The following is a 72,089-nucleotide window of genomic DNA, read 5'->3' as shown; positions in this document are numbered from 1 at the left end:
TATAATTAAGTTGAAGCATTTCTGTCTTTGCACATGCATTGCTTTACATACAAGACTGTTTGCGGATGAAGAGGGAGACGGCATGTACGGTCCTTTACCTAAACTCATCATTCCTGCAGGACGTTCGGTCAGCTAATGCTATTACTGCTCCGTCTGCTCGGCCACATAGACTTAAGCACACAAACAAACAAGTCTCCCACTGTGCAACGTCTGCCTCAGTTTGTCTTGAAGGTAATGAAGGTTAGAAACCCGTCCCTCCACCGCCCACTGTCACGCTCTCCCCCCTCCCCTCCCGCTCCATAGGAGGGCCCCGTATAATCACAGCTAATCGGCCTTTAACTGTAACTAACTGACTGCTAAATGACGAGCGCTGATTCTTTAAAATGATGTTAATTAGACGATACACTGCATTAGGAATCGAGTTAAATAAATATGTGCAGTAAATATACAATGTAAATGAGCGCTAATGTGCAATCTTGTTTATTTAAATGGGTTTAAAATGTTCAGTTTATAGGAGATTTGTACAGTAGAAGCTTCTCTGAATGAAACCTGAATGCAGAGATTACATTGAAAATAAATCTCAACTTTTTTGGCAGAAGAGCAGGAAGAACATTGTTTTATGGTTGAACCCTGCAATTAAGAGCCATTTAAAAGAGTTTCACGGCGGCTACGAGAACATCCGAATTCTTCTAACCCTTACGAGAACCTGCATTCAAACCTTGTGGTTAAAACATGAAAATTACAAAAAATATATCGCAAGATTTCACATAACAACGCCTGCATTCCCAGTCCCAAACTAGCTCTATTCACCATCATGTAAACACTGCACCTGATGCCTTTTTTTAACACTAATAAACCATGCATGAAAATAAATGATAACATCACAAACATCTAAAACACAGAATTAAAACGAGCTGTTTACCTAATTGTAATTGCTACAACAGGAGTCATTCATGCTGTGGTACCTTTACTGTTGTGTTCACAATTGTCTATTTGTCTAAAACTGTTTTATTTTCATTCAGGGTGAATTTGCTGCCTCTTAATCGATAGCGCCAGAAGAGAGATTAGAGGAAAACGAGGCAGATAAAGACCGGAGACATTGCGTTTTCCTGGCTGGCGTCTGAACAGAGCCATGGCGCCGATCCAGCCAACGGATACGTGCCCGTGTCCCGTGTTCACTCTACGGATGCTCTGATAGCACAGCGCTGTGTAATGCATGCAGCCTAATTAGCACAAGCAAGCGGAGTAGAAGTGAAGCTTATGGAAGCTGAGAATAAGACAGGAACGTATAATTAAAAGAGCGTTATTAGGTTAGTAATTAATGCAAATGAATTAAAGGGCAGCAGCACAATAGAGGCTTAATGGAGGGTTATACTGTGTGTGTTGTGACGCCTACTGAAACCTTGATTATTGTTATTTCAATACAAAAATGGCTAAAAGTTCTGGAAAAAGACACATTGACGACTCCTTCCTACAGTTTTAAAAGTGTCCACCAGGGGGCGACTCCTCTGGTTGTATAGAAGTCTATGAGAAAATGACTCTACTTCTCTCTTGATTTATTCCCTCAGTAAACATTGTAAACATGAGTTTATGGTCTCAATCTCTAGTTTCAAGTCTTCTTCAGTACAGCATGATGTTCATTTAGTAAATGATGCTCCATTTAGAGTCAAACAGAGCATAAAGCAGAGGATGTTTTTAGGGCGGGGCTACTGTGATTGACAGGTTGTCAGTTTTGACAAACTAGAAAAAGACAGACAGTTCTAAAAACCCACAGGAAAACATTTTGAAGGTATCAACTCTGTTATGCATCACTGCTTTTCTGGATCAGGTAAACCCCGAGAGAGTTAATAACAAAATCCATGTAAAATAACAGGACGGATTGTGAATCCAGGCCTGACTGACAGTAGGAGAGCCGACACAGTGAAACAGACAAGAGCTAATGTTCCATTCTGAGTCAGGATTACTCCGGTTTTGATCCGCGGGCCGGGGAAGCTCTCGGCTTGGTCGTACGCCAGAATGTCGGCAAACAAAAAGGCATCAGCGCATTGACAACGGAACAAAGCGGATATTTAAAAAAAAAAAACCCCATAAAATATGACTTCAACAAAGGACTCCGCTGTAGGAAAATCTAGTTTTTCTTAAAAAGCCTTCTTGCTTTGTTTGATGTCAGTAAACCAGACTGATCATTCAAATCTAAACCACTACAATTTCCAGTCACAACCCCCCACATGCCTCCTTTTTCTCCTCCCCTTTTCTCCTCCATCCTAAACTCTCCACCTCCCTCGTGCAACCCACCCCGACTCCAGCTCCTCTCTCTTTGAAGTCTGTGTTTGTTGGTGCTCTTGGGTGAGGAGCCACCGTACAAAATGATCACAATTACGATGGCACCACCACCACCACCACCAACCCCCGCCTTCCTTTCCCACTAATCCTCCCTAAAAAACAAATTATGCAAAACGGAGCGAGAGAGGAGATGAGGAAACGAGAGATTTTACACTTGCCTCTCTCGCTCTCTCTCTCTCTCTTTTTGGAAGCAGGCTCTGTGGAGTTGTTGTCATGGTTTCTTTGGAAGTATTTTTCATTTTTGGCTGGATAATGAAGTGATGAGAGCAGGACTGAGAGAGTTTACATCGGGGCAAATGAAGTTCTGGGAGAGATCTCAGTCACTTCATTGTCTCCCGTGTGTGTGTGTGTGTGTGTGTGTGTGTGTGTGTGTGTGTGTGTGTGTGTGTGTGTGTGTGTCTACAGTACCTCTCCACTGAGGGTGAATGCAGATGAAGTGTTATGAAACAGGCGCTTCAATGAACGGTGAATTAAACACGCGAGACAAAAGAGCCAAAGGCGCAATGACGAGCGCTCACACTCTACCTCCGTCACACCTCACACTCTACCTCCGTCACACCGTCCTGGTAGCCACGATGGTGTTTGCAATTCGTTAGTGGCATATGTTTTATATTGACTTGACGTGTCAGACGGGTGGAGTTTAAGGAAAAAATAAGAATTGCAGGCAAAGATAGTATTAAAAAAAGAAAAGGGTTATGACTGTTTTTCAACTGCATTTACAAAGTAAACGAATCAATCCAGGTGATTGGTCAAAAACAGTCAGTCAATGTCAGGTTGTTATGATAGTGACAGATCTGTTTTCCCTCAATAGCTTGAGAGGTATTGGCCCATAACACCTTGTTTTAAACCTGCAGAACTTTTCCTCGTTTCAGCTTTTTAACAATACTTTAAATCAGAGGCAACAATTTTTCCTTGTTTGTTTAAATGTAATGTTTTTTGGTTTGGTTTGGTTTGGTTTGGTTTGTCCGAAGGATTATGGAAAGACTACTGGCCCAATTTTCATGAAACTTGGCAGAAAGTGGGAAGCATGAGCCAAGGAATAAACCGTTACATTTTGGCTTTTGGAATATTTCTCACTCATGTCAACGCCCTTGGTGGAGGTCTATCCTCTCCGAGTGCCTATTCTAGTTTCTTAATGTGATGGTCATGCAGTAATAATGTGGACTGCGGAACATTTCAGAACACTCCTTGATGATGAGTTCAAGGACAGTTGAACCACTAACTTTTAAATATACATACAACATTGTTTCAAAAGTGCGATTCAAATAAAACAATACGTTATTTGGTTCTTATCTCAAATACTGAATCAGAAATACAACAGAAAATGATTTCACGCTGGGATAAGTTGTATCAGTTGTTCACTGAAATGCTGCTGACTGGGTATTATTCACCACAGTTCCTGGGTCAGTGTCACTCCTCTGAACAGCGCATGGCTTCAGAAACGACAAAGAAGAGTAAGGAGCTAGTCGGACGTAGCATTAGCTGCTAACGCTAGATCAAAATGAAAAGATACGGAATATCTATTCTGTTCCACTCTGTTCTGGTTTCTGCTAATGTGGTTAGTAAACAGGTCAGCCAGAGCCAATGAATGCTATGCTTCTGAGCTGCATTCAGCCCTCCACTGTGTGTGCGTGTGTGTGTGTGTGTGTGTGTGTGTGTGTGTGTGTGTGTGTGTGTGTGTGTGTGTGTGTGTGTGTGTGTGGTGAGAACTCTCCTCGCGCCCCTCTGCGACCCCGTCTCCAACAATTAAATGCGTCGACCTCAGCACGATTGAAACAAGTCATCCGGCAAAACCATGTGACCTGCCACACACACACACACACACGCACACACACACACCAATACACACACACACACACACACACACACACACACACACACACACACACACACACACCAATACACACACACACATACTTCAAACTGGATCTACTGGTGTGGGGTAGGTGGACAGTGGGGCCTGGTGCACTGGGGTGAATGCAGGGAGAGACAGGTCACATTTAGAGATGTGATGTGAAGTGTCACAGTGTGTCCCAGTTTCCATGCTCCCAGTTCCACCTCCCCAGTTCAGAGACTGACAGAGAAAACCAGTAAGATACGAGATACAGTCAGAGTATAGGGCTGAATCTGGCCAGTTGGCTCGTAAAGACACATTTAAAATTTTCCACATTTAAAAAATGCTGTGTTGGCACAAAATCCACTCCAGAAGCATCCACCCATTACAGATAAAACAGATGTGTGTCATCTTATCGATTATGACGGTTGTTTGGCAGAAATGAGTGCATCCATAGACGGTAAAAGTAAGTGTGTTCGTCTCAATCTCTCACACACACACACACACACACATTCACTCTCTCTCTCTCTGGTGTGTCTAGCAGCAATTGGCAATAACAGCTATCCAGACCGATAATTGTTTTGGGATTGCTTGTGGCAGCCCCAGTGTCCACCTTCAAATCACACTCTCAAAAATCGATCTGCACGCCGTTTACATCGCAGCCGTCCACACCTCGGTGGCGCGGGGGGATTGGACAAAGGTTTGATTCCCTCAGCTGGAATCGTGCAAAGATAAGATGTGTAAGATGTGACAACAGTTTAAGCTTCAGAGTGAGCATGAGAGGGAGGAATGAATCTACATAACTAAGATCAGCTGGATCAGCTTCGGCACAAGAGGCTACTTTGACTTGAAAACCTCAAAAAGTTACATGTGTAGCTGTAATGTCCCTTTTTCATCCTCATTACATCATGATCATCCTCAACAGCTGTAGAGGGAGCAGAGAAACAGTTATTGCAGCTTTACGTGTGAAAAGAATATCAAGTTTCCCGTCACTTCATTCTTTGAAGACAAACTCCTTCTCAACGTGACTTCAATTTCAACTAAATAAAAAAATATATATATATAAACTGAAACATCTCAACAGCTGCAACAATGGAGGGCTGTCCCAACCCCCTAAAAAACAGAAACCACACTGCTTTGACTAAATGAAATCCTGCTGCACGCTCCTCTGCTAACAGGAAGTGAGGAATTAAAAGTTGAGTGAAATCCAAGCTGTCTGCTGAGCAGCAGCAGCAGCGAGGGAGGAAGGAGGGAGGGAAGGAGGGAGGGAGGGGGAGGAGGGAGGATCCGTCCAGAGGAAGCTCCCCTCGCCAACTCTACATCTTCCACTTTTCTGGTTCCTGTGGTGTAAAGCAACGGAGAGCGACCGGGCTGTTGAGCATGATGTGATGTGACATGATTGCTGGTTAATAAGGCCGTTTGGACTAATGATGATGCTCATCAGTGATTAATCTGTTTTTCTTTGATAAACTAAATGTCTATAAAATGCAAAAAATCACACAAGCTCCAAAAGCTGAAGGTGATGACTTCCAATTCCTTGTTTTGTTCCAGCAGTAGTCAGTTTATAGTGACATCAAACACATTTCACATTTCAGAAGCTGGATTCAGAAAACTGACGAGTGAAAATTGGACTAATGTACTTTTATTACGCTGCAACTTCCGAAAATAACAGAAAAAGAATGGTCTGGAAAAAAAAAAACAGCGAAAGATTAGGAATTCTAGTCCCGCTTCCTAGTAGGGCTCAATCTCCCAAAAACACTGGATCCTACATTCCCCATAATGCAACACAGCAGCATCTTGTCTTTCAAATTTGGTGGAATTCTCCTTTAATTTGCATTTGTGGCCGGTTCTGGTTCCCTCTAGAGCACAACTATGCTAATAAGAATATAAAATAGTAGGTTTGAGGTTCTATGAGGAGGGCAAAGGGTTAAAGCCGTCACATCTGTAAGCATCCACTCTACTGAACTGCCTCTGAGCAAGGCACTGACGCAAAAGAGAGAATTCCCTTTCCCCACAGGAAACCATGAAAGCATCGTGTTGAAGAAGTGGCCATACCAGGCTCCACTAACATCTCCCTCCTTTTAATCACAGCACACACACTCCAGAGATCAACCCTGGATCGATAGCTTCTTTGATTAAAAACCACCACACGGCACCTGCATGCAACACACCGAAGATGTGCCGCTAGCAACCGTCGCCACGGGCCAGGCAGCCTCATCGATCACCACGGCAACGAAAGAGGCTGGAAATCGCTGAGTAAGGCCGAGTTCCTCGGTGTGGGCCGTGGGTAGAAAATAACAGATGAAGGCATGGATGACGAGAGAGACGATTTAGTGTGTGTGTGTGTGTGTGTGTGTGTGTGTGTGTGTGTGTGTGTGTGTGTGTGTGTGTGTGTCTTTTTTAAAATAAACCTCACACAGCAGCATTAGAGATTTTGTTTTTTGGGCTTCACACAAAGCACAGACAGACACAAAAGGGCAGCAGCAGATTGGGGTACAGAGCGGGCTGATCGGTGTCATTGTGCGGCGTAACACCCACGCCGGTGCGTCGTCAATAGACCGGCCTTGCTTGCACTTTGCATCGTCCCGTTGAGAGTAAAAACAACAAAAGCGGCGAGGTCAGACGGCCAGGTGGAGGAAGAGATGATGTACGGTTCTGGGGGGAAATCACAGCGACTGGCAACGTTCCCGGCAGAGAAATATATATTTCCTGACAGCAATAACGCTGAATAGTTTCCCCCTCCCCGTCCGTACCTGAAGGTTGGTGAAGCAGAACTAACTGTGTGATAAATGGACTTGGGCAGTGCTGCCAGCAGTAGATAAAAAAAACTAAATAATAGAAATTGTGATAGAGTTCATGCACTTGGATGATCAGGAGATAGATATAAGAAAGAACAACACAGAAAATTGTTTTTAAAAAAGGAGCAGTGAGCAGCATTTCTGGGGATGTATTATCAGAAATGTAATCTACTATTCATAACTATCATTGTGTTTTCTTTAGCTTAAAATGAGCCCTTCATATCTACATAGGGAGTAGGTCTTTTTCAACAAGTCTGCCATGTTGCACTGTCGTGTTTCTACGGTAGCCCAGAACGGACAAACCAAACGAGCCCAGCAGGACTGTGCCGCCCACCGGCTGCTAACGTGCTAACAAAATGTAGCATTGTAAGGCAAGAAACAGGGCGCACAAGAGTGTTTAACGACAGTTTTATAGTATAAATGCTCCAGACATGCAGACACCATGAAGTCAACAGTAAAATCAATAGCGTAAAATACACAATAAAACCAGAACATATTCATAATAAAACACTTTTGATCACGTGTTTTGTGGAAGGCTACTTTGTACCGCCCCTACTCCACTGCGATTGGGCGACAGTGACGCAGCTTTTCTACATTTAGCGAACAGAAAGAAAAGAAGCCAAACGCACAGTGCATCATCCTGCAGCTAGCATACACAGCACTTCCATTGTAAATATTAAAAAATACGCTGGTAACCAGAGAAAACATAGAAAAGTAACATATTTGCATCTTAAAAGTCACTTTATGTACATTTTCATAGCATCTTTTATGTTATTCCGATGGCAGACGAGTTCTATTTGTAGGAACATCTGATAAAAAGCCAATGAGAATTGGTGAAGTCTACGTCCATTCATCTCAGTAGAGTGGGAGAAAATAGACTGTATGAAAGATCCATGACAGACGGATCCTATTCAATGTGTCGGATGGTTATTCAAACTATGAACAGCCCCGGAGTGGATGTCTAAGTGGCCACATCACTCAGTCTGAGTGCACCCTGAAGAGGCTGCCTCGTGTCTTCAGAGTTAATTCAAACCATTAGCCGGAACGGGGACGCACATGAACACGAGTCCGAGAGGAAGGCAGAGATCTGTTTGAAAAATACAAATCAAAATCCCCACTTCCTGTCACCTGGAAGTGTTTAAAGATATCCACCAGATCTGGTTCAAAGAGAGGAGGCCAGAGAACAGAACAAGCTATGAGCTCTGAGAGGGGGGGGTAGAAAACGCCCCGTGCATCTGGAAAACGTATACGCATAATGTGCCTTCTACCTCAGGGACGCAGTACGGATGACTCCTGAAATACAGATCAGTGTGAAAACACAGCGCTCGCCTCTGGAATGCTAATCGTCCTCGCTGCTACAGCAGAGAAACCGGCTCAGAAAAACCTGCAGGTTTTTAAATCATTCAGCAAAAGAGCATTCAAGATGGAAGGTTGTTTTTTAGGTTTGCAGCAACTACATTTCTTAGATTATAAAGTGGATATTTTATGTATTTACTCCTCGAAAGATGAATCTAAGAGCCTAAACCTTTCTGATTAAACCACCCAAAAGGTACCTCGATATTTCATCAACCTCACAGTAGAAGAACTTTGGGTGATTTTTGCTCCTGATGTTTGATATTTGGATGTATTTACATTTTTATCAACCTTCACTTACAATCAAGATACAGATTCAGAGTTCAAGTTCTGTTCACACCAGGTATTCAAAAACGTATCTTAAAAGGTAGATTGGATCTGGTTATTACGAAAACTAAGGAAAGATATCACCTGATGTCCAAACCGGAGCAGATTATCTCCTCTAAAATATTATTGCATCTATAAAAAAAGCATTCCTTCACTTGAGCAACAAATGATTAGTCAATTCATGGCAGTCAAATATCACAGGGCAGCAAAAAGTAGCGGAAAAAACCACTATTTACAGGTTATAAATAAATGATTGAATACATTTCACAAAGTAAATAATTAATCGTCGTAAAGAATGGCTGCGTATTTTAGTATATACGTTTGCGTTCTTGACAAGAGTTGGTTGCAAAAGATGCTCATGTTTGTGCTCTAAACATAAAGCCAGGGCCATTAGCTTAGCTTAGCATAAAGACTGGAAGTAGGGGGAAAACAACGGGCCTATCTTGCTCTGCCTACCAGCGCTTCCACATTTTGTATAATAGATAAAAGAAATATAAAAACCAGCTGAGCTGTAGTGTCATATTTACCACAGGAGAGGTATCAATCTTCTCATCTGACTTTGGCAACAATTTTAATAAACATATTTTGCAAACTGAACTCAGAACATTTTTAAATTCAGTTTCAACAGTGGGATTTATGTCTGCAAGCCCTTCGACTAATTAGCTTTTTCCATCTCATTTGGGAACAAATTTCCTCAAAAACAAATCCTTGTTTTCACTGCATTTTCACTAGTGAAATGTTAAAAAAAATGAAAAATTCATAAATGCTAGAAAACTAAAAAAATCCTTTGGGGGAAAAAGATGGAAAGTGTGCATCTAAAACTTGCTTGAACATCTGGAAAAATATCTTTCGTGCCCTCAGTAGAGAACATACCTTTTGTCTACCAGCACAGCATCACCCCTCCTTCGCCTTCACTTCACTTCCTCGCGTTAAGTTACTGTGTGTGTGTGTGTGTGTGTGTGTGTGTGTGTGTGTGTGTGTGTGTGTGTGTGTAGTTATGCATCTTATGCTTGTTTAGCGCTCAGCCTTCTTTGGCCTCCTTCCTCGATGATTCGCTTACATAAGGAATCAGCGCAAGCCTGTCTGAGCACTGTCTCTTATGAATACAACTCTGTACTGTACAGCAGCTTCACACACACACACACACACACACACACACACACACACACACACACACACACACACACACACTAACAAAGGAAACGTATTATCTAATCACTGTACGCCCGGGCTGGCATCCGGACTTGAAAGGACACAGTTGCTGCTCACAGAATTGGACGGGTTACATAAAATGATGGCCAGTGGCAGCACTTGTTTTAACAGTCCCTCGGTGTCACTCTCCATTGCTCTGCAGAAGGACGACCTAACGTTAGCTCACCCAGCTAACGTTAGATCGTAGGGAGGCTCTTTCAGGCGAGCTGCTACAACACTTTACAGCCCAACTTGCGCTAGTTGTCACCAAAACAACTTACAACAATCGACATTTTCTTTTGCAGTCAAATGACATTGGAAAACGGTTAACCAAGCCTCCTTCGCAGTGACACTAAATTGGCCTTGCAAGCTGATCATTGGTTATAAAAGCTAAAAGAAAATGTGTGTCATCAGAGGCCACGATCACCAACAGGTTCCAGAGGAGTGACTATGAGCGTCCTGCTCCAGGGCGCTTCCACAGGGCCTTCCTCATCGCGCTGAGTGACTTATTACAAGAAGAAAAAACGATTATGGCTCTATTAAAACTCTAAAGCTGCCTAAATTATGTCAACAAATATTGAAATACTTCAACAGTTCTGCAAACGGTTTATCTGGAAACAGATGTATATGCTGGTAATCTTGTGTTTTTGTATAATCATTTGGTCTACAAAATGTCAATATATTGGACCCAAATGTCTTGAAATCGCTTATTTAACCAGATCAATGGGGCTTCGCTTTGCTGATATCCAATTTGCATTACTATTAAAACAGAGATAAGCAGCATATTCTCTCATATGAGAAAATAAAAGCATGCATCTGCTCGATAAATGCCTGAACAGATATGTCGATTATCGCAACTCTTGCCGTTTAATTTCCTTTTGAAATGATTAAATCTGACAAATGTGCTCTGATCATGATGATCACCTTCCTGCTTCGCTGCTAACACACATCTGAACCCAACAACATGAATACTTGCAATAATGTGGCAACATAGAAACTGCAACAGTTGTTTTCCCCCTCTATATATATCTGCTAATTGTAGTTCCTGTAAATCATCTTGTAGTTTTATAATAATTGGCACAAATACCCGATGTTACATGGCTGTAGATGTCAGCAGGCCTTGTTACAAGCTGAGGACAGGGAGTCCACTAGCAGAGGATAAAGCAACAGGAGCAACACCGGGCGCAGCAAGATGAGAAACAACAATCCTGAGAGCAATATTCCATATCCATGATCAAAAACAACATATTTAACATGCATTTTAGAAGATGGAGCATTTGATTTCAATGCATTCTGCTTATTCTAACATATTGACACCTAGAATGAATTTCTAACACACAACAGGGTGCATGTATGAACACATTTCAATGCTATTCATGACTATGTTAGCAGTATATGTGCACAGACTAATCCTCCACACACACACACACACACACACACACACACACACACACACACACACACACCTCCCAGTATAAGCTCCCACTGCTCCCTTTCAAGTCCACATGCAGCCACAGGCTTTTTTTTTTTTTCTTTTTTGAATTCATCCTGCAAAAAAAAAAAATAATATAATAATAATAATAATAATAATCCTATGACACATTCAACCAAATGGTGACATTTTGTAAAAAAAAAGACGCACCTGAGCAGAAAAAAAAAATCCTGCAGAATAATGGACGCAAAAGATCACGCATGCATCTCAACCTCTCTCTCTCTCTCTCTCTCTCTCTCTCTCTCCATCTATTCCATTTGTGTTTTCTGCGCATTAGTGTGTGTGTGCTGTAATGCAATAACAACAACAAACGCGCACTCCCTCCCATGTGTGCGCACCATGTCACATGCAAAGCCGATTTAAAAAAAAAAAAATCCAATCAGATTTACCTGTCTGCAGTCTCTCACTCCTTCTCTGGTCTATTTAAATGTCTCTCTCTCTCTCTCTCTCTCTCTCTGTCCGTCGTTTTGCTCCTGCATTTCATTTCACATCGTCCATGTTTGCAGCTCGATGGATGGATGGAGGAGGAGGAGGAGGAGGATGAGGAGGAAGAGGAGGATGAGGAGGAAGAGGAAGCCTTTGAAGTGAGGAGATATGGGTCCCTGGTCGCGACCCAGCTGCGTGGACTGGATGTCTGTCGTCCCCGAGGCTGCGTCCGTGGAGCCGCCGAGAGACGAGAGACGCAACTTCCAATTAGCGTTTCAAAATAAAAGTCGCAATTAAAAGTGGGTGATTTTTGCTCCTGATGTTTGATATTTGGATGTATTTACATTTTTTACCCCCATTAATTCTGATGCTGATTTTTTAGGTTTGCAGCAACTACATTTCTTAGATTATAAAGTGGATATTTTATGTATTTACTCCTCGAAAGAGCCTAAACCTTTCTGATTAAACCACCCAAAAGGTACCTCGATATTTCACCAACCTCACAGTAGAAGAACTTTGGGTGATTTTTGCTCCTGATGTTTGATATTTGGATGTATTTACATTTTTTACCCCCATTAATTCTGATGCTGATCAACCTTCACTTACAATCAAGATACAGATTCAGAGTTCAAGTTCTGTTCACACCAGGTTGTTTTTTAGGTTTGCAGCAACTGCATTTCTTAGATTATAAAGTGGATATTTTATGTATTTACTCCTCTAAAGATGAATCTAAGAGCCTAAACCTTTCTGATTAAACCACCCAAAAGGTACCTCGATATTTCATCAATCTCACAGTAGAAGAACTTTGGGTGATTTTTGCTCCTAATGTTTGATATTTGGATGTATTTACATTTTTATCAACCTTCACTTACAATCAAGATACAGATTCAGAGTCCTGCACAAAGGCAGCAAGTTCTGTTCACACCAGGTATACAAAAACGTATCTTAAAAGGTAGATTGGATCTGGTCATTACGAAAACTAAGGAAAGATATCACCTGATGTCCAAACCGGAGCAGATTATCTCCTCTAAAATATTATTGCATCTATAAAAAAAGCATTCCTTCACTTGAGCAACAAATGATTAGTCAATTCATGGCAGTCAAATATCACAGGGCAGCAAAAAGTAGCGGGAAAAACCACTATTTACAGGTTATAAATAAATGATTCACAAAGTAAATAATTAATCGTCGTAAAGAATGGCTGCGTATTTTAGTATATACGTTTGCATTCTTGACAAGAGTTGGTTGCAAAAGATGCTCATGTTTGTGCTCTAAACATAAAGCCAGGGCCATTAGCTTAGCTTAGCATAAAGACTGGAAGTAGGGGGAAAACAACGGGCCTATCTTGCTCTGCCTACCAGAGCTTCCACATTTTGTATAATAGATAAAAGAAATGTAAAAACCAGCTGAGCTGTAGTGTCATATTTACCACAGGAGAGGTATCAATCTTCTCATCTGACTTTGGCAACAATTTTAATAAACATATTTTGCAAACTGAACTCAGAACATTTTTAAATTCACTTTCAACAGTGGGATTTATGTCTGCAAGCCCTTCGACTAATTAGCTTTTTCCATCTCATTTGGGAACAAATTTCCTCAAAAACAAATCCTTGTTTTCACTGCATTTTCACTAGTGAAATGTTAAAAAAAATGAAAAATTCATAAATGCTAGAAAACTAAAAAAATCCTTTGGGGGAAAAAGATGGAAAGTGTGCATCTAAAACTTGCTTGAACTTCTGGAAAAATATCTTTCGTGCTCTCAGTAGAGAACATACCTTTACCCAACGAGTGGCAAACACAGTATGGCCTAAGAAATCAGAACATATTCTTTTCAATCAGATCATTTCAGCTGGTTTTTACATTGCATAATAAACATTTCTATCTGTTCTGATGTTTTTTTATTCTATATCTGTCTTATAAATATGGTTTTGTAGTAATTTTATGTATTTAAAAAAGCCTAACCAGGGATGTTATATGTTTAGCAGTACTGTCTCTGAAAAATGCATAAAATAAAATATTGTTTTTTCTAAATACATTTAATCTATACTAGAGTATCTCCTTCTCCATGGCCTAAACTTACCATTTTTTGTGCACTACAATAAAACAAAGGAAACAATCTTTATTTGCAACTGACAAATGTCAGTTTTAAAACAGGAAGTAAAACCAATAATGGCTAATAGATTGATTGATAAAGTATGCAGCTCACTTAACACTATATATCATTGCAAATAATATACAGTACCAGTCAAAAGTTTGGACACACCTTCTCATTCAACTACTTTGAAGAATCTAAAATATAAAACATATTCTGGTTTGTTGAGCATTTGTTTGTTTACCACATAATTCCATATGTGTTCCTTCATAGTTTGGATGTCTTCAATATTAATCTACAATGTAGAAAAAAATAAAAATAAAGAAAAAACATTGAATGAGAAGGTCTGTCCAAACTTTTGACTGGTACTGTACATAATATAAATACAAGTTTATATAAATACATTTAATCTATACTAGGGTGTTTCTCCTTCACCATGGCCTAAACTTACCACTTTTTGTGCACTACAATAAAACAAAGGAAACAATCTTTATTTGCAAGTGACAAATGTCAATTTAAAACAGGAAGTACAACCAATAATGGCTAATAGATTAATTGATAAAGTATGCAGCTCACTTAAGCCTATGTTTTAATGTTTTATTTCGGCATCATTGCAAATAATATACACCCAGTTAAAAGGAACCAACGGTTACCTGAGACACGTTCATTTACTAACTTAACTCGACAAAGAACCAACTTTAAGTTTTCACAAAATTACAGTAGCTTTAATTCACAAGTTGTCTCAATATATCTCACTTAATGTCTCACCTTTTGCTACAAAATGCTACTTCTGTGTCTATTCCCTCCAAATAATCACATTACTGGCATTGTATACATACATATTTAAGCAGAATTGTTCAATAGTGTAATAATAATTCAGGATGGACTTTATGTTGAACGTTAAATGTCTGATTTGTTGGTATTTCTGGTGGTAACTCGCTCCAGCTTGACGCCTCTCACACGGACAGGGGAGATGCAGCAAATTGGTGTAACTGCGCATGCGTGGCCGAAGAGACACGACTGTATCCGGAGATAGCCGAGGCCACCGCCCACTCCTTCCAGCAGCATGGCGTGAATGGATATTATATATGGAGTCTGTGGTGATGAGGCTCTCACAGTAAAGACCATATTTATTCATTGCAGATAAAAAAGCTGATTTCATTTGTGCTTTTTAATAAAACAATAAAGACCATATTTATTCATTGCAGATAAACAAGCTGATTTCATTTGATCTTTTATGAATATATGTGCCAAATATTATATTCCTTTATTGATCCCCATGGGGGAAATTTGGGTGTTGCAGCAGCTCAACTACACAGAAACAGATAATAAATACACATATTATACAATAAAATAAAAATAGAATAAAATAAAAAATAAGAATACAAATAAAAAAAAAATGTACAGTATATCCACATGGGGGGCCTGGTCAGCATGATGACAGACTGTGGTCTCCGCTGTTGTTGTTGGGGCGGCTGTGGCATAGTGGAGAGCAAGGTAGTTCTCCAATCAGAGGGTCGGTGGTTCGATACCCGGCTTCGGCAGTCGATGTGTCCTTGGGCAAGACACTTAACCCCAAGTTGCTCCTGAAGGCTTGCCATCGGTGTGGACTGGATGATGAATGTTAGTTAGAGTCTGATGGTGGCACCTTGCATGGTAGCCTGTCATCAGTGTGTGAATGGGTGAATGATATGTAATATACTACTGACTGTAAGTCGCTTTGGATAAAAGCGTCTGCTAAATGACTGTAATGTAATGTAATGTTGTACAGTCTGATGGCAGTGGGCACAAATGAGCGTCTGAAGCGCTCCGTCCTGCAAGAGCTGCCCAGCTGCCACAGTTCCTCATGGAGAGGGTGAGAGGGATTGTCCAGGATGGCTCCCAGTTTGGCCTTCATCCTCCTCTCACCCACTGACTCCAGACTGTCCAGCTCCAGACCCACCACAGAGCTGGCTTTCCTCACCAGCTTGTTGAGCTTGTTGAGCTGGAAATACAGACAGATAACACGATAAAGCAAGGTTTTATCTGATGTATATGTAATGTTATGGGGAACTATTTTGAATAAAGTCAATGTTAAAGACATTTCAAACATTAAAACAACATTTCAACCAAAAATAATATTGAATACTTGAATAGATAAATTGCAAATGTGTCGACATAAATGCAACAATTGCAGCTGCACAATATTTTGTATTACCAACATGCATATCTAAATTGAACATAGTCTGGTCCAGTGGTTCTCAAATGGGGGTACGTGTACCCCTGGGGGTACGTGAGATTTTTAAAAAATATATTTAAAATTAGCATCCATTCAAAAATCCTTTAAAAATTGTTATTTTATAAATATTCAATAAAATATAAGTGTAAGTTCATAAACTGAATGTAATGCAACAATGCAATCGTCAGTGTTGACAGTTTAATAAATCAGACACTGATGGTGCTTAGTATTGCATCCTTTTTTCAACCAAAAATGCTTTGCGCTGGTTAGGGGGTACTTGGCTGAAAAAGTATTTCACAGGGGGTACATCACTGAAAAAAGGTTGAGAACCACTGATCTAGTCTATGGACTGTAGTTAACAGTAAATACAGTAGTTGTTGACTTGGATCTAGGCCCATCTTTCACGCCTCTTTACCAACCCGAAACAATTAGATATCCCCACGAAATATCAACAACTTGATGGTCTATAAACATATTGGTGAAAAAGCTATATATACACTTTAATCACTTTAATAAGGCCAGTGCACAGTGCTGTGCAGACACCATAGTTTACCTCACAAAGGCCTGCAGGTCTCCAGCTCCACCACTAAGCGTCGCTGTTGCCTTGTGTTTGAAACGTGAACGCTCCTCCTGCTCCTCTCTCGCTGTCCGTGGTGCTGATTTGAGTGACGCTGCTGCAAAGAGACACCTGGAAAGAAAAGCTTTGGTTTTAAAAATCTAAGCTTGCATAAAAAAGGCTTAAAAATAACAGACAAAGCACTTTTTTGGAACTTCCCAGGATGCTTTGTGGTAGTTTACAGTTGAGTGTATGCTTTTGGTTTACTGTGGTGCCATCTTGTGGCTCTATGCCCACTTTTGGTTGCTAAGCTTTTGTTTTAAAAAGGTGCATTAAGTAATAAATGACCCTATTAACCTCTATCTGCACACCATTGGGACGGCAAATATTCCCTTCAAAGTAGAAGTGCAAGCATGTAGATAATGCGTGTAGATAATTAGATACCCAAAACACAGCACAGATCGAGCAGAAATGTCATAAATTCATCTCATAGCTGTATATCATGACACAAAAAAGTAACAGTAGTACATTTAATAGTAACTTTCTGGGCGTGAAGGTCTTTTAATCATTCGTCTTTGAAAAGTTGGAAATTCAAATCCTTCTTACGAGAAGGGACTTTCATTTTATGTTGATTTTCTGAGCACCAGAGTCCCTTTAGAAAACCTGTAGTTTTACTGCAGCAGGTGTCTGACAGTCTGCTCTGCTCAGTCCTGGTTCTGGTTCTCCCGTGCCTCCCTTCCCTCCAGTGGGTCCAGCAATACGGTCTGGGTCTCCAGCAGCGTGGTGGTGGTGGTGTTGGTGGTGGTGGTGGTGTTGGTGTTGGCTCCCAGCCGGGACCGGAGGAGCAGAGAGAGGAGAAGCTCTGGATGTGGGTAGGCCCCGCTGGAGTCTGAGCTGAAGGAGTTTCTGCATGATTTCATCTGATTTCACCAGAATCCGACCCGGTGGCACCGATTACAATCATTAAGAATAACTATATAGAAACAGACAATCTCTCTGATGGTCTTATTCAATGATGGAGGTCATATAGACTCTATATGACCTCCATCATTGAATAAGACCAGGATTAAACTAGAGGATCAGGATTAAACTAAGACCCTTTCAGAACCACTTCCTCCCAGTAACTTGCAATCCAAAGCAGAGCAACGCTGTAGAAACCGACGGCCACATTGTTAAACTCCACCTGTATCCAACCTAGTGGCTCATATGATTAAAAAGAAATTCATACTTGGGTATATTTTTCATATCGTGAGTCTTTCGAGGTGTAACGCACGGCACTGGAACCAGCGCCGAGGCTCAGGGTTTAACGCTCCGGGCTCAGCTCTTCTCTTCCGTGGAGCACTTTGGATGAAAGCTCCCGCTGATTGCTATTATGTTCTTTTTATTCTGCCAGAGTGGGAAAGGTAGTCGGTGCAGGGAGCTGGGGACTCTGGACTGTTATTATTAAATTCCACAAATTTCACAGCTGGGTGTGTAGCTCAGTAACTCTAATCAGGAGGGCTGTTTTACTGCTACTTTGTCAGAAATGCTCAGTTTGTTGTTTATTATAATCAGGATTTATAGGAGAGTTTAGAAGCCTTCAGCAAGGAAATGATTAGAACAAAATTTATAAAAACCTGTGTTTTTAATGTACAAATAAGACAGTTGCCCACACATTAGAATAATATTTTAATAAATAAATAGCAGCATCACACAGAAAAAAAACAAAAATACATTGTGTGGATGACGGCATACTCATTGAAAAAACTCAAAATGTGTCGTAGACAAACATTCACAATTAAAATGGTATAAAAAAACACAAAAATCAAAAACAAACAGCCAGAGAGGGTTCAACACATTAAAAAAACGAAACGATATCTAACCCCAACGAGCGCCGGATCACACAAGAGCGAGACAAACCAGACAACCGGGCCTGCGAAGGGTGCTGACACCTCCGGGTGTTCGAGTCCACGTGTGATGCAGGTACAAGCTGCGTTGGAGGAGTTGGGTTCGACAAACTCTTGATCAACCTGCAGCTCAGAGACGTTTAGAGACAGAGTTTCATGTTTGTTGAAGACAGTTTCTTTGTCACATTTTGTGAAAATCACCATGTTTATAACGTGTTTATTAATACGCTTTAGTTTCACTTTGGAAACAGCAATGCTAGCTGTTCCATTTACTTACAGTGTCTATGCTAAGCTAGGCCAACTGTCCGCTGGCTCCGAGGCTCTTAATGGTTTTGGCCGGCGTCCATAACTTATTAGTTTATCGTTTTATAATTCTTCACATTCTCTTAGATCCTTTACTGCTGTTTTTTTATACAAGCTTTCACACAAATAAGAAAATCTGCAGATCAGCCTCTTTTGAATAATGCGCCAAAACTTTGGTATTTCCTACCCAGGGCTTCAGGAAATACATTTTTAAAATGACAATTAAAAATGTATTTATTCAGCGTTGCCTTTAACAACTGACTCATCCTTTGTTTTAATCTTTTTTTTTTATGTGTTAATGTTCTTATGCCTTCTTTTGTTTTATTGCTTTGTTTATGAATCTGTTTTTATTCACTCTATTATTTCTTCTAAACACTTTGAGCTGCTCCCCCTTTTATGGATGGTGCTTATTAATGATATCATTATTTCCGGTTGAATTGTTTTCCTTTAAGCTTGTGCATCTCACTCATAGAGTTAAAGCATTTTCAAATGCACTCGTTTTCTGAAGCAGCTCTTGCACAAAGCACTTCTGCCTGGAAACAAAAACAATAAAGAAGTCCTGAAGAGAGGGAAATAAAAGAGCTCCTCAAATGTATTAATGTGAAACTCTGTCAATAAACGGCTCCAAATATTTCTTTACACACCAGAACCCGGATCGAATTGTTATCTGAAATCCCTCCGGATACTTTCTCACCTGAGTCGAACAGGATGGGCATCTGCAGCGACAAACCCTCCGATTCAATCCATCGTTTCCAGACATCATCGATATAAAAACCTCCGAAAAATCACTTATAACAATTTGAGCCGGGCCTGGCACACACACACACACACACACACACATATAGGAAACATATAGGTATTACATTGCGACGTACTGAGTCGGCTGGCCTGGCTGTAGCTCTTTGTTTCCTCACTCCTTTGACCCAATCAACTACGTTCAGAGAGTCCCCTCCTGTTTATGTTGTTATTGTTGATATTTTGATGAAGATGAAATGCTTGCAGGAGTTGCGAGCAGTTTCCAATGTGCATTTTTGTCGACTGCTCTTTGTTTCTTTCTTCCCTTTCTGCTGCTTTTTCGGTATTAAAGAGATAACAAAAAAAACAAAAACAAAAACTGAGTGAGACAGAGAGGACCTTTTGAACATCACTTCAAACATGCAGGACATTTAGTAGCTCATGTAGACCTCTCCTCGTGGAGAGGAACGCGGTGCCAGTGACCACTGTGTCAGTCTGTGGCGTACAGACGGTGGACACGTACAGAGATGCACAGAATTAGAATGAAGGTTTCATTCTTATTGTATGCAGAGGTGACTGCAAAAAACCTCAGGCGTTGGATTCGATCGGTCCACTGCAGGCTTTGACCTTTGCTCTTTGACCTTGAAGATGGGGGGATTATGGGTAAAAAAAAAAAAGGTTTTTTTTACATTCAGGTGTTTGTAGTTTTGGCTGTTTTATGGCTGAAGGGAGTTTTACCGAAATGAAATATTGATCACTGGGGAAATTTGACATCTACTTTGAGAAGGTGATAGCAAGGCTGGAAGGAGAACTTAACTGTCAATCAGAATCTTTTTTTTGCATTTAAAGGGGCACTCCAGCAATTAAGTATTATTATCATAATGTTAAGGGACTAAAATGAGACAAATTAAGCAAAGATTTGCCAAAATTGAAGCAGCCGAGGCTGAGATATACGGACTTAGAGTTTCAATCTCCAAAAGACTACAATTCCCATAATGCAATTTAACCTAAATCCTTACATCTCTCAAACCTCAGATATCCAGCTTTAAAAAAGGCTTTCTGTTTTTTTAAAAAATGATATAACTACTATAACGCAGATGACATCGCACTCTTAGAAATAAGGGTTCCAAAGAACCAAGGGTTCTTTTTCAGTCTAAGGGTTCCGTTATGGAGTTTTGCGGCCACCATGAAAGGGTTCTCTGTAGATCCTCTCATATGTGGTTGTGGGTTGCATCTTTCACAGATGGTTCTAGGTAGAACTCTTTATGTTGAGTTCTTGGTAGAATCCTTCTGAAAACATTTCTGGTGGAACCTTTACAAAAAGTTTAACCATGAACTCCTGTGAGGACAAGCTGAGGAACCCTGAATGGTTCTAGTTAGTACCTTTATTTGTAAGAGTAAAAGACATCAACAGGGCTATTTTTTCCCCCCCCAGAGAGACAGAACATATTAAATAAATAAACTGAACCTGATGTGTAAACCGGTGGAGTGCCTCTTTAAGTGATCTCTTAAAAACGTCACTTTTCTCAATGAGTTTCCGTTTACAACAACCATTTAGCTCTATTGAACCGAACCTACACAGCCAGTCACTAGATGCACACGAGTCACAGGTTTACATCTCCTACATTATCTCTTGTTGCTAAGAGATCTAAATGTTCCACCTTTCAAAATCCACACAATATTGAGTAATGTTCCACGGCAGTACATTGCAGATATTTCAGCTGACGGAGGAAATCACACCGCCTGTGTGAGGAGGGAGGTTTGGTGAGCTCTCGTGGTCAGAGCCAGGGGTTCTGTCTGTCAGCGTGTTGACCTTCTGTCCGTTTTATGCGACAGATGAAATCTAAAGCGATTTGAGTCACACTCCGGTGAGTCCAGATTGAAAAGCAGCCAGAGATCAGAGCGGTGTTGGGGGTCAGAACCGCAATTCTTTGGAGATTTTGGCAAAACTTTTATTTCTAGAACCCAATCATCAGAGCATACATGAAACACTGGGGCTCTAATAGAGCTCATTTAAACCAAAAGTCTTCTTTGGATTTAACTGAAATGTTTTAGCATGCGGGTTGATGTTTTTGGGAGAAAGAAAGGACTGAACTTTCCCTCAGATATTATGCTCTGAATCTGCCCAGATGATGTAAATACTCTGATATGTACTCTGATTATATGATATGTTTATTAAGTAGGCGGTGGATTTTTGGCTCGACGTAAATGCTCAATGTGTATCAGTAGACATGGGAGATATGAGGACATATAGATCCATTGATTTCTTTAATTATTGTGATTGCTGATCCACAAAAATTCCACAGTTTTGGAAAAATAAAAAGGGATTTGATTACAGCTGAGGAAGATCTTGGAAGGTGAGAAGGTGAGAGTTTTGATAATGACGCAGAGTAATGGTAGTAAGCTAAGGCTAATGTCATAACAAAAACCTTTACATTTTGTTCCTTTTTATAGAATGACATCCGAGGAAGTTTTGCGCACCTTTAAATTAAAAACGTTCTTCACATTTTGACATATTTGATTGCTTCGTTATATTTGAAACTTTTCTACGTTGTTGTCAGTAAAAACCTCTAGAAGTTGGGACTTTAATTCTTTTACAAAGGGGCTTTGTATTGGTCAACAGAAGCAAGAGCCTGACAGCTGAGTTGGACCGAAGACCTGCGCCATGTTTTGTTTCTTTAGCTCTTTTAAACCCTTGTTGGATCCAAGGGAGGTGGACTCTCTGTGCGGTGCGACCACCAGAGGGCACTGTGAGTCCACCAGCAGACCGGCGGTCCGTGTACATTCCTTCATCTTCGTCCTCGCAGACAAACTTTGACTGCAGCCTTGAGAAAAGTTTCCCTTTAGAGAAATCCCATTTTCTGTCGGCTGAATAGTTTGATTATACATGCTGGAAGAGGTTCATTCATATATATATATATATATATATATATATATATATATATATATATATATATATATATATATATATATATATTCTATGACTGCTGCAGTCACGCTTTACACGGCACAAAAATAGATTTGGTTTAGTTTTTGGTTCGGTGTGGAGAGAATCCACGTGGAACCAGAGCTCGGACTGGATTTGGACTCTTTGCGAAGGCTTGGAGGTCGCGGTTTGACCCCCGTTGACCTCGGCGGGCGGTGCTTGACTCTGTAACCTGCATCAGTAGGGACTCCGTCGAGGGGGCCGCTTGACTTCATGCCAGGTTGATTAAGAGACCAAGCTCTTCACTTGCTGCTTCTCATTACGTCCACTTTGCCTTTCTCTCGTCCCCGTGAAGTACACCGCATTCTAACGGATGCTTTCACGCCGCGTTTTTGGCGGGAAAACCAACATTTCGACGCCAAATAGAAAACAAAACACGTCTGAAATGTCGGCTTTCATTCCAAATCTCTTTCACCTTGGAGGTTAACTTCTAATCTGATCTCTCTCACACTTTGCCGTAAGCACTTCCTTTGGCGATAAGGCTGCTTAACCAAGACTTGTCCTTTCACAATAAAAGTCCCCTCTGCGGGTTTGCAGCCGCCCAAATCGCAGCACGCTTTTCGGCACCAGCTCGTCGCTAAAAAACGTCGTTCGGCCCGGCGTCTGCAGCTTGCAAAATAAAAGGTAGACATCAAAGAACAAAAAAAAAAATCACGTGATCACACGCTGCTGGTGTGTTCTGTGGAGGCGGGGATGTAGCTGATTAGCGACAGCTCCTGCTCCACCTCCGTCTCAAGCTCCGCCTCCGAAAGCCCGCCGGCGTTGTGGCAGTCGGAGAGGCAGTGCGACACGATTCCGATCTGCGTCTCGTCGTCCGTGATGTCGTCCGGGTCCACCGCCAGCCTCCCGTTGTCCCCCCGACCGCCGTTGCGACAGTTGCTATTGCGGTCCACGCCCGCTTTCCCGTGACCGCCCATCAGGAGCGGGGTCACGGCGTGCGACGAGCACGGCGGGGGGACCAGGAGGGTTTTGCAACTCTGTCCGGCCGGGTTGGCCCCGACTTTGTACCGACACCTGATGTAGCTGGAGAAGGCCCTCCTGTAGGTCTTGTTGAAGAGGGTGTAGACCAGAGGGTTGACCCCCGAGGAGATGTAGCCCACCCACACGAACACGTTCAGGAGGTCGTTGAGCAGCGACTCGTTGCAGGAGCCCCGGCACAGGACGAAGGTGACGTTGGTGATGAAGAAGGGACACCACATGATGAGGAAGAGGAAGAAGACGATACCCAGGACCTGAGAAACGAGAGAGAAGAACAAGAGAGGAAAAGTTAAAAAAAAAGGCAAACGGAGCATAAGAAATGAACAAGAAAGCAGAAAAGAAGCAAAGAATTTAATGAAAAAGACAAAGAAGCCAATAAAAGCAAAGTTCAAGATAAGGTACAAGAAAACAAAGGAGGAAATTATGACAAAATAGTGGAGGAGGTTTGAAATACTATGAAAATAAATGTGATTTTGTTCAGTGAAAAACAATAGTTTTAAAGTTAAGAGGTTAGACATGGATCGTTCTCCATTCAGTAAAACTTCAATTAAAATTCATGCTTGATACATAGAGATGTTTTTTTTTAAATGATGTTTTAAATGTCTGCTTCTAGGTGTTGATACAGGTATGAGAGCGCTTAGGTTCTTCATCCAGCGTTCATTTTAAATTCAGTGAGGACACCGCCGAGCTTCCTTTTTTGACGTTTGCTCAGAGTGTCTGGTTGGATTTGATAACATGAGCTCTTCTAACCATTTCAGAGGAGACATGTGAAACCCTCAGTGTTGGAAAAACCTCAGGGAGTTACTCGGAAGGAGGAGTCTTACTTGGTCTTTGAAGACACACATTTAACACATTTATTGACACATTTCAGGATTACGATTAACTTGTTTCAATACACATCTCATCTGTACACATTATTTATGAAAGAGCATTTGACCATATATAATGTGTTCCACCAAACCCACCAGTGATGTCACAGTGTACTGACCACACCCCGGAGTACACTTCTACATCACTGCAGCAAGTTGAGAAGTTAAACCCTGTTCTTATATTATTTTTCGTTTGTCTAAACCCCGACGGATTGTGAGACAACGGGGCCAATCAAAAAGCCCCCCCAACTCCCCCACACAGGAATAAGACACATTGACTTTGTGATGATTTTGTCTTTTTGTAATGTTTCTTCGTCTCTTTGTAGTAATCATGCGTCTGTTTGAGCTCATTTTATGACTCTGTTAGGTCTTTTTTTTGGCTCTTGGTAGTCTTTTCATTTCTCTTTGTTGTTGTAATGTGTCTCTATGGGGTCTTTTTTGTCTCTTTGTAGTAATTTCATGTCTCTTCATCATCAATTTATGTCTCTTTGAGGGCTTTTTGTGCCTGAACTGTTCCTTTATGTCTCTTTGTAGTGCTTTTAGGTCTTTTTGTGTCTCTATGTCATCATTTTGTGTCCCTGTGTAGTTGTTTTGTGTGCCTTTGTGGTCTTTTTGGGTCTCTTTGTGGTCTTTTTGGGTCTCTTTATGATGTAATTATGTCTCTTTGAGGTCTTTTTATGTCTCTTTGTCATAATTATGTCTCTCTCTGTCATTGTATGTCTGTTAGTAGTTGTTTTGTGTGTCTATTTGTGGTCTTTTTGTGTCTCTTTGTAGTTTAAGGTGTATTTTGGTGTTCTTCTTTGTCTATTTAAGGTCTTTTTGTGTCTCTTTGTAGTCGTTTTATGTTTCTTTGTGGACCTTTTGCATCACTTTGTGGTTGGTATGTGTCTCTTCAAGTTACATTTTGCAGGGTTAGGCCAGGGAGACCCCTTGACACTTTGGGCCCCTGTGCCCTATAGGCCTGTTCAGTACTCTATCTAAACACATGATTTGTCTAAAATAAAAATAAAATATTCATATAAAACAAGGCTTCATCACCACCTCCTAGTGTTTTAATGTGTTTATCTCCCTGCTGTTTCATTCCATGTCTGCGAGCCCTTAACAAGTGCACCTTAAACACCTGACAAACCCTCAGCTCCACTCTCCGTTCTCACCTTGGAGGCCCGCCGCTCGTTCTTTATCGCCTGCATCATGCCCCGTCGCCCGTGGCAACCCGAGTTGTCGCTCCGCCCCGGCCCCGCGGCTGGCGAGCTGAGCTGAGACGCCACCTCTGAGCTGGGAATGATGCTTAGGCTGTCTGGCGTGGAGGTGCTGAGCAGCATGCTGGGTTCTGCTCCTTTCAGACAGCTCAAGGTGTTCCGTCTGCTCTGAGGAGGCGGGGGCTTTAACTCTGTGGGGGAAGGGGGGGTAAGAACGGTCAAGAAGCTAAATCACCAAAAAAGTTGTTTGCTGATGATCAAACCTTATTGCATAATCATTTTTGGGAAATGCACAAGTTTCGCTTTTGATAAAGTTTGTCAGCTGCAACACTAAATGAAGGGATTTATCTTTTATCAACAGTGGTGGAAAAAATATTCAGACCCTTTACTTAAGCAAGAGTAGCAATGCAACAGGGTGAATTTACTCCCCAAAAAGTTAAAATACCTAAAATTAAAAAATGTATGCATTCAAAACCTTACTTAAGTAAAAGTATGAAAGTACAATCAGCAAAATGTACTTAAAAAGTATTATTTGTGCAGTGGACTGTTCCTTGTCAGTGTTTTAACATTATATATGAGTTACTGCTGTTGATTGTTGCATAGATTAATCTACAGCAATGCATCATATTGTATAAGATCATCATTTTTGTAGCGTTGCTGTATCTTTAGAAAGAAAATCAGCTTTGTGACGATGCATTTTCCGGCTGATCCAAAAGGCTTTTTAAAGAGTTTATTCAGCTTAAAAATGTAAAGTAAAGTAAACTTTCTCAACACACAAATGAACATTTATTAGAGAAATTCAGAGTGTCAAAATGGAGAAAATAAAGGTTATACATGGTTTTCCTGGACAGAGCTTGGTTACATTCCACCTCTGGTTATCACCGTGACTCTTTCAACTTGGTTAAAAAAAAAAAACGGCTACAGATTTCACCAAGGGCAACAAACTAGTGAAAGTATGTCAGACTTTGTGTTAACAAGGCTTCTGGCATTTCGTAGAGAGGAGGACATATGGAAAGGTCAAACATGAGGAGGATGTTTCATTCACACCTTCTCTTTGTTTGGGATGCCAGAGGAGGAGGTGGAGAATGAAAAGCTAAGGCTCGGCTCTGAATCAGGAACCAGACGTCTAACGCGCTGCCCAAACTGATTGGACAGATAGACGCGGTCTGCTCAGCAACCACAATATAATAGAAATAAATGGACATTCCAATCCAATGTGTTGGAACCACCTTTCATTATTGATATGAATGAATATGAAAGATGCAGTAATGACTCGCCTGCAAAAGTTTACTCAACTATCTCAACAGTCCAAAAAGACAAACATCAAAGTCTGTTTTCTGCTTCTAAGTGGTTTCATTTGGCTCGTGGAGTGATTCAAATCTCCAGTAAGGGAAAACAAGATAAAATACCAACATATGGCAAATCTAAAAACGAGAATCAACAGCTGTTGTCATCCTCCGTTCAATAATAGAACACATTTATAAATTCACATATTTACTTTAAATTCCTGAAACTAAAAATATTTGAATGGCTGACTTTTTCTCTTAAAATAAAGCACATTTCAGCTAAATAAACGTTCAGGTAGTAAACCCTACCTTGTGAGTCTGAAGGAGCAAGAGTGTTGATCTCAGGAATGCTGAAGGTGATGGGTGGAGGCTGCAATTTATTCGTCATTGCTGGTGTGTGCAAAGGCTGCTGGGACGAAGACTTCGACTCGCACAGGAAGACAGTGGCCTGCCTCTGGAGCACCTGGAGAGAGAGAGAGAGAGAGAGAGAGAGAGAGAGAGAGAATAAAGGAGAGGATTGTGAAGTGAGGACATAAAGGGTTTGAAAGGCACAGGCAGAGAAACACGACTACCTGTATGGTGAGGCAGTACGTCACCACCATGATGACCAGCGGGATGAAGAAGGCCACGAACGAACCAATCAGCATGAAGCGCTCCTCGTTGAGGACACAGCTGCCGTTGACGAAGACCTTGTCCTCGTTGTGGAGGCCGATCACCGGGATAGGCATCGACACACCTGGAGAGAGAGAGAGAGAGAGAGAGAGTGGATAAAGAGAAGAAAAATGTCTTTCATTTCGATTATTTCGTTGGGACCTTTTCTCGTCTTTTCATCGGTTTCAATCATCCTTCTTCTGATTATTCCAAACAGACTGATGCAAACACAAAGCTCAATTTGTACCAGGTTATATCCTTATAAGATATAGTAATGGGCAAAAACATGATGATAATTATAGAGTAAATACAAGGTAGAACATATCAGTAATGGCATATCAAGGAAGTAACAATAGGGAAATCAGTTCAAAATAAAAAAGGGAAATATCTGGGTGAGAGTCAAAATAAATGGCGCAATACATTTGCATTAAACCAACCAGGAGCCTTTAATACATATCGTTTGCAGCTTGTTTGCCAAACTGGAAATGTGCACTTGATCTCCAACTGGTGTGTCTGAATGAACACCACCCACTATTGGTTAACCCATCCAAGAAGACAGACACCAATGACTTGTAATGCATCGTAAAACACACTTCTTTCAAACTCACAAACAAGCGGCGATGTATGCAGTCAATCAGCTCGTATAAGACTTACTCCCCTTCCCTCCCTCCTTGTTTCATCCCCTCCATCCTTGCTTCCTTCATCACCTCCTTCTTTCACGCTGCAGTCAAACTCTTTTAAGCGGCGAGTCTTTAGCGGCATGCGTTTGGAGATATCCATCTCTGAGATTTCAACACAATGCAGAGAAATTACTCAAACATTCAATATCTCTTTCTACAGTTAGTGTCCCAGCTGCTGTGTGTAAAGAACAGACCTCATTGCTGTTGGGACTATTTCTTCAGTAGAAAGTAGTTCCAATAAAAACGGTTCCAGATGAGTGGATTATCCAGAGTACTTGGGACATTTGAGAGATGCTACTGTTGAATTTTTGTCAAATGTTCACAATCACAATACAGCCAGAAACTACCTGCATGTCTGGATGCCAGTGATGTGTAACTCATTGTGAGACATTTAACAATGTACCTTCTGGCAGCCACACAGAGAAGCTGTACGTCACTCCGCGCTGTTTAAACTTTTAAAATGCAGCAGGTTTACATTCGCTCAGGTGGAGGCAATTATCTGCCCGAAGCCAAAGCCGCTCTCCTCGCTCTGTGAATCAACGGAGCTCACGGCCGACACAGTGATGTGGTGAAGCAGACGCTCAGCGTGGACGGTGCTGCTGGAGGAAGATTAATGAACCGGCGGAGGGAGATCAACAAATGCAGTGTGAGGAATGGAATGATTATGATTTCGGGGAATTGCTTTGCCTGCTCATGGAAAAGTAGAGGAGGGGAATAAGAGAAGTGATACGATGAGGAGAGGCTACTCAAAACGAAATAGAGAAATCATAATAAAACGTAAAAAGTACGACAAAATATTTGGATCGGTAGAAAAATCAAATGCAAGTCAATGAATTGTTTCTTTGATTAAGAAAACCTCCTTGTTTCCTCCTTCCCTCGTTTCCTTCCCTCTCTTCTTGTTCCTTCTTTCCTCTTTGTTCAACATGATAAAATGCGGGACATTAAATAAGTGTACACAAATAAAATGAAGTTATTTTAAGTCCCATTTTTAAAGCGACATTTTAAAAGATCATCACGAGCAGGGCCTATAGAGATCAGAGGTTATATACATTACATTACATTACATTACAGTCATTTAGCAGACGCTTTTATCCAAAGCGACTTACAATCAGTATATTACATATCATTCACCCATTCACACACTGATGACAGGGCTATTACTATACTATATACTCATTATGATGCACAGAATGTTCTATAACGTCCAGTTACGTAAGCTGCGGTCTCACTGGACCTACACATCCCGATGGATTGAAACCGCCTCTACGTCAAACATGGTGTTTTTGTGAGGATCTCCTGTTGGATGTTTTGCTCCTAATCCTTCAGCATTGATCGCCGTAAGCCCTCTCAGACCTCAATCACAGCAGCGTGTAGCAGCGCAGAACCTTTGGAAGGGGGGGTCAAGGAAACGGCCTCAGGAAAAGAAACAGGGGATTTCTTTTAATTCAAAAAGCAGCCGGTTGTGAAGGACCGCAGACGAAGAAGGAAGGATGTGAGGCTCTTCCCGGTTCCTGGAGGCCGTCAATCAACCGGATCTGTCAGTAGTACTTGGATGTTTTTTTGGTTTAATTCAAAGACTGTGTGTCTTTTGTTCTTGCTTCGCTGCACACATTTCTGCACTGATAACACCAGGATGCATCCCTGTACTCTTATTAAACGTGGTCAACAGAGTGAATGGGATCTTGAGGAGAGATATATGTTGTACATATTGGTTTAAAGCTGCAGGGAAATTAAGAATTTAGCCATTGCATCCAAATTATTACAAGGGAGGGAAGGTGAGATAAGTCGGATGGGTATGTATGTATTTCTTTGCTAAGGGGAGGGAAGTTGGACAACGTTAGAACGTCAGAATTTTGGGGGATTTATTGGTAGAAATGGAATATAATATTATTATATAATGAAGTAACATTTTATAATATTAGTTTGTTTGCTTTATTGAATAATCACCTGGGGAACATAGGGAAACTAGATGAGTCGGGATGTGATCATTTTACCTTGTTATCAAAAAAGAAGTTAGTTGCCATTTACATAGTGAAACGTGACATCAGTGTATAAAATGACATGTTATTGCTTTTAGAATAATCACATAAATATTCAACTTTAAAAACTACTAACTAGAGACCCAGGGGTTTCAGAGGGAATATTGACAATAAGGAGGTTTCTGAGCCATACAGTCACGAAAAATTCTTCACCAAATCACAGCATGACTTTTTCTATGTTGTTCCTCAAGGTCTGGGTGTCTTAATGTGGTATTTTGTTGTCAAGTAGTTCAAAAAAATTGTAAATTTAGAACCAAATCTGTGTGACAAATGGTGTCATAGTGAGACATAATACTTTATGTTCGAAGCCCTTAAACTACACGCGGAACCTACACACAATCATTTTTATGGATTTATTATTATATTTATGGCTAAATCAACTTCACGCACACACTTTTAAAAGGTCTCCAAAAAGAGGAAACTGTTGCATCTAGATTACTACTTCATTGGAAAGCAGATGCATCCGTTTTGAGCAGGCTGAAAAGGAAACGGGAGGAAAGCAACACACAGCTAAATACTACAAAGGTTAAAGAAGAGGCAGTAAATCTCTTGATGGTGTATGAATACTGTGTAGCACGTCTTCTGTTGGAACGATTCCTTGCTAATCCCTCAGCATTGATCGCTGTGAGCCCCCTCAGACCTCAATCGTTGCTGAATGTTGTGGTATCAAGGGGTCAAGGAAACGCCAGCAGGAATAAAGTGATTTTTTTAACGATTCAAAAGGCAGCCAGCGGTGAGCGAGTGCTGTGGTATCTGCAGCTGTCAATCATCTCCATCTCCATCTGTCAATGCTGCCTTCAAGAAGTAAATCCTCAATGCAAAACTTCTAAACACCAGATGGAGAAAATGGGAAACATCTCAAAGTTGGTGGGTCCAACTTTCTTAAGATGCTGCACTTGTTAGGGAGTAAAAGAACGCTGCACATTTCCAGTCTTAATTGTACCCCAGCGGGTACATCTGCTGTCACCAGTTGGTACATGGAGAGCTTTTGCAGTAGCACAGCTTATGGGTGTTATTGTCACAAAACAAAAAGCTTTCAGCCTATGGCAAGCTGACTGAAGTTTGAATGGAAGTTAATGGGGGCTGCTTTTAACAACAGCAAAACTATACCAATACGTGTTAGCAAACTCTCATACAACTCGTGCAGTATAATCCAAGTCTTGTTTATCCACTCGTGTACCCAATACTTCCCAAATTCATGCATCTTTTTTTTGCAAAAACCTTACTTTTAAAAACACTCCTCAAGCGCGCTACTCGTTCATGCAAGTCCGGACTAATCCGAAGAGTTTTAAAGTGTGATCATTTTGAAATATGCACAATTCCATATGACGAAAGACATGATGAAGCATCGACAAATATGACCGCTACAGTATCTTGGAAAATAGCGATATGGTATGGGGAACGGAATTTGACAAATTTACCGTTTACGAGTTATTCTAATATTTAAAAGTAAGAGTGTTTTTTAAAAAAGTCAGTATAGAATATTTCCCTGATGTAAATCTGAGGTCAGTGAGTGTCACTTGTATTAAATCCCACATACAGTAAGGGATCTTAAATATAGGATTTCTTCCGGAAGAACATTTGGACATGCAGACAATCTACTGTATCCCAGGAGGGGTTATGTTCTACTGCAACGACTCAACATGGAGCATTTACAGTAGGACGTCAGACTAATGACATGATTCTGTGTGTGTGTGTGTGTGTGTGTGTGTGTGTGTGTGTGTGTGTGTGTGTGTGTGTGTGTGTGTGTGTGTGTGTGTGTGTGTGTGTGTGTTAGTATGTGTAAAGCATGGAAACCCTCCTGGGTCTTAAAGGGCACGAAACCACATCAACAGGAGCCGGAGGTCAGACAGGCAGAGGGATGTCTGAGAGGAAAGTTTAAAAGTCATCTGATCTCTGAAGAACACATAACTCCCCCCACCCTAGACACACACACACACACACACACACACACACACACACACACACACACACACACACACACACACACACACACATGACAAACTGATCATGAAGGGCTGAAAACATTGCTCTAACAAGGAAAGGTTTGGAGGGACGGGGACTCCAAACAATCAGGGACGTTGGAAACAGGAGGAAATATATATTGAACATTGAAGTTACTAACTGTTCTAAAGATCATGTGATGTAATTAAAAGTCAAAAGTATTATGTAAACTACTGTTAACAAGGTCAAGAGTGAAGTTTAAAGATCAAGAAAACGTGGAGAAAGATATCCTTAAAGGAGCAGTGTGGAGGATTTAGTGGCATCTAGTGTGCTGGAGAACTACGGTGGCCTTCAGGTGTTTGGTTTGTCCATTCAGGGCTACTGTACAAACATGGCGGCATCAATGAAGAGCATGCTCCCTGTGTAGATATGAACGAATCATTCTAAGCTAATGAAAACACAATGATTCTTAGTTTTAGGTTATTATACACTAATAAAAACACAGTTGTGAATATTATGTTCCATTTCTGCCAATAAATCTCCTGAATCTTAACATACTGTTCCTTTAACATGCTACAAAAATGATATAGATATGATTAAAAACAGCTATAATTCCATGATAAATGGGTTTAATTTATACGTTGATCAAGATCATGCAATATGACTGAAAGCTCCAGACAGCTTTTTGACGGAAATTGTGGTTGGTTTCTTTAATAGCTGAAAAAAACTTTTTAAAAAAATGAGTTGTTGCGTCTTAAAACCAGTTTTAATTCAGTTTAAAGCATATCTGTTTTTACGTACACTGTCTATATGCGTGCAGTGTTTTTTATCTCGTCGCTTTTGCTGATAGCAGTCATTCATTTCCAGATGACATAAATCACTAATTTGCATGTCATTGTCTTCGCAACTGATGGAGATGAATATGAAAAGTGCTGCCATCACCTCTGGGGATAGATCAGTGAAGTATGTGATGCAAATCAGCTGCATCTGTAACAGGAAGCTGCGAGACGCTCTGAGCGTCAACAAACGGACGGCATTCTCAGTGATTCAGAGAGTCAGTAGGTATGCTGCTAGGACCTGTGGAGAAACTGCCAGGGGAATCCCCCCCCAAAAGTCATTAAATTTAATAACAGCCATCAATCTGCCAACTCTGTGGGGGTGGACAAATTAACAAGGACACTGTACAACTAGAATTACAGCTTCGCCACCCAGTCAAGCTTACGTTCACATCCATGTCCGTTCAAAATGTCAACACTTCATTGTTTTGTCCGATTAGATGTTTGCATAAAAATGTCATAATTAGCGATTTGTGTCAACCAGGAAAACAGCGTCGCACTGGTTCCCTCAACAAACATCTATGGAGGTAAATGGAATTATGTGGCGCTAAAAACATTGAAGAACTACACTTAAAAATTCAAAAGCAATTTGTCTTTACAAAAAAAATTCCCTCATCCCTCTAAACGATCCTCAGACTTCAATTGAAAACTTCTTATAGGATGTAAAAAAAGTTTAAAAAAATAAACTAATTTACTCAAACTACTAGGAAAGCAGTATCTCAAAAAGAGACACATTTGACCTATTGAAAGAAGTTCATTAAAAACAACAATTATTCAGTTTTACTTCCAAAATTGTTGTTTTTTAAGAGACAAGGTCTCAAAACCAGCCCGGTCTCTGAAATATTCCTTTTCTATACAACAAAACTGAATTGTTAATTACGATGAAAAGGAAACGTATTTTGTCGTAAATTAAGTTTGCTGAGCATACATTTTTAAGAGAGAAGGTAGCTAATATTTTTAAAGAAACTCAAAACTATCTGCAAAAAAAGGTAAAAGACAAATATGACTTTGTATTATTTGGGTGAACTGTATGTTTAAGCCTCCACCAAGTCTCATGTAGAGGGAAAAAATCAAGTGTTTGTCTCTTTAAATCAGATGATTGGCTGTTTTTATGAGTTACCGTATTCGAAGAAAATAATAGTTTTAGTATAGCACCACAGGAGAAAAGCTAATCAGTTTCAACAATATCTCGTTGATAATGCTTCAGACTCAAATTATTTTCCTTTGGATTAGGAATGAGCTACTTACTCCACCCTTCCGAGTCAAAATATTCTATAAATTATTGCATTCGTATTAGTTTGTAGCACTTATCCTATTCGTATTAGTTTGTAGCACTTATTGTATCGTATTAGTTTGTAGCAATTATTGTTTTCGTAGTAATTTGCCTCTGCACTATACTTTTGCTCTGGTTTATGCTTTTAGATGCTTGTTTAAGAAAGGAGATGCACTTATGACTTCTGGTGACTAGTAGTTCTCTTGAATACCTATGTTGAATACACTTCCTGTAAGTCGCTTTGGATAAAAGCGTCTGCTAAATGACTGTAATGTAATGTAATGTAATGTAATGTAATGTAAATGTGTGTTCTGACCTATAGATATGGTCCACACGGCGGCAATCTTCATCATGGCTTTGGTTCTGGAGTTGAAGCGGCTGTGCTCGATGGGGTTGCGGATGGCGACGTATCGGTCCAGGGAGATGGCGCACAGGTGCATGATGGAGGCGGTGGAGAACAGCACGTCCAGGTAGATCCAGATGGGACACAGGGCGCTGGGGAGAGGCCAGGCGTAGTCTGGAGGAAAGGAGGAGGAGGGTTAAAGAAATGAAGGTCACATTGATTATAATACAAAGCTCTGTTAGAAAGCAGTGATGGAGATGTGTTCAGTGTGTTCTGAGGGACTCCCTGAGAGAATGAAGATGCAGCTCGACTAATCTTTAATTAATTAGAGCTCATTAAAGCACAGCACGCTTTACATGAACTACATTTCCCAGCTCCCATGAGGAAATCGAGTCAAGGCCATGGTTTGATCACAGCATTTACAAGTATTACTCACTTATTATCACGATCAGGATCATTAGACAAATGTGTTTGCATGGATTATTCTATGGTCGGAGAAAAGATCAGATTAGATAATTAGTTTATCACTGTGACAACGTCCACTTTTTATCTACAGTCCATGACACCGACGCACTAAGCTACCCCTTTAGTGTCTGCATGAGGCTCACCAGGCTTCCAACCTAGTCCATTGTAAACCCATCTGTGTCATCTTTAGACGGTCAGAGCAACATACAGAGTAAAAAGTAGGAGAAAGTTTGCATGGGGCAGGGCTAGATCAAACAAACACAGGACTTTCACCCAGGACAACGCTGTCCAGGTTCCCTTTGAAACCAAAAGTCAAGGTCAAGGTTGTTACTTCAGGAGATTATAAACACTAGTTATGGAACAAAAGTAGTTGTTTTAACCAAAACCATGATCTTTTCCGAAACAAGTTTTGTTTCGCGAAATAGACCTATGTTGGAAATTTATTTTGAAAAGAGATTGTATCCATGTTGCAAGTGGAAACTGACATACGGGTCCAAAACTGACGCTTGACAGGAACCTAGAGCGTCATATTTTGAAGCGTAGGTCCACTCAGCAGGCGTCGGTGTTGGACTAGATGGGACTGAGAACCTGCTGGCTTGTCAGTTTCCAGGGGGAAAATAAATTGAAACTAATTTATATCCGTTGACTCAGCTCAGGCACCACAGTGGGCGTTGCACTTGTTCATCAGCTGCGAGTAAAACGGTTATCCAATAGGAAACGGAGGCGAACGTCAGATAAACTCAACCGTTTGTGAAGCTAAAAATGTCCAGTCCTGTTTGTACCCGAGGGTGAAATCCTTCTCTTTCCTCTCCCTCCACAGGGAGGTCAAAGGTCACAGCCGGTGACAGTGTGATACCCTGTAGAGCTGGTAGCGAGTCAGCGTCTTGGCTCATCGCTCTGCAGGGGGAAACTGTTGGGTCGTTGGGGAATAAAATCCGCCTGAATCATCTCGCCACCGGAACGACGACACAGCAGCTGATGTAACTCCCAGAAATACAACGGGGAGCATTTCGGCAGAGGATTAAATGAACGGGTTAACCTTTGCTGGTGTAAATTCATTAGCTGGATTAACGAGCTGGCTGCTTAGCTGGCTAACATGATATCCAGGCAATATTTTACCCACCAGCAGGAAAGAAACACCAGAGAAAAGAACATATTTAAGCATGCGGCTGTTGAAGAAATCCTATTTATGCAAAGAGTCTTCACAGAGGACAAGACCTGCAGCCAAACACACACACACACACACACACACACACACACACACACACACACACACACACACACACACACACACACACACACACACACACACAAAGTCCTTAATTTCATCTCTTATTCGCAGGACAGGCTGCACGTGTGCGATGCATGTGGAGTGAATCACGCCGTTTGCGTGTGCTGACCGAGTGGGAGGCAGCTTGCATAACTTTCCAGAGGTCAAACACTTATTGGGGGCACTGCATGACACACACACACTCACGCACACACAATGTGTACATCAGCTGGTTCGCCGGGTGCGTTGGATTATCTGGTAAATACGCTGAGAGACTCGAGTCCACCGCTACAGCTAAACACTGTTTGTAAAATACTTAAACTCTCCATTAAATAACAGCATTATCAGTGCTGATTTTGAGAAGGATTGAACTTTCATAGTAAATAAACACTGCAACGTACGGTTCTGAAAAGTGTACCCTGCATTCTCTCTCCTGTCCATCAGGGGGCGACTCCTCTGGTTGTATAGAAGTCTATGAGAAAATGACTCTACTTCTCTCTTGATTTATTCCCTCAGTAAACATTGTAAACATGAGTTTATGGTCTCAATCTCTAGTTTCAAGTCTTCTTCAATACAGCATGATGTTCATTTAGTAAATGATGCTCCATTTAGAGTCAAACAGACCATAAAGCAGGGGATGCTTTAGGGGCGGGGCTACACAGTGATTGACAGGTAGCTACAACTTTAAATTAGTCACATATGTTTGAGGTAAAGTGGCAGCAAACCTTCAATGTTCTGCCCTGTTCCACCTCAATGATCCTCTTATTGTTTTTCATATTACCCCCCCCCTCTCAGCTCACTTTCCAATACATTAAAGCACAGATGACACATCTCATAATAATCTGGGAAGAAGTCCGGCATTAATGTGTGTGTGTGTGTGTGTGTGTGTGTGTGTGTGTGTGTGTGTGTGTGTGTGTGTGTGTGTGTGTGTGTGTGTGTGCTTTTTGTACATGTGTGTTTTATCAGCGAGTGTGTTTCCAATTTTGAACCCCATGCGGAGAGATAACTTTGATTGAGTTGGCCTTGAAGGTCGTATACTTTTCGGTGTGTGTGTGTGTGTGTGTGTGTGTGTGTGTGTGTGTGTGTGTGTGTGTGTGTGTGTGTGTGTGTGTGTGTGTGTGTGTGTGTGTGTGTGTGTGTGTGATGGCCTCCCGTCCTAATTGAGTCTATAAGATCTCATCTCCCTCTCTGCTGCTTTTTCGTTCCGTCTCATTTCATCATCTCTTATCTTTTTCTGCCCTCTGTCTCCTGATGTTATTCCTGCATATTAACATCTCTTAGATATTTGTTTACTTTATGGCGGCGATTTGAAGTGTGATATATTCTGCTGTATCGTTTTTGTTTATGTTCCTCGTTTGTTTATTATCACCATTTTGTTTTATCGCCACCAAACAAAGCAAAATTAATCTCAACTAAAGTCATGGGTAATATTGTTTTATTCTTCTTCCTTTATGACAACATTTTGAATCTATGTAAATGTGAGCTTTGTGCAGAATAATAGAAAGGGATATGGAAAGTTAAGACATTATCTTTGTGGAAAAAAGTCATTACGCGGCATCAAACTGCAATTTACTTTTGTCTGTGAAAGAGAATGTTAGAGCGGCGCAAAATAAATAACATTCTGCTCCTTATGGAGGATTCAAAATGATAGTTTCGCTGAGGAAATCCACCATTTAATGACCTGAATATTTCAATATCTAAAACCTTGTTTGATCCTCCGTCTAGACGTCTCTGTCAGAATTCCCCCAACAGCAAAATACTTTTTTGGGGGGGGGATTTGATTTGAAAAAAAAGAAAACGTTGTTTCAGCAAAAGACCTACAACGGTGCATAATTTACGTCCATGTGAAAACATCCTCTGATACCAAGGTAATTATAACAGGAAGGTGAGATTGTTGTAGAGCAGGTCTCTGCAAACTCTTCCCCCCGAGAGCTCATTTGACTAAATGAAAGTGGCCACAAAGTTGTACAAAGCTGATAGCAGACATAATGTCCCTCTTACTGTTATGGTTCTTAAATAACATTTCAGCCACCTCAGTTATCATCGCTTCTCCTACAATCTCATAGTCAAAGAATAGTCAGTGAGACGGATCGTAAAGCTCTGGGTAGTTCTGCACTAAATTGATTATCTTCTCGTCCTTGTATCGTCCATAAAGTGATATTTAGGGAAGAGAAAACAAAAAAATCTTCTAGCTGTGATTGGTTGATCCCTCGTCACATGATATGTGATGCATGCTGCAGTTCCTAAAGTTCCTAAGACAGACTTTCGCTGCTTGGGAACGCTTGGACACCGCAACGGCGCCACTCTGGTCTTCTGCATATTTACACTGACAACGATGGATTTGAGCGCACAAAGAAATGCGGCATTTGAACGTCCCGTAACTCATTTAATCGACAGCTGATTGGCGATTCATCATTTACAGGGGGTCGGGCGGTCTGTGAATTTGCATTGGGAAGGAATTTAAAAGAGGTTTACGAGGTGGCTTTGTGTTCTTTGCAGCTTTAGCGAGACACACGGAAACGGGCAGCGAGTTAATTGTTGGAGCCCCATGTTGTTGTCTTCTGCAGGACTTTCTCCCAACCATTTACATGCAACACAGGACACAATGACATCATGTGAACGAGGTCGTTTGTGTCTAATGGAGGACGGCGCAGTGTGAGCTCAGCTGAGGTCGACTGCAATAGTCACATCTGCAACGACAAGGACGTGCGTGATTTGATCAGGATGATTAGAATCAACATTAACCTCATCGTTGTTTATGCTGGGACGTTATAAATAGCAGCCTGTGTGTGTGTGTGTGTGTGTGTGTGTGTGTGTGTGTGTGTGTGTGTGTGTGTGAGTGATGGTTATTTTAGAAGCTTAGACTCCATCAATTATATTCAGTCACCATTCTTGTAATTCCAATTAAAGAAAATCCAACATTTGCTAAAAAAAAACGTGTAAAGTATATAGAGATAAAAAGCCGCTAAATTACAAAAACCACATTGTCTATTATCACGATTTTCATCATTATCATAATCACTGTCAAGTTAAATGGTTAGAGAACATTCTGTGTGTGTGTGTGTGTGTGTGTGTGTGTGTGTGTGTGTGTGTGTGTGTGTGTTGTGTGTGTGTGTGTGTGTGTGTGTGTGTGTGTGTGTGTGTGTGGTCTATCAGTCAGCCAGCCGTGGGGATCAATGCAGTCCAGCACCAGTATATAGATCCAGGCTCTGTGGGGTTTGTGTGTTTGCAAGGAGAATGGTGTTCTTTTGTGGGTCTGTATATAAATGACACGCCGTCTGTCTGTCTGTCTGTCTGTCTGTCTGTCTGTCTGTCTGTCTGTCTGTCTGTCTGTCTGTCTGTCTGTCTGTCTGGGCTTTTTATGTGCGCAACAGAGAAAAGCAACAGAGAAAAGGAGATTATTGTTGGTGTTTGTGTGAAACATTGATTACCGCAGTGAGCAATCAGCGGCGGCGGCGGCTCCAGACAACAGACAGACACAGAGTGAGCGCCCGAGTGTGTCCAGTGACCATACGCGGTCCATTAACCACTAATCAACCTTCGCCGTCCTGTTTGGTATTCCTGAGGGATTCCAGCCACAAAAGCGGAGACGTGAATATAGTGAGTTTGGCCAAGTCGTGCCGGGGATACAAAAGACCTAAAGGGGCGAAAATGAAAGAAGAGGGAATAAAGGTGTTTGTGTAAGATCCACAGCGACTTCCATAAATCTGGGGGATTCACGAAAAAAAAGAATAATCAGAGACATCCTCACTTTTAATCCTTTGTATGGATCAATCTCCAAAAACGTACAATGTTACATTTCCCATGATGAAACCATAGAGAAGTGGACGTAGTCGTTGTGATGTCACCTAATGGTTTGTGGACTGCTGTTTTGACGCATTGAGTTCGGCATTTTGTCCGTCGCCATCTTGTTTTTTTTGCAACCTGTGAACGGAAGTCACTATATTTGGACAGTGAAGGAGTGACATAGAGACGTATATGTGACCTGTCAATCACAAGGTAGCCCCGCCCTAAAGCATCCCCTGCTTTATGGTCTGTTTGACTCTAAATGGAGCATCATTTACTAAATGAACATCATGCTGTATTGAAGAAGACTTGAAACTAGAGATTGAGACCATAAACTCATGTTTACAATGTTTACTGAGGGAATAAATCAAGAGAGAAGTAGAGTCATTTTCTCATAGACTTCTATACAACCAGAGGAGTCGCCCCCTGATGGACAGGAGAGAGAATGCAGCTTTAAGACACTTCAGCATTGGCTTCACTTTTCAGAAATATTTAATTTCTCTGTTATTTGTGCTGCATTCTCTTTCTTGGTGCAGTAGTAAGAGACTTATCTCACTGAAGAGGAGTCGCTAACAAAAATTTGCTGGTTTTATAAACACATTTTCCTATAAATCCCACGTGAACTGTGGCGAGCGGCAGAAAGTGAGCCGTAACCAGCATGCCTTTTGGCGTTCTAACAGTTAATAGGGTTCCATACTCAAAACACTACACAGTGTATACATAACTCACTACTTATGAATATGTATATCTTGAGAGTTTATACTTGACACTACACTATATTTGGTCCTCAGCAATGCACCCACCAAGTGTGAAGTCTATAATATGAATGGTTGTTGAGAAAACGATGGACAGATATACAGACATGCAGGTAAACTTAGTTTGGGTAGGTGGGTAAAATACATCAGTGTTAAGTAGTTTGAAAAAGTTAAAAAGTGTATATCTGGAAATCCTGACAGTCAATGTCATGTGCATAAAACTCCCAAAATTGAATATATATTTGGCCTGTCAAGATAAAAAACTATGTTGACCTTTTGTGAATCTGTCCTTCGTTGCTGTCACATTGGTAAAATGGCACATATTTGTCCTCCCAGGCAGTGTTGTATTTGATTCATATGTCATCACTATTTGCACCCAAACTCAGTCAATTCATAAAAGTTTACTCAGACGGATACAAAATGACCAGATGTGACACTGGCTGCTACCGAGGAGACGTCTCACATCAACGTCACTGCCAGATGCACGGAAATCAAATCACAAATCATTCAGCACCGACCCAGCCTGAGCAGCTTTTTTCCAAATTTGTTGGCCTGTCATGATAACAAATATGTCAACATATTCATATTTGAATAGTATATGCTCTGTATGCTGCAGTTCCAAAGAATTTAGACAGAAGCTGGATCTAATTAACCACAAATGATGATTGTGGCTGAAAATAAACATCATATTTTTTACATCTTTGACAAAAGAGTTCAACAAAGGATTCCTATGTAGATATTTAGTCTTTTAAACATTTGCTAAAGTGGCAATAATCACAATAAGTTTGAATGCAAACTTGTCTGAAAATGTCTGAACATGACCTTGTAGATTAAAAGTTTTATTTGCGTGTTGATATTATGGTCCTAAATATAGAATATTGTTTGGGCCATGATTAGTTGGCTGCACTAATCAGTAGTTTTGTATTAATAAGATAAGATAAGATAAGATAAGATAAGATAAGATAAGATAAGATAAGATAATCCTTTATTAGTCCCGCAGCGGGAAATTTGCAGGCTTACAGCAGCATAGGGTAAAGTGCACACAAGAGACATAGTAGAAGAAAGACAAAAATAAAAAAGTATTATAAATGAGCAATAAATAATAATTAGTCTAATCACTATGTGCAATGTGAGAGACTTTGTAGAGACGAAACCAACAGAGAATTATCACTTGACACTGCAGTTCACCTCAGTTTTGAAACCCATTTTAGCTCATTGTTTTCACAGAAATGTTGTCTCTCTTTGCTCTCATTAACGCTGTTTTCCGTTGCAACCAATCTACTCTATATGTCTAGTAAAAGGGCAGAGAAACAAAGTAGCTGAAGCATCAATAAATCACACAACCCAACATCAGAGCATCTAGCAGCGAGAAGATATTTCCTTCAGCAGTTGGTGGAGACCAAACTTTAGCTAAAAGGAAAGTGAATATTGGATTGAAACAGGAGGCCAGAAACATGACTCACATGAGACATGAGGATGTTTAAGAAGGCACATCCTGCAGGTCGGAGAGTGTCTTTATACTTTACTTTATTTTAGAATGTGATGATATGTCAGATGTTGCGTTATCAGTTTGTACCAATGCTAACAAGTGGCCAAAAGAACAAACCAAAAAATTGATGATTGTTGTGAGACTTGACTTAACTTGAAACTTTAATGCAAAATAATAAAAGTAGTTTGATCTGCTGAAATGTGGGCATTGAATGTGTGGCCACTGAAAACTGCAAAGGCCAGCTTGAGTTAATCTACAGCTCTGCAAAAGATTTTCTCACTTATTATCAGCTCCTCAGTGATGGTTAGATTTATAGGTACAGAGTAAGAAATGCAATGTTACAGGAAGACAGCCTTTCTTCAATCAAATATTTTTACTCAACATTGGGAGAGAAATGAAATAGACAGCCTACCCGACATCCTATTACGCTAACGTGGGCGTTCATGCTGATTCCTGGCGGGGATATTGTAAGCAAGAACAGCAGTTGATCGCTTGTATGATATTGCAATTATCGAGTTGGCATCTTCCGGCTCTTGAATCTCTCGCAATATAACAGCGGATATAACCACGTCTCCGAGAAGGAATAATCATTTCAACAATTGCACTTAAAGATGTTTTGAAATAATGTCACAGTGAGGTGTCAACAGCTGGTGAGTGGGTGTGAGCCGGAGATCAGGGGTAGAAATCAGCAGAAGAACGTTTAAATATTGGGAATTTATAAGCATGTATGATTACAGTAAGAAACCGTATGATTACAGTAAGATGCATGAAAGGATAAATTCAATGCGTACTAGTCTTTGAGCCAATCAGATAACTTTTCTCAGGTAAGATTGTGTGTTTCTGAATGATGCATGTGTCTGAATATGTCTTCCCAAAACTTGTTTCAGAACAAACTCATAGGGCAGAACATAACTTGTTCTCATGTTTGACATTGATTGTAGCCATTTTTGCACTTTTTCTTTGACTTTCCAGCTAGAAATGACAAATTCTAAGAGTCAGTTGACCTCCATAACAGAAATACCCTCACAAAAAACATATTTCAGTCGAAATTTTAACTAAGGAACGTGTATGTGGATTATCCAGATAAATGTGAGAAGGTGAACAAGAAAAACATTGTTATCTGTTGTGAAGATTTCAATGTCGTCTACCTTTCATGTCTACAAAATGCTTTGTGTGTAGTAAAAACTCACCATAGAGGATGTTGATGAGGGAGATCGGCATGACCAGGATGCCTACGAGCATGTCGGCCACGGCCAGCGACCTCAGGAAGAAGTTGGTGGCGTTTTGGAGCTTCTTCTCCAGCGACACCGCCAGGATCACCAGGATGTTTCCGCCGATCGTCAGCGCGATGATGACGAGTATGAGCAGCGCCGGCCAGTTTTTCTCCTTCAACGCCGCCATGGTGACCGACTCCTGGGTGAAATTGTCCAGACCGGCACTCATGGCTGCCGCACCGCCGGCGCTGCCTATGAACCCTATCCCCCATGTCAGGGTTTGGTTGAGGTCCAGGGGGTTTATGCTTGGCCAAGCCATCCGACCACCGACCTCCAGAGAAGAAGTGGTGGTGCTGAACCCGCCAAGAAGAGCCCTCTCTGGGCTGCCCATCCCAAAGAGAGACCCTAACCCTGTTAGAAGTTCTATTTGAAGAGTTTTGAAGTGGGTCTTCCAAAATGGATTCTCAATAACAACATTACACCTTTAATAAGGATCTGGGGGATGGGGAAAAATCAGGAACTTTGGGGATTGGGAGTGGAAGGGAAGAGGGGAGAGGGGATTGGAATATCGTAGCTCCAAGTGTCTTTCTAGTTTATATCGTATTCTAATGAAGTCTCGCTAGCTGCAAACAGCCTCAAATTGTCCCCTGAGCTTTGAATCTCCCATTTCTTGCCAATAAATCATTGGCAAGGAGTTCTCAAGGTGTTCTCCGAGCCAAAAATGTCCCGTGTTGCTTTGTGGTGGATCAGTCACATCCACCTCTTGATGGATCTGAGAGTTTGAGAGTTTCTAATTCAGAGCTGAAAATGTGTTTATTCATATCCATAGCTGCGGTCTGCTCCAGTCACCAGATCTTTACTGGTTAGTTTGTAGATGAGTTTTATCAGTTCTGGTGCACTGAGCTGTAAATCTTTCTGCCGTGGTCGGTTTTGTCCAAGATGTTGCAAGTTTCTTCTTTCAGGTCAGACTTGATGATCAGGTTGATCTGTGAAGGAACCAACAAAAAAATGATCATTAATTAATCAATCAAATTCCCTCTCACATCTTCCTCACTGCTTTAACATCCCTTGATCGTTCTTTTCAAACCTTTATTCCTTCCATTTACCCCATAGGGTCCTTAAGGAGCCTTATAGGGAACCCTTGGTGGGTTCTAGATGAAAACCTTGGGGTATAAAAGGGTTCTAGGTAGAATCCCCTGGTTGTGTTATTGATGAAACCCCTGGAATATAAAAGGTTTCACAAAAGAACCCCCTAAATGATTGTCAGATGAAACCCTTTGTATATAAAAAGGGGTCTCCTTAGACCCTCCTGGTTGGGTTCTAGATGAAACCCTTGGAAAATAAAAGGGTTCTCAATAGAACCCCCTAGGTGATTGTTGGATGGAACCCTTGGGATATAAAAGAGTTCTTGGTAGCATCCCCTTGGTGAGTTCTAGATAAACGCTTGGGATATAAGAGGTTACCAGTAGAACCCACTTAGTCGGTTCTTGTTCTTGTTCTGGCTTGAACCCTTAACCTTTGAACCTCTCATAGGGGGTTCTGGGTGAAACCTTTCACAGGTAGTTTTAAGTATAACCCTTTATGTTGCGTTTAAGATAGAACCATCTGAAATGGTTTCAGTTACAACCTTTATATAAGGTTCTACCAGGGACCAAAAAGGCTCTCCTTCCCTTTATTGTTCTAGTTAGCACCTAGAGTGTGCATTACCCCATATTCTTTTAAGTCATTCCTTACATTTCTCCGTCCTTCCTTTGTTTCTTATTTTAATCTTTATATATCTGTGTTTTCTATTACTTCATTCCTACTCCCTAACCTCCTGCATTTCACTAATCTTTTCTCTCCATCTTTCTTTGTTTCCTTCACCCACACAGCGGGTCTCACTATACCAGACTTATTTATGATATCGTCTGCACGGCTAATAAATGTTGGCCGAGAGAATGATGCCATTTAAAAGAAAATGAAGGAGATCAAATGAAACGGAAGCTTAGATGTTTACACCATCACATCGCAGTGTATGTGTGTGTGTGTGTGTGTGTGTGTGTGTGTGTGTGTGTGTGTGTGTGTGTGTGTGTGTGTGTGTGTGTGTGAGCAGAAGTACTGGCTGTCCTCTATTTACCCTTACCTCTCAGCGGGTTCGTGATTTAGCACCTCGTAAATGTCTACGAGGATACGTGGAGGAGTCTGAGTAAACTCTGTGTGTGTGTGTGTGTGTGTGTGTGTGTGTGTGTGTGTGTGTGTGTGTGTGTGTGTGTGTGTGTGTGTGTGTGTGTGTGTGAGTGCGTGTGTGTGTGTGTGTGTGCGTGCACATGTCTTTGCATTTAACAAACAGTAAGACAGAGCGTGAAGGTCCGTGAAAATCAATGAGACTTTTTTTAAAGAATGTGTGGGCATATGTTTAAGAATGAATTTTTCATCTGTGTCCAAATGTGTGTGTGTGTGCATTGGAGATAAAACGGCAGCACATCTCCAAACGGACTCGGGCCTCAAGCTGAGATAGTTTGGTGGGCGGTGATTCTACAATAATGTCAAGCAGAGCACGGTGAACACTGTGTGTGTGTGTGTGTGTGTGTGTGTGTGTGTGTGTGTGTGTGTGTGTGTGTGTGTTTTACTCATCGCTATAAGCAGAATATTTAAACCCCTGCTTTGCATTTTCCTTCATTCTGCTTGTTAACATTTGTTTTGTTTAATGGGAATCTATTGTATATTAATGTGTGTCGTCTTTGCTCCAGTAAATGACTGCATAAATTCATTGTCTAGGTGTGATTGTGTGCAAACATATTAAATAATTCAAAATTATTCATGTGTGTGTGGGCGGATAAATTGTTAGTCATCATACCTAAAGGACAACAAAATAAACGTTGTTCGCAGCCTCTTGCAAAACGACCCATAAAACCTTTTATCAAAAATTAGTCATATTTTCTGACCGACAATCTCAGTAGGAATAGTTTGACATTTTGGGAACTATTCACAATCTCACTGTGAAGTCTCCGTGTCCAGCTGTTGTTTGTGGAGAATAAGAAACGGCACGTATTGTGGCCATCTGCAGTTCATTTTGTTCTTTTCATGTTCTTCACTTACTTATTTATTAATAACCACGTAAGAAGGCGGATGGGAGATGTTCTTTGCATTGAGATGTAGAAGTAAAGAAAAAAAAAACAGCATTCCTCTGCCATCTGCTCATTTATTAACACAACAGACGTCAGCTCATTATGCAAACAGCAAAGGACTACAACAGAAACTCAGAGGAGTTAAAACTTCTCTTTAAGGGAAGCAAACCCAATAAGAAAAAAAGTATACATAATGCCCCATAAACCCACATATTGGGATTTTTTTAACATTCCTGTTTGGATGTGAACAAACAAACATAAATATAGCATTTTAAATAGTTAGCTTAGACGAAGAAAAAAAAAACATGAAGTTCAAAATGCTTTGCTGCAAATATTTCTATTATATTAATACCGGAAGCGATGTGATTTTGTGGTAGTTGTAATACTTTTTCAATAACAGGTGAATAGATTTGCGCAGACAGAGGACCAACTGCTGGAATCCTATAGATACAGAGCAGCATATGGCAGTCTGTCTGAGGTAGATTATTGTATAGTCTAACTAATGTAAGCTGTTTTATTGAGTTTATTTATTTTAGTTTTACTCTGGGAAGCAGTAATGCAGTTCCTCACTTTTATTGTGAAAGGTACAAACGAAAGAAGTGAATTTAAGTTCCTTTTGTCCAAGTTCAAAGGAGTAATAAAGTTTGCCGTCTCGGTTCAAATCATAGATCCTCTGTTTGTGTACACTATAAAAAAGTGACTTTGTGCAGCATAAAAATCAATAAAACATACAAGTAGTGTGGTTGTTTTAAACAAAAAGACCTTAATGAGGCTGCTGTCTGCATGAATCTAAACAATGGCTAGAAAAGAAAAGAGCTTTATATAAGGAACAGACAATGAGGATGTATGTGTGTGTGTGTGTGTGTGTGTTTGTGTGTGTGCACATATAGGAAGGTGTGTTTATCACCTCTGCAATAGAGGCTGTAATAAACAAGCTGCTTCCTATCTTCTCCTCTAAAGAGGAGAGTATCAGCATAGTTCACAGGAAACTAAACAGCACTGCAGGCGAAGCATTTAACCGCTCTGATAAAGCAGCAGTACATCACAGAGAGAGAGAGAGAGAGAGAGAGAGAGGAGAGAGGGAGGGAGGGAGGGAGATGGGGGGAGGGAGGATTGGAAGGATAAAGGAAAAGTGATTGTGAAGAGAGGAACCAGACGGAAGGAAGGAGGAAGAGATATAGCCTCTCCCTCGTCTCCACATTGTTATTCTAACAATAATTATCTTTCTACTTTTAATCATAAGAGTTTTGAACACACAGTTTATTAGGCTCAAACCAAAAAAGATTACCGACCCGGCCCGCCGGGTGTCTGCACGCCCGTCTCAGCCAGCCAATCACATCATCGGCTGATTATAATTGGTGTTGCGACTGTCAAACGCTTCTTAGGGAGAGTTACGCTGATACGAATGGAGACCCAGAGAAAAGGGAGAGCGGTTCAGACACAGATGTCACTGCGGGAGGCAAATTGCTGCCACACTTCTGTTTGTTTCAGCCATCTCTGCTCCACGAGATAAAACAGAGGAGGGTGGCGGGTGAAATGTATGTGTTTGTGTGTGTGTGTGTGTGTGTGTGTGTGTGTGTGTGTGTGTGTGCGTGCGCTCTGCTGCTTAACATTCAAGGGGTTTGTATTTCACATCCGTAAACACCGCCAGCTATGAATGTTGGTAAATGATTAAAAACTTCTGTGACAATAATACTTTCTCTTTCTCTAGTTCACTACTCGCGTGCTTACTTTGTTTTTGAAACTTTAATTATTATTGCCGCCGGGAGGATCATGCACTTGGGTTTGTGCGTGGGTGGGTGTGCATCTATGCGTCTGTCCACGCTTAATCTTGCATTCTGCTGCAGCAAACTGCACAATTCTTTTGTGTGGCCACTTACGGCTTCATGCTCAAGGACCTCTAGTGGTCGTGGTGACTTACATTTTCACAAATCATCTTTAATTGCTCGTTTGATACGACCATTGACGGCATGCAGACGTCTAACCTGCCTTAACCTGACCTTTAGGAGCGACTGAGTGCATCTCTGACGCCAATAGTCGCTAAACAAACTTAATTTTTGAGCATTTTTCTTGCTGCAGGTTTTAAAAAAATGTTTTTGCATTGTGTAAACCTTCACTTATTACCTTTAGTATTAGCCTAACCAGCTAACAAGGCTACTTAAAAGAAGCCTACTGATGCCTTTCTCCGTTTCCAGCTGCCAGGTGAGCCTCACCTTGCAGGTAACGGAGTGACAGAACAACTCAATCCTAAAATCTGATTCTGTGGTTTTGCTAACTGCCCATTTTCATTCTGTGCCAAACAAACTGTTGTTTCACCTGCATGGAAAGTAAAATGCAACACTTCCAAGTGTAGGAGAGGCTATTTCCTACAAAGAGCCAACACATAAGAAGAATCTAAAACAGAAACAAAGTTGAATGAATGTGTTGTTTTAACAGTTTAAAGCTAAGACAGCTTTACAACATAAAGCCTTTTACAGAAAGTTGCTGTGCTGCATTGAAAGTGTAACTCAGAAGCTCCTTTAATATAGAAATATTGAGCACTTTGATCTCTGTGGGTGTTACACACTGTACAGCATGTGAATGAAACAGAAAAGAGAGGGAGGGAGAGAGAGAGAGCAGCAGAGACAGTCTGTCGGGCGAGTGAGAAACTCTGTCATCACAGTATCAGTAAATCTGGTCACTTACTTCTGCTCGCCTCCCGATCGATGCGTCTGACCTTTGCAGCTGTTTTCCATTACCGGCGGCGGCGACCCTCTCCGCGGTTGCCTCTCCCTTTCTCTCCCTCTCCCGCCGTATCAATCCCTCTGTCATCTGTCACTCCACACCTCCGGAGAGAGGGATCAGCATCATCCATCTGCCTACAGAGAAAGAGGAGAGAGAGAGAGAGAGAGAGAGAGAGAGAGAGAGAGAAAATTTTTTTTTATGAAACATTTCAGAACCAAACTAAAGCCCCCTGAAACCACAGTGGCTCCTACACACACACCCACACACACCGGGATAAAAACAACAACAACAACACAAGTGAATGTTCCATTAATCTTCAATTCTTTCATCCAACACAAGCACTCTGACACTGAATAAACACCCTCCTCATCATATGGTTAGATTAGATAAATTATCCCTATTTGTGATAGAAACAGGACAGGATATGGCAAGAAAACTGAATCTATTAGCAGAGAATAAGGATGAGATTTTGAGCTAATGTGATGTAGAATATATAACAAAGAAATAAGGATGAATAATGGCTCTGTGACATAACAGAATTAAAACAAAGAAAAGCGGAAAATTGGATAATACTTGTTTTTGTACTTTGATCACTTCCATCAAGTTTCCTGAAAATAATTTGATACTAATTATATGAATATTACAAATTTAAACCAGAGTTAATATTCATTTGTTGTTTTTGGATTTCTAGAAATGTTATTCCTCATGTATGTTTAATGGTACGTTAGACAAATTCTATGTTTTCTTGACTTTAAATTATTTAAGTCATAAAATGAAACCCCACGTTTCACACTATTTGCTATTCATTTTTTTCTGCATTTTTCATTGTAAGGGTGGATTCAAATGACTTACAAGGTGAGCTGTGTTGTGGCTGCACTGTAATCTGTAAAAGAAGTGTTAGTATTAAACTGCACTTGCTGTTACCACAGTAACCACACATCAACCAGAGCTATAATCTTAAGGATTACACTAGCAATTAATTTGGATAGATTCATTACAATAGAGTTTGATTGGAAAATATTAGAGTTGCACAATAAAAACTTAAAAATTCATAAAAAAATAGGAATTTATTTAAACCATTCTAAAAAAAAAAACATCCTAATGGCCAAATCTGAATAAAAACAACTGCATATGGAGCGTGTTCTTTTATCTAAAAAACTACTACTACAACAATTATTTTAATTAACTTTTCTGTTTCGATATTTTGTCTTTTACCACTACACTTCTACTACTGCTTCTGCTGCAACAATTATTTCTACAAATGTACTGCTGTGGCTCTTACTACTACTAACAGCATTGCATAAGATATTTAAATTCTGCACATTATCGTCTAAATCCAAGAAAAAAGGAACTACATGTTAGTACGGCAATGTGACACAGAACTGGTACTGTAAAAGGTTCATACATTCCATCTCAGGCTTCTACACTGTTTTGCTTTCATACAGTGTAGTTCAAACACACTGACATGAGGGATTTCAGAGCAATATTGGCTTACAAGCCTTCAGAAGGTTCCTGTGTGCAGAGAGTGCCCCAGTGAGTCGTGTTACACTATTCGATGCAGGTCTAGCATAAAAAAACCAACACTTTTTGTGACCCTAGTTGCAAGCGATGCCCACAGGAGCATATTCAGAGTATGGATTGTGATGGTTCTCTCTCACAGGGGTCATTTTCATCAGGGACGGCACTAAGCCATGAGGCCAACTAATGGAGTGTACAGATGGAGCGCCATTAAAGAGACAGGAGGGAAGGACTGGGTGGGGTTTGTGGAGAGTTGATGGAGGACGATGGCTTAACGGGAGAAAGGTACAGGAGAAGCTGCAGCATCTAAGAAACAATAGTGTGTTAATTCTATTTCCATCGTATATAAAACTATTTTTATACAGGATATTACTGAGAAAGTAAAAACATCAACTGAACATCATTAGTCATAAAGATGTACATTCAAACTACCTTTTTTCTCTTGTATTCCTTTGTACGAGTATTCAGAGGCTCGTAAGCCACACATTAATTGCAAATAAAGTTTAATTGGGCAATTTGCGTATCTAGATCTGCCTCAAAAGACTGGTGGTTGTTGAAAGAGTATTTACAACCTCAGATGGAAAAGAGCATCTTTGAATGTTCTGAAACCATCATCTTTAGCTCAGATATCCTTCAGGTAATTAAGTCTCTGCACCGGCAATTATTAACAAAAAGAATAATTTAAAAAAAGGATAAATGACTACAGATAATATAGATATGAGCGAGTGAGTTGCAGTTAATGAGAGGAGGGATTGAGAGTTGAGATACAAAGCGAGTAAATGTTGGAGCTGCAGAGTCATAACTTTTCATTAGAGCGGGGAGGGAAAGTCAACTCTGGGTTTATTGTGCTCGTAGTATAAGATTATATTATTTGTGAAACTATGTTTTCAATGGAGATGTGAAACAATATGTTTACTAGATCAATAAAGAGAAAGTCATAGACAAATGAGAGAGAGAGAGAGAGAGAGAGAGAGAGCAAATCAAACAAAAGATGATAAGAAAATCTGTTTTTATGTTTTTTACATTTTCATTTTGTTGCAAATTTTTGCCAATTGCTAGCAGACGAAGACCCACTTTGCAATTTCAATTTTCTCTCTCTAACTATTAGGGCTGAGTATCTGTACAGGTATAGACTGCAATATCTAAGTACCAGTATGTATTAAAAATCATCCATTTAAATGCATGATGCCATTCATGACTTGGATCGTTTTTGTACCCAGAGGGATTTACTCGCAACCAATCACCCCAAGCGCCATCGATACAATGCGGCCTGTGCTTGGCCGACTACCTCAGCAGTTACAACCCAACCAGTCTGCGGTGTGGTGAAAACGAGCGCGCCACATTTGAGTTGGCAGTTGAGCGGTCCAAGAATTGAGATGCGAACAAAACATTCCAAAGCGTTGTCATTTTATAGAACAGAATGCTTCCACTGAAAAAAAAGGTATCTACTAGTTGGTATTTGTATCTCTTTAAGGGTATGTTGTATCAAATGTTGAATTTGCACAACGTGAAATATCTATATCTGCGTAACGTAATTCTTTGTCGTAAGAATTTGTCATTTTTAAGAGAAGAATCTGGAGCAACAGATGTATAAATAAATGCACAAAATAACGCTTTTTATATTTAAAGGAATAGTCTGACATCATTCAAAATACGCTAATTCAACTTCTGCTTATGGATAGAAAATAAAAAAAATCATCACATCTTTGGTAAATATGAAGCTGCTGTTTAGTAAGGTTAGCTTAGCTTATCTTAGTTTAGCACAAAGACTGAAAACGAGGGGAATCGCCTTGCCTAACAAAATCTGTCTACTGTACACCTCTGAGCAAATAAGGGTATATCCCAAAATATTAAACTATTCTTTTAACAGTAGATCACTTTTTCAATGTCAAATATACTAATGTGTTAAGCCACTTTTTTCAATAAAAGTGAAGTGTTGCTGTATCTCCATTTGTAGTCAAGAACAGTCTGTAGCTTAAACTGCTATGGACTCAAATTAGCTTCCCTTACAGAGACAAATTGGGTCATTAAAAATCAAGAAAAAAGAAAAGGTATTTTAAGTGGCAAATCCTCATCCTGACACGTCCTCTTGAATGATATTCTCATTAAGGAAGTTGATGGAAAACGTACCGATTCACATTTCATTCAGCTGAAATTTCACAAACGAACTTACGCAGCAGTTTAATGGAAAAGTGAGTCAGAACGAGAGTGACACAAGAGATGCAGAGTGAAAGAGACACAGGAGGGTGCTTAAAGAGTTTACTCTCTGCCGGATGATGTAAAGGCCATTAACGCAGAGCGGCACTGCTAATGTGATACCACATAATCCCCGCATCTGTGTGTGTGTGTGTGTGTGTGTGTGTGTGTGTGTGTGTGTGTGTGTGTGTGTGTGTGTGTGTGTGTGTGTGTCAGAGGGGGGATGGGTGAATGAAGGACAGTTAAACTGAAAGATATTGTGTCTGACAACTGAGAGTGTGATTGGCTGTAAGAATGAAGGAAGTTGAAGAACAATGTGAACGTGGAAAAGATGCAGCTCTCTGGATGTCTGTGTGTGTGTGTGTGTGTGTGTGTGTGTGTGTGTGTGTGTGTGTGTGTGTGTGTGTGTGTGTGTGTGTGTGTGTGTGTGTGTGTGTGTGTGTGTGTGTGTGTCGACGGCATTACGATGCAGCGCGTAAAGGAATACTGTGCAGTCAGATAACAGATTGCAGCCCGTACGCTCCGGGACACGACGGATGAACAGAACAGAGCGTTCTTTAAATCAGTCCAGAGACTCCAGTTTATGAGCGCTGCACATTCAAACAAATACAAAAGCCAAAGAGGAAGAACGACACGAGCCTCCGGGCGCCGCAGAGAGAGAGAGAGGAAAGAGAGAAAGAGAGGAAAGAGTGTAGTCAAAGATTCAAAGGATACAAATGATGGATGATGACAAAGCCAGAGAGACAAAGAGAGAGAGAGAGAGATGGAGAAAGAATCGCTATAACCAGGTTTACTGGTGTTATATTTCAAAAGAGGGATGGAATAACAAGTGAGGAAGTAAGCAGAGGAGAGGAAAGTTAGGATAAAGGAGGCGAGAGATAGGTGATTAAGAAGAGAACGCTGTGAAAGGAGAGAAGGGAGGACAGGAAGAAAGGAAATGAGGTTGGAAATAAAGGGGAGGAAATGATGGAGGCAGTAAAGGAAGAGAGAAAGGTTGAATAAAAAGACTGGAGAGATTTAAAACAAAAACATATCAAGGAAGGAAAAACAGATAAAGCAGGGAGGAAAAAACTGAATTCCAGAAGAAGGAGGCTAAGAAACGGTCAAGGACAGAAAGAAAACAGTGAAGCATGGAGGGGAATAAAGTCTTTTCATGCTTTTTTCTAGACCCGCTATGCACGTTCTGTGGTGAGATTTCTTCTCTTGACTGCTTTTTTCCAAGGTCAACATTTCAATGTACAGCCTTCATTCCAGCACTGAACAGAAGGGTGAACTCCATCTGCTGTTGAAGGTCATGCGAAAACACAAGAATGTCTACTAAAAGGACCTCGTAGTGAGATTGTTTTTTTTCTGGATTAACATCGAAGTGACAAGAAGCAACATGTTCTAAAATTATAATATAATAAATCAGATCAGTCACAAGGATTATTTTTTTGCATGGTTCGTCCCTGCAAAACCAGGAATATGTCGAACGTGGTCGTTTTTGAATTTGGTTAAAACAAGTGAAGAAGTATATCGAGCTACAGTTATTGGAAGTTAGGCGTTATGATAACGGGGTATAACAAACAAGAATGTCCACTAAACGTCGGAGAGAGGTCAAACAAACACAGGACTTTCACCTAGGAGGCCACTATGAGTGTACCGTGTGAAACCAAAAGATAACATTGATTTGTTTTGTAAAACATTGTTACAGTTGCTACATAACAGGGTGGTCGTTATTTATTTGTTTAGTTACATAGTTGCTACATTATGTTGTTACTTCATTACTTGGATGCTATACTACGACTATACTTACATTGTTACCTTATGTTTTTTACTTTAGGTTGTTGGGTTACATCTTAACCTTATGTCGTAACATTACATTGTTCTGTTACATCATTATGCTACATATTTACATTGTTACGTTACGCCGTTTCATGACATTGTTAAGTTACATTGCGTTGTTGTTATGTTAAGTCTTTTTGTTACATTGCTACCTTACGCATTAGGTCACGTCGCTTGGTTATGCGTCTCTTTACGTTACATTGTTAAGTTACGCCCCTAAAGATGGCTTACGCTGCATTACATTACGTTATGTTTCGTTACATTGTTCCTTTGTTTTACATCATTAACTTACATTGTTATTTCATTATTTTAACACAAACAATGTTTTTGTTAAACCTTAAAAAAGCCGTTTTGTGGCCTAAACCTTACAACGTTTCACAATGTTAACCAGGTGACCATTGTGCAAGTGTAATACAAGGCTGATATAAGACGTATTTATGAAATATACGTTTGGCTCAGATACGTTGATTCCAGGCAGCCGGAGTTTTGCAGAAATACAATTCCAACAATTTCTCCTGGCGACTGAGTTGGGAAATAAACACATTTTACATTACCACTGCAGTAAGACCCAGGCTACAAATTGCCTCAACTGTGGTCTCCCAGTTAATTTGACAAAGACATATTGATATTTATTTAGTGACTTTAAGTCCCACTGTGCAATTTGGATTCGTATCCCCACAGGGAGCAAAGAAGGAAAGTGAATGAGGAGGTGAAGATGTGAATGAGGGGGGGGGGAATGGGAAAATGTTGCTCAGAGTCAATAAGTGAGGTAATGAAAACTGAGCATACGTGTTCAGAAACACACGCTCGTAAACAGAAATGTGCAACCACTGAACCATGCGTCACACACACTATTAATCAGAAGCAGAACCCTCTCCGTACACTTCTAAGGCATCATCAATCAACCGAGAGAGAGCATGAGATACATACAGTAAAGAATGAAACACAGAGGGAGGAGTTATCAAGTGAACATGAAAAAGGAATCTTAGACATCCTCCCGAAAGAGATTAATTAAGTCGTAAACAGAAAGAGACAGAAGAGGGATTACACCTGAACTTTAGAAATGTCAAGAAAGAAAATGCAAATCAGGCCTGCCTCCATAAGCTGGAATCAAATCAGACTACGGTACATTTCAATAATCTGTTATAGGTAGAGATGCACTCTGCAGTATGGTAATCTGCTACTTAAAAGCTTGTGTGAAATAAACATGCAGCAGCAGGTTCAACATTTCTGCAGTCTGTGTTTGACGGAAAACATTTCAGAAAGAATATCAGCTATTTTTTTAATCATTATACAGTTTGATCCATTCATGCTCCGGGCCATCATCATAATTCATTGAGCAGTTGCACTTCCATCTACATTGATCATTTAATTTATTCATTGGCAAAAACAACATTCTGCTTCGAGTGAATGTAAATGATGTTTTTTCAGTGTTTGTGGAAATTGGACTGTCATCCAGCTTTTTTCTTTTTCTAATTTGAATCATTATCATGATTCACAGGGAAAATACAGATTGAAGCCCTGTTGTTGGAAGTCATTTTGCAATAAACAAGAGAAATAGACTACTGTGTGTATTATGAAATTTGATTTATTGCCTCTTGCAGCGGGGCGAGTAATCAGTGTCCCCAGTGTAGTATTTGTCCAAAGCAATATTCATTTAAAAGTATATTCTAGCGCTATTTTAGCCCTTGTTTCACTGAGAGAACTTAACATATAACCTTGGCTGTCTAAGAACATATGAGATTCTTACTTTTGTTTCTAATATATTTAACAAACTGGGACATTTCAGATTTATTGGGCCGTTCACACGTTGCTTCTAAAAAACAGCGTTAAACACCAACCATTCCACTTTTAGCCTTTTGTCCAAGGTGCTTGGGAGGTTGGAACCAAAACCCTGCGCACTGCGGTGACTTTGATGACTATTAGGTAGCGGTTGTTTAGTAGTTAGCCTCACAGACTTAACAAAACAAAGTCAAAACCAAGACGAATTGCTTTACTGGCCTTCAGTTTGGCTGAACGTTCAACCGGACGTTGGACAGAAAGGGTGAGGGAGTTCGTAAAAGCTCTTGGTAGCCACTTAAATGATAAACTTCTCCATATATTTTCTGTTAATTGATATTCACAGAAGAAAGAAAAGATATCTGCCAGCTGAGATTGGTTGTTCCTCATCACATGACATGCGATTCACGCTGCAACGTTTCAAAACTCGAAGTATTTTTTATCTTGGAGTCGCTTTTGAGTGCGCTACTGCATGTTTACATTGACAACAATGGCTTTGACGTCGCTAAAAACGCAGCATGCCCCTATGCAATTGAAAAGGCTATACTTGGTTAAATAACACTATATAACACCTTACATTTATAGCATTTCCATGCAGTGTTTGGGGTAGTGAGATGTTGAGGAATAAAACAGTCAAGTGGTGCTTTTAATGCTTTGTTTTTTGGATGTTTTGCTTGTTAATACTCAATCAGTGGCACAGTTGGGGCCTGACAAAAGCCTTTTGATGGCCCGAACTGTCGCCAACCAGGCCCAGCACAGCATGCTCCACTCAATAGTTTTATTTACTTTTTGGCTTTGCTGTGATTGCATTTTTCACACCTGAGCAGTGTCAAAATGTAGTTTCAGGCATTTGTCCCCAGACGTAGAACAGAGAAAACTAAATTAAAACCCTGTCAATGGAAATTTGCGGCTTATGTTTCTCCGAGTTCCTGCAGTTGAGAAAGCGGCTGTATGTTGGCTGGTGCTACACTGTAGTTTATTACAGTTGGCTGTATCAGTCTGTCTTACTCTCAGTTTGTATCTTTTTCTCTGTCTCTCCCTACCATTGCCAATAAAACAACAGAAACTGACTTTTATCTTTGTTTTGAGTAAAAGTTATGACACTGCAGCACTGAAGGGACAAAGGGAAAAGCAGGACTAGTCCCAAGTGGAGAAAGTGTGTGCACATAAACTTTTTTTATACCTGTGTTTATTTATTTGTGTGTGTTCCCCTCTGTGCCGCTGTCAAAGTTTCCATTAAAGCAAAGTTGACAGCACAACCATAAACACAACAGTATTTGGTGCTCTGAGCGCGGCGAGTACAGTCAATCAGAGAGAACTTTTATCCTCTCAAAATTGGTTTTATAAATGGGTTTTCTCCTTGATTTGTGTTCGGCTCAGCCAATGTTCCTCTTCACTACGGAGTCCTGAAGGAAGCAAGAGCCACAGCGTGTTCTTTAGAGCATATTGGTGTTGTTTGTCCACCAGACTTAAGGTCAGGTTGTTATACATTTCTGGTAACTGGTCACTTGAAGCTTCTCAAAATCAAATTTGAAAAATACAATAAATCCTTCTTTAGAAAGCTGTTGCACAATTAGACTTACTAAACCCTATGTAGTATAAATATTAGATAATTAACAGATCTTAATTCACTATATGCTGAAAGAACAGTTTTCTATTTACTGTTTCGATTCGATGTTCAAAAAGTACTAGCAATAGACGGAAATTAAGTCCACAATAGGCTATGTATCATGCTTTATTGTTCATGACATTATTATCATAAAATGATTATTATTTTAAGTTATAATTCTATGTAAAATCAGATATTCCACACCCCCATATAGCCCGAATGGAATGATCATTTGTTTCAAAACCACGTTTCCAACAATGCAACAATTCAACCATGAGATTAGAAATGAAATCAGCCTCATTAGATCAAACAGTCCAATATTCAGGGTCACCCATAGTTTTAATGTTATATTGAACAGATAAACTATCAAGTTACTTAAAAATATGTATATATATAAAGTCCCTGGAGGCTCATAGCACACCCACACAGGTGCTTTTCTAATTAAATATCTTCTCAGGACGTATCCTGTTCTGTGTTGAGAAAGTACTAAAGGCAGCGGTTTCTTTGTGTGAACTTTATTGTGACTAACACTGTGGAAAATGAAACAGACTGTTGGAGGAGTTGATTTCACACCAGGGAACATATGCAAGAAATAGAAGGAAGGAGGAAAGAAATAGTGTGTGTAGGTGTGTGTTTGATGACTCCAGTGAAAAAAAGCGTCTGCTAAATGACTGTAATGTAATGTAATGTAATGAATAGCACTATCACGACAGTGTGAATTGTTAAATATGCTTTTTGTAGCAATTCTTTCAACAAGATGTCAACTCCTGGTGGTTGACAATTGGAATTAAACTCATTGGGGAAAACATGCATATACAGGTTTATTACAGGTTATTAAATTAGATTCAGTTTGAATATATAGCCTTTTATGAGTCACCTTATGTGCCAGGTAATAAAAGTTAAATGGGGCTTGAGGGATGCTGTCAGTGAGCGCTTTTATTGGTGCTTGGATGCTCAGAGAGGATCGGGGATACGACAACTCCCCGTTGAGCCATCTGGGCTTGTTGTGGTCATCAATGAAATTTATGTGATGGTCAGTTAAACAGACAAAGAGGCCCACACTCTGGATTTCAAGCAGTCTGAGGAAGCCTGAGGACGACCTACTGAGAATCAAACAAACAAAGGGATCAGGATTGGGGTTTTATTCACTCTAGTGTCACTTCTGGTTGGAAAAAAACAAGATGGCAATGACCAGAAACCAAGATGATGGTGACAGAGAAACCAAGATGACGGTGACAGAGAAACCAAGATGATGGTGACAGAGAAACCAAGATGATGGTGACAGAGAAACCAAGATGATGGTGACAGAGAAACCAAGATGATGGTGACCAAGAAACCAAGATGATGGTGACCAAGAAACCAAGATGATGGTGACCAAGAAACCAAGATGATGGTGACAGAGAAACCAAGATGATGGTGACCAAGAAACCAAGATGATGGTGACCAAGAAACCAATAAGACAGTGACCAAAACCAAGATGGCAGTGACCAAAAACCAAGATGCCGCTGACCAAAAAACGAATAAGACAGTGACCAAGAAACCAAGACGGTGGTGTCCAAGAAACCAAGATGGTGGTGTTCAAAAACCAAGATGGGGGTGACCAAAAAACTAATATGACAGTGACCAAAAACCAAGATGGCAGTGACCAAAAATCAAGAGGGTGACAGACAAAATGCCGAACGTGAGGCATCTAAACTGTAGTCCACTACAATCCCCGTCTTAAATACAGTCTATGGGTGCCACCAGCTCTAGCAGTGTAGAGCGCAAATCTTTTTTTGATCTACTTCTGATCCCCACCTGAGACTTTTAAATGTGTTTACCTTTTTGGAAATCAGTTGGAATCATATTTCAACCCTCTTGCAACATGAAAATTAGACTTCCGTCAGTATTTGTTGCTTAAATCTTTAAAACAAAAAAAGAGTGTATCCTCTAAAAAGCAGCATAGAGCATTTAATCAAATTCAAAAAAGCCGTTCATCAAGTAAAGTTCAAGTTTTGCCACATGTTCGTCCACAATGCCCACAAGCATTTTAGAAACAGTATTTTGCTATTACATAAAAACCCACAGCTGTAAATACTGAACAATACTGTGTAAAACCAAACCAAGCTAAATATAACATGGTTTTGTCTGAGATAGATGTGTTCCAGCTGTTCCCATAATACCCATAAAGCACGGCTTTCCCTCCTGGAATGTAAATAGAGTACTTTTCCCTCCTGGACTATGTATAGTGCCGCAGATGGTGTCCAGTTGTGGCTTACTTACATACATACGTAATGTGTGTGTGTGTGTGTGTGTGTGTGTGTGTGTGTGTGTGTGTGTGTGTGTGTGTGTGTGTGTGTGTGTGTGAACTCAAGTCAGGGTGTTTACACAATGGGGGGTTTTTCATTGGAACAATCTGATTGGTCAAACACACTTCCCAGATGTGCTGCTAATGTCTGTAATGCACGGCTAGTTGCATTTTATTTTCTGCCCTGTAAGCACTTTTAATCAGGGGGCTAGTTTACTGAAATGATTGCCTTCTTCCGTTTTATAACAGTTTTCTGATGTTTTTTTCCTTTTTATTTGTTATAATAGTTTTTTCTTGGGAATGTAGGTATTTCCTGTGTGACCCCCAATAACTCCTTCTTTACTGGCTTATACTTTATAGCTAAAAGTGTCAAAGGTGGTTTTACTCCAATGAGTCTTTCATTCACACCAGAAATCCTCTTGCCTTCTACATTCCATCCTCTCTTCCCTTCTTTTAAACTGTTATTAGTGCAGTTATTTTTGAACAAATACCTGAACTTTTCTGCATGGTACTAACAGGAAATGGCGGTTTGTTGTACCAGGACTATCATTGGATGGCTGCAGGTAACCCAGCTGGAAGGAATAACATAATGTGTCTCAGTATGGTTGCTGTGGCACCATGGAGCAGCAGAGACTAAATGCTCCATCTGGATAAACACTGCAACTCACCGATGATGACTAAATATCTAATTCTGTCTTTATTCACTGGTAGCTAACAGAAAGGAATTTAAACAACTCTGAAGATGAAGTTTGGATTCTTGTTTGGATCTCATTAAGCCTCCAAAACCTCAATGTGTGTGCTGGAAGTCAGAGATTACTCTACTTTTCCCATAATCTTTTATTTTGTGACTTGACTGTAAAGTACATACTCACAGCTCCAATACTGATCCAATCAAATAAACACGAGCTGAGATTAAACCTCACGGGCAGCAGAAACTGTCTAATAACACAGAATGAGGCACTGAGAGCCAAATGAAATATTGAACATTTCTGCTTGAGAGCAAACCAGACTGAATTAAATGACACAGCGGGCGACTTTGGACAACACACTGTAAAACGCTAGAACAAATCTAATCTTGTGAAACCTGCTACAATTGACTTTCTATCAATCCGTCACTACTCGTCTTTCCGTCTCTCCGTCTCTCTCCAGTGCTGTTATGGGGCGACTGTTCCTGCATCTGTTAGGGGTTTAATAGGTTCCAATTGGTAATGAAACATTATGTAAAGACTTAAGGGACAGGACGCAGATGGTAATCACACACTGGTACGTGCATGTACACGCACATTTAAATAAAGGCATGCATACTTTGCTGCAATGCAAACGCAGTGAATGATCAACCCATCCATAGACCGCATCAGTAGGGTCTTGTGCAGATACGTTCCATTTATCATGAAACACAAAAACATTTACAAAGGCAGGCATATGTCTATACACACTGACATTTTGGTATGAAAAGGAAAACCTCACTTAAAGCAGCTATAATCAATATTTTTGGCGGACTACTTGTGCAATTACTCTGCAATTCTCCTTATATAGAGATTATTTTCAGCATGTTTGCGGCTAATTGTTTTTGTCTTGGAACATGGTGGTTTTCAGATAGTCTTTCATATGATTAGACATTTTAGCCAGATCATCAAAACTCCTTTATTTGGAGGTAAAAACAAAAGTAAGCACACCTGAAATGTAAGTAATTATCCATCATTGCACAATAAAACTGTGGATAATAGTTTCAGTAAGCACATGGTGCATTTTGGGGTGGAATCAAATTAGACAGATGCCGGGTGCAGCTGAAGTTACAAAGTTCCACACCACCTACAGATGACGCACATCTTAGCTTACACAACCTTCGATTCAGCACAAGGTGAGGCAAGGAGTCCTTGGCTTTTATTCACTGATAGTGTAATCAACAGTGAGCGAGTTAAATGAAGAACATGTGTGAGTGCGTGAGCTTGTGTTTTGTACAATTTGTTCCAAGCCTGAAGAGAGCTTTTCTTCCGCCAAACAAAACCACAAGGATAACAGCTCTTTGACTTAAAGACTTTAATAAGACTGCCATGTGTGCACTAGTGTGAGTGTGTGTGTCAGTGTGTGTGTGTGTGTGTGTGTGTGTGTGTGTGTGTGTGTGTGTAATGCAGATTGTGCAGAGAAAGCGTATCTGCTCTCATACAAACTGCAAGGTTAAAGGTATTTCATGCTGTGTTTGCAGTAGTATAAGCATGATCACAAACACCTTTCCAGGTGCAGGCAGAAGATTGATTCAATATGTGTGTATGTGTGTGTGTGTGTGTGTGTGTGTGTGTGTGTGTGTGTGTGTGTGTGTGTGTGTACATGTGTCTGATGTCTAATGACAGTAACACAGTAGGAACATCCTCTAGCTGTGATTATGTCGAGCTATAAGACGATCGGTTATCCTCCTTTATCCCTCAACTCACACCCTAGGGTATTAAGATGGATTACACTTTTGTGCGTGTGTGTGTATGTGCATTAACATGTGCTTCCACTTATGTGTGTGTGCGTGTATAAGGAGTACTTATAAATACTTACTCCTTATTAATCTATATCCTTTTATTTATTTGTATCTTCATTTAGATTCTCCTTTGTCTGGGTTACTCGTTTCCTTTCTGCACCTTCGCTCTTTTGCTCTTTAGTTTGTTTGGCTTTTTTCCTTCTCTTCTTGCCCTCAAGCTTTTCTCAGTCTGTTACTACACCTTTGTCTTGCTTCCTTTGGTTGTGTTTTTCACCTTTCCTCTGTTCTTCTTTTCATTTTTCTTGCTTCTTTTCTGTACTCTTGTCACTTACATCGTCCTAGCTTGAAAAATACTCTTTTTTGCAGATGACATTCTCCTTGTATCTGGGAAAAAAAACTGGGCCTCTAAACAGCCTTCTTTTTAGCTTCATGAAAATCAATATAAACATTCAATGGAACTTTTTGAAAGGACTTTATACGCCATAACAAAATAATCCAAATCTACATAGGAACCTGTAGTCTTCTGTTATATTATGAAACCTTAAAATACACCTAAATCCGAGACATACGGTTTACCCTAACCTTCACACCAAGTGTTGGAGTAAGGTTCAATCCACTGAGATGGAGGTCTGTCCAAATATTTTCCCCCCACCAATAGTTCAGCAGAGGTTTGCAAGTGTTCCTTAGAACCCACAAAATCCTTTTTCACAAATTCACAAAAAACTGTAATACAATGGAACTGTAGTGGAACTGCACTTCAAGGAGTTCTTTTTTCTGTTCATTTATATTTTCTTTTCTTTAATGGACCTCGTGGAGTGACTGTTTTCTTTTCCTGCGCTGTAACAGAGAGGTTCAATGCAAAAAAAGACCAGAAATATTGAGAAAGAAATTGGGAAATTTTGCAATGTGCCATCTAGATTTTGTTCCCTCAACAACCCACGGATATTTGTAACCCTTGTGCAGATTGATTCTGGTGTAAACCTAAATTTGGGGTGTATTTTTTTGTAAAATTTCAATCAGATGTTCTCTGGTTGGATGATTAAAAAGACTAGAGTCGGGTTTTGGGAAGAGTGTCTATATTTTGGCAACTTGGAAGAGAGACTAGTTTTCTGCATCAATGCAAAGACTGGATTTCTTTAGGTTAGATTTGCTTAAGAAACAAGAGGAGCTCCCAGGTGAAAAGGAAGAAATAAATTGACAGGAAATGAAAGTGTAAACGAGAGAGAGGAATACATATGAAGACAGAGATGAAGACTGAGCGAGGAAGAGGCTGACATGACTCGTCTTTCTGCGAGGAAAGGCTGTCAAGGTGGTCTTTGCCCTTGAGTGGGCAGCGACACACTCCTCCATCTCTCCTCTCTCCATCCATCCATCCCTCCCCATGCCTCCCAGTACATTTAAAGTGGAGGAGAAGAACTGAAAAGCAGACACTTGAGGGGGAGTGACACATCTTGCTCTCTCCCTCTTGCTCTAGATATTTATATCTCCGACCCCCACTTCCTTATTTCTCTTCAACCTCACTCGATTTCATCCTTTTGCCCTCCACCTGCCTCTTATGTACTTTATAAAGAAGATGTTGTGAGAAAACAAGAGGTGTCTGGAGGGTAAATGTCAAAAACCTTGCAAAATTTGGCACCTCCGATTGATATTAAAAAGTCTCATATCCAGTCATGAAAGGTCACAACGTGTGTGTACAGTTTAATGGAACAAGGATAGAAGCACAACAGCATCTATTTACTTCCTGTTGTCTTTTTTCACACTCTGACCACTTCACTATGGTCTTAAAAATGCTGTTTTTAGACCAGATTGTACCTGACATTAGAATTTGGTTGAAGTGTTATTTGGGCTTGACTAAGCACAAATCTTAAGAGATTTTTTTAAATGCTGTTTTCGCTCAAAAATTTGTTTTTCGTATCATACTATATTTAATATTTTGGTATTCAAGACTATTGAATTTGTAATATACTTTTTTACGGAAAAAAACAGTCCCATGTGCCCCCCAAAAATGTAATAAATGGCTGTATTTTAGAAACAACAAGGAGCACAATCTAAGATATGCACAAATATGGAGTATTAAAGAAATATTTAATATAGGAAACAAATTGAATAAACACAATGTTAGCGTTTTAACTCATTTTTTTTTAAAATGTACAAAGTGCACCTTTCTAGTTTTGAATGTGTTGTACTGTTGGATTCCTGCCCAAAGTATGTCCGTACCATATATTAAGACTTTAGACCAATCAGGGAGAAGTTGAGGCATTTGTCCTTTTCATATTAATTACAGTCTTGGGGAACAAATGCACATCTGACTTGCATTAATAATCTTGTAATAAGTAATGAAAAATAATTTAATAATTTACTTACATTTTTGTGTAATTTCCAAAATTGATTGAAACAAAGTCTTTGCATGCTGAGAAAACACTAAGAATAATTAAAAAAAAAAGGTCAGAAAGATAAAACCCTGAAAAAGCATTCCAGGGAGAAAAGGCAATTTATTCTCTGTAATCTTTATTGTAATCAAGAGACATTTGGACGAGCGCTGCATGTGTTAATCCCGAGTAGTAAAACTGTAATTAACGATCAAAGTGACACCAGTCATGTTTGGTGTAACCCGTCTACTAGAAATACCTTTTAGTACTTATAATTCATTTTAGATTATGTTCACATTGGTGCTTTTTTTTATCCAGAACAGGAAGTGCTACATTTATCTAGCGCATTCACAAGTGGTGGTCACTTCAACAAACCACAGACAATATATTCACGGGGAAAAAAAGAATAATATTGAAACGTAATGGCTGCGATGTTATCGAGGAGATTCAGTTTCATCACCGAGGTTTTTAGCTTCAAGTGCAAAAAGACTATTCTTCACAAGGACTTCCTCTACTGGAGGAGGGTTTGATTGATTTACAATGGCCTCAACACACGCATGCAGGTCCTGTATATGCAGGTCGGGTCTCCGCTGATTGATGTTGACGTTAACAGGTGAGGGGAATGGCGATAACTCCTAAACCCATCGCTTACCCCCCCCCCGCTCTCTTCTATCCGACTCGTTTCCTTTCATTCCTCTAAATTCCACCCCTTTAACCTCCTCCTTATTGCCTGCAGTGCACTTCTAGGCCGATTATTCATTATTGTGTCAGGTTTTACAGTTCAAGTGTCTTTTTTTTTTTCTCTTTACTATTATTCATATATCCATATCTTTTATTTCACTTCCGTTCTTTCCGTCCTTTGTCTTCATTCTCACCTTTTCTTTCTCCCGTCAGTGTTTTCTCATTTCATCTGCCACCTTCCTTTGTTCCTCATAGTCCTCATGTTCCGCCTTCTTGTCACTTCTTTTCTTTCCATTTTTGCCTTAATTCTCTCCATAATTCCCTCTATATTAGTTTTTTAAGCCATGCAAGAAGCATGGAATCAGTGATGGCAATGTCGGATGGTTTGACGGTCGATTGTCAACTCATGATCCTAATGGTTTTGGGTGATCCGTGTTTAAATATGTTTGGTTACCAAGCAAACTGCCACCAGATAGCTTGTACCAAGACGATAAGGAAATCGTGGGAATAAAGAAATCGCTCAACTTTATTCTGTTTTTGGCGGGAAACTAAATACAGTTTACAATATAGAATAGATATTAGAAAGGGAATTATGACCTGTTTGACCTTTTTTGTTGTTGTTAACAACCTGTCAATGCAATTCCAAGTATCAGAACATCGCTACCGACTGTTAGCATTTAGCGAATCAAAGCACCACTGTTTCTCAGTGAAGCCTCACAGAGTGCTGCATCGACTCTTATTCATGTTTTCTTCCTTCCTGTCTCAGCACAGATTAGTGAGCTCTTCTCTTCCACCCGTCACTTCCTTTCTTCCTTGTTTACATCCCTTCATCCTCACTTAGGTCCTTCCTGTTCCATCCCTCCTCCCAGCTTTAAATCTGCGTCTCTCCCTCCATCTGTGCATCCTTTCTTCCCATTTCTTAATTTCCTCCATTCCCGCCCACCTTTCCTCCTAGTCCTCTTGTCCCTCCCCGTATCCTTCACTCCTTCCTCCATCCCTCTCTCTAGACCCCTCTGATTGCCCCCTGCTGTGCTCCACCAAAAGTCCCTCTGCAGCTTCAACTCCCACTTATGTGGCAACAAGAAAAGATGGCCGACGGCACTGAAGGGTCCTCATGCTGAGTGTTATTAGGATGTTTGGCTGAGGGCCTCGAATGCTTACATACACACACACACACACACACACACACAAAGTGAGGGAAACGACAGCTACAAACAAACATAATTAAATGAGCCGACTGACAAACACACATATACACACAGGTGGGTGGAAATCAGGTCGCAAGCTGTAATCAGCAGTGATGGAGAGTCAGAGTAGAAAAGAGACGTTAGTGAGAAATGAAAGAGGGAGAGATGAAAAGAATGAAGGAGGAGAGCAGCAGACTAAATCTTATTTAGACCGAGGAGCAACTGGATGACTTCGGCTTTTCAAGGTTTTTTTGATCACGTTGCGTGTCAGATTCTGAAAAATATACATCAAATGTGTTCACCCTACAGGTCTATATTGGCCTAAACTTTGTGGACAGCCGCTGTTAAACTTTTGCCTTTGATCTAGGGTTGTTTTTCATGATTTGGGAGTTTTGCGTAGACTAACTTTTATTTTGTCGATTTGTTGTAGAGTGCTTTGTAACTGTGAAAAGTGATTTTTCATATAAATAATGTTTGTTATTGTTATGTTCCTTTAGATATCCCTCTTACAAGAGTTCATAATTCATCTTTTGTGTCTCCCTGAGTTAGTATTTTCATTATAAGAATAAGGTTAGTTCAACAACAATTTCCAAATTATACAATAATGGAAATGGAAAGCTCTCTTTTTTTTTGCACTTCCTCTGTTTTCTAAATTTTTTTGGTGTTTCCCAGTGATTGCTTTGTTTGTCCTCGCTCCATCTTTCACATCTGTCTTTCTGCATCTTGGCAGACCAAATTTAATTGGCCTTTATTGGCACGAAGCACACAACAAGACACGATCCGGACAACAAAGTGTGGAGCGAAGACGAAGTCGAATGCTAATAGCAAAAAATCCACATCTGAGGCCGATCTGTTGATGAGTTTCTTTTTGTCTCCTAATTTACCTTCATCACAAGCTAAAGAAATACACTCTGCAATCATAAGGACGGAGGTTTGCATTCACATAAACGGAGACACACGGCGAATCGCTGATACACACAGAGGTGGGGGGGGGGTAATGCAGCATGAAATGAAATACGCAGCAGGGTTTTGGTGAAGGCCATTCAATCAGTGAGGGCGCTGTCACTCCAACCAGAAGAAGTGTGTGTGTGTGTGTGTGTGTGTGTGTGTGTGTGTGTGTGTGTGTGTGTGTGTGTGTGTGTGTGTGTGTGTGTGTGTGTGTGTGTGTGTGTGTTTACGGTTTGAACATCAGTCTTCTTTGTGGATATTCGTGTATTTACTTTGTGGGCATTTTGCAGCAGTTTTCATTCATGTGTGTTTATGGTGCCGTGCTCTTTTAGTACATTTAAGTTCACGGTCAGTTGAGAAAGTCTGAAAAAGTCAACATCAATATTTAAAAAGGATTTTCCTCCTCCTCCTCCTCCTCCTCCTCCTCCTCCTCCTCCTCCTCCTCCTCCTCCTCATGTTTTCGGCTTTTATTCAGATGTCTTGAGGGTTGTAGAGGGGATGAGATGGGATAAAGGGAGCGAGGAAGGTCGAATGTATCTTAAAAAAAAAAAAGAAAAACAGCAAATTTCAACTATCCAATACTAATATGCAGGATAAGAAGCAAAGAGCAGTTTTGCGAGAAAAAAAATAATTGTAGATGCGTCCGTAAAAGTTAGAAATTCTTGACATAAGCCTTTGAAGAGATTGGTCTGGGTCTCAGGTGACCCATCTGATTCAATACTCAAAATGAGCGATGGAAAAAGGAAGACTAAGAGAAATTCACCCACTTAAAAATGTATTCATTAATGCTGTTATACACAACAAAGAGGCTGAATAGTGGAGGGATAACGGGAGCTGCAATAGTGATTCAAAGAAGGCAGATAATTCAGTTATAGCTGTTGTGTTTATGCACCTGAGGTAAGTAAACAGCAATTTGGCTGTAATTGATCATTGTCACTTGCATGTCTTTTGCATAATTCACCCTGAGTGAGATACACAAACAGACACATGCACTTCTATTATGGCTAGCAATTATGGTAAAATGATTATATCATTGAACAGATACTGAAATCAAGATCATTTAATAAATACGATATATATCTCTTTCATCTGGTGGATTTTTGTAGGAACTTTTATTGGGATAATGGGAAACTCAAAAGTGATTTATTTAGGCATATTTATTAGCAAGCTTGTCCTGTTTAATGTTTCTTAATGATGCATTGTTGGCAGCTAAGACATACGTTGTGTCATCTTTGTGCCATGTTAGCTGATGCAGTACTAGCTTACATGTAGGCTAGCTTAGCAGTGCTATTAATGTGTTAGCTTTATGCCATGTTAGCTGATGCAGTACTAGCTTACGAGTAGGCTAGCTTAGCCGTGCTAATGTTGTGTCAGCTTTGTGCCATTTTAGCTGGTATTAGATTACAAGTAGTTCAGCAGTGCTAATATTATGTTAGCTTTCTGCTTTGGCAACTGATTTTGGAGCACATTGAATGCAAGCACAAATGAAAGTGATTCCAACATGACACAAAGATGAAAAAACAAAATATGGAACGTAGAGTTAAATGATAAAATCTTTGAAACCAAAATTAAGTCTAACTGATTTAATGAATATTCAAATCATTATCAAATTATCTAAATACAACGGACATTTTTATTAAAATGCCCAAATGTCAGAAAGTCCCATAATTTGCTATAGCTGCTAGCTTGGTGCCCTTTGAGCTGATGTTGGGTTGTATTTGTAGTTTTCTCCTGCAATTTTATGTCAAGTTTCAATCCTAATTCTTGATCTTTGAAAGAAGTTCACCAAACAGTCTGTCCTCAAGGTCCATTTAGCAGCTGCTCTGATGATTTTGATCATAATACCTGATCTTTATTAGCAGACAAAGTTTGCCCAGTTGTCACATCACAATTGCAATTTCAATTTATTTTCTAAGCACTTTAAAGGCTTAAAATGGAGTATCAATTCCATGTCAGTGTGCTCATGATGTTCTACAAGCAGCTGACATTTTAACAGCTGGTCTTATTGGCTGACTTTCTCAAACAAGCAGGCAAAGAATAAATTACTCTACCCCCCATCTGGGGCTCCTAATATATTAAGGGAAAGAACTACTGGATGCATTTTAAGTTGTTTCTTTTCGCCCTAAAAGATAGTTTGTGCTTTTTCCAATAGCTGAAACTAAAGGAAACATTTTTGTCCAGAGGACATATTTTGAGCAAATCGTTGTCCATAACGGAATAAACTTCCTAGCAAAAAGAGAAACGCATTATCTGTGAAACCATAAGCAGGCTGACCGCATCAAACAAAAAATATGCATCACTGATTCACGCACACACAAAAACTCCCACATGAACACACACAAACACAGGAGATCTTTTGTGGGTAGATAAATTCCTGCAAACGCTATTAGAGAATGCAAACGATTTATGGCTGGCAAACAAGAGCGGTACAAATTGCACACACACACACACACACACACACACACACACACACACACACACACACACACACACACACACACACACACACACACACACACACACACACACACACACACACACACACAATAACCACTCTACCATGGTACCATCAACTTCAATATCCACAAACGTGTCTCTGCAGCCAAGAATGTGTCACAGTGTCGGACGTGAGTTACACCACATGGTCACACACACACACACACACACACACACACACACACACACACACACACACACACACACACACACACACACACACACACACACAGTAGAGGTGACCCCTCCATACAGAGCGAGGAAACAAGGAAACAAAAAGACACAGATGAGGTGATGACAGCATAATGTCTGGATCACACGGATGAGTCACACAGGGGACGAATAAGTAATGCAAACGTTCATTACAGAGCAGTTTTTTGGAGGCGTCCATTAGCGCTGATGAGGATTCTTCTCCTTATGAGGTCAAAACTCCAGGAACACTTTTAGTATCTAGAACTGTAAGATTAAGGTTTTTCAGCTTGTTGCATTTCTACCCTTTATCTGCCCTCATCTATCCGTATCAATCAACATTTACATTTCTTAGGTTTGAACCATAAAAGTCATACAATTCAATGCAATATATTTGTATAGCCAAAAACCATCAACATTGCCTCAGAGGGCTTTACAATCTGTACAGCATAAACAGACTTTCCAATTCAAATCAACGCAGCCATTTTTTTATTGTGACCTTTGTGGCGGACTAGCTTCCACATAAACTAAACCGACTGACCGCAAGCCTCTCACTCACGGAGCTGAGGTTATGCAGTAACGACTAAAACAAGCAAGTGTTGGAAAGCATATAGCGATCACCAGATGACTTTGTGCGGCTTATTTTCTTTAACCAGTGTACCATGAATGGTGGAATTAGCGAGTTAGCTTATTAGCGAACGGCTTGCCAATTAGCTGACTTGCTAATTCCATAGTTATCCGGGGACGAGTCGAGAGGGCAGCAGGTTTAGGAGGGTATTCCAAGACATCCCTCTCTCCAACGTTTCCAAGCCAAACAAGAAAAAGCCCTCAAGCATGTTCTGGGTTCACTCCCAGGTCCTTTTACCAGTTGGACGTGCCCAGAAAACCTCAAAAAGGAGGCATCTGGATCAAATATTTGAGTATTCTACATCATGAGACTCTGTGCATGGGGAGGTTGTGGTTGTGGGATTTATTTGTTGTGCTGCTTGGGTCCCCTTTAAATAACCCCACCTGTTTACACTCATTGTGAAATTGCCAGAATGAAGGCTGAAGAGACTGCTGAAGCCGGGTATCTAACCACCGACCCTCTG

At 40.4% G+C, this 72,089-nt stretch overlaps 1 protein-coding gene across 1 annotated transcript; it reads right to left on the bottom strand.

The window, feature by feature from the left end:
* Window positions 1-23,199: 23,199 nt before the first annotated feature.
* Window positions 23,200-44,008, bottom strand: htr2cl1 (5-hydroxytryptamine (serotonin) receptor 2C, G protein-coupled-like 1). Its single transcript, XM_054601963.1, has 6 exons — window positions 43,594-44,008; window positions 34,612-34,812; window positions 27,445-27,608; window positions 27,263-27,335; window positions 25,542-25,795; window positions 23,200-23,772 (listed from the first exon to the last, which is right to left on the bottom strand). The coding sequence occupies exons 1-6, from the start codon at window positions 44,006-44,008 to the stop codon at window positions 23,200-23,202; spliced, it is 1,680 nt and encodes a 559-aa protein (XP_054457938.1).
* Between the last annotated feature and the right edge of the window lie 28,081 nt (window positions 44,009-72,089).

Source organism: Anoplopoma fimbria, chromosome 7 (assembly GCF_027596085.1).
Source record: "Anoplopoma fimbria isolate UVic2021 breed Golden Eagle Sablefish chromosome 7, Afim_UVic_2022, whole genome shotgun sequence".
Taxonomy (NCBI): Eukaryota; Metazoa; Chordata; class Actinopteri; order Perciformes; family Anoplopomatidae; genus Anoplopoma; species Anoplopoma fimbria.
Note: the sequence above shows the minus strand (reverse complement) of the source record. Positions and strands in the feature narration are given on the sequence as shown.

What these genes read in the sequence shown, in the direction of transcription:
- htr2cl1 (XM_054601963.1), bottom strand. Translation starts at nt 44,008, where the DNA reads ATGGGCAGCCCAGAGAGGGCTCTTCTTGGCGGGTTCAGCACCACCACT. An exon ending in CGTGTGGACCATATCTATAG is followed by an intron (nt 27,609 to 34,611) that starts GTCAGAACACAC and finishes CTCTCTCTCCAG; the next exon opens with GTGTGTCGATGCCTATCCCG. An exon ending in ACGAGCGGCGGGCCTCCAAG is followed by an intron (nt 23,773 to 25,541) that starts GTGAGAACGGAG and finishes CTCGTTTCTCAG; the next exon opens with GTCCTGGGTATCGTCTTCTT.